At 46.0% G+C, this 72,089-nt stretch overlaps 1 protein-coding gene across 2 annotated transcripts; it reads left to right on the top strand.

Annotated features, from left to right (window-relative positions):
• Window positions 1-27,715: 27,715 nt before the first annotated feature.
• Window positions 27,716-64,997, top strand: LOC144753262 (cardiotrophin-1-like). Of its 2 annotated transcripts, none has more exons than XR_013594273.1 (3): window positions 27,716-27,809; window positions 53,733-53,851; window positions 64,397-64,997. XR_013594273.1 is itself a non-coding variant. In XM_078641009.1 (3 exons), exons 1-3 carry the CDS (start codon window positions 28,011-28,013, stop codon window positions 64,847-64,849), a joined length of 642 nt encoding a protein of 213 aa, XP_078497135.1. In that variant the 5' UTR covers window positions 27,989-28,010; the 3' UTR covers window positions 64,850-64,997. The 2 variants fall into 2 exon arrangements, 1 of the variants encoding a protein (XP_078497135.1); XM_078641009.1 differs by lacking the exon at window positions 27,716-27,809 and adding an exon at window positions 27,989-28,080.
• Window positions 64,998-72,089: the final 7,092 nt, after the last annotated feature.

Below are 72,089 nucleotides of genomic sequence, written 5' to 3'. Positions count from 1 at the left end.
CGACCCCAGTGGGCTATAAGTAACCTCATTTGGGGGTAAGTTTTAATTGCATCCTGAACCAACCTGCCATTTGTGTGCATGGTATTTTAATCAACACAGTATTGTGTGCACATCATGTGAAACTTGGTAGTGCAGTTTGCGGTGATAACACTATTAGGTGTACTTTTTCTCACTAAAAATGCTTTCACTGCCATAGACAGACTAATATCTAAAGTCACATAAATTGTTGTGCAACTATAATGAAACATATTAAATTATAATGAAAGATATTTCCTTTTTTCCTCTCCAGCACTAAGGATGCTTACTGGACTAATTGGAGTCCAAAACGGTACGTATGTGTGACTGGGTGCATGCTACCCTATGATTAAGGAAATTTCGCATGAATGAATTGCTGGGTTCACACCTATAATCAACCCTGTTCTGGGTCCTGAGAAAGGCCGATAGACCAGGGTAGCAGATGACGGCTGTAACATGTAGATCAGATGCAGTGGTGCTAGAGCACTTCATTATCTCTAGGCTTCAATTTGTTTTGGAAGCTCAAACCGGCAACTTTTGTTGTTTTCCCCTTGCCGGGGGCGGGACCAAGCCAGCTGGAGATCGGGAGCTGGGAGGAGGACTACACCTCCCAGCACCCCCTGCAGCAGCGCGAGCTTGCCGGCAATGCTGCCACTCCTCCAAGCGCCAGGAGGCGCCTACAAAACTTTTCAGGAGCTACCGCAGCGCGGGAAGCTCAAACCGGCTACTTTTGTTGTTTGCCCCTTGCCGGGGCTGGATCAAGCCAGCTGGAGATCGGGAGCCAGGAGGAGGACTACACCTCCCAGCGCCCCTCTGCCGCACCAAAGGCTTGCCGCCAACGTGGGAAACATCCTTTACATTGCAGTGAGTACACCGCGAGGCAGTTGCAACGCAGCTGTTACAACGCAAGTCAAAACATCGACTTGCGCTGGATGGCGCTGTAACCTAAGGAATAGTAAGATTTACTATCCAACACCTTCCCTGCTGTAAGTAGACTGGTGTTGGAATAGTAAATCTTACTATTCCTAAGTCCAGCGCCCTAGAGCGCAAGTTGTTGTAACGACTTGCGCTGTAAAAACTGCGATGTAACATACCGTGATCATTTTGATCGCGTTATTACATCACATATTCCTCAAACGCTGCCCCTCCTCCAAGCACCAGGAGGCACCCACAAAACCCTTCAGGTGCTCCCACAGTACGGGATGCATTTGGGTGGGCCCGGGCCGGGCGCGGGCGAAACCCGGGCCAGAGGCACGCCCGTCTGCGTCCGTCCATAAACCAGTCGAGGATGGGCTGGGCCAACCCTCCTTGAAGCAGTATCTCGATTCGGTGCTAACACGGGTGAGTGCCCCATCGTACATTCACAGATTATACTGGGATCACCCTGCATTAACACCAACGTAGCCCCACCACGAACAGCCGTTATGGGAAAATGCACCATGCCAGCATGCCCACTAACTGCTAGTATCGACAGCATGCTTGAGAGGGCGGTCAATATTATCTCAGCCGAAATAGAACTCACGGAGCGGCGCATGTCCCAGGATATTAAGGGGCGGACGGCCATTTCAAATTTTAGAGGCACTTTAGCAGACTGTATTCAAGACCCACCTTTGCCTCAGGCTCGGGGGATTGAAACTGACAAATCTCCTACTGTTAGTGGGAGCACAAGTGGGCCGGATATAATTGAATCAGCTGAGTTACAGCCGGTCATTAATACTGCCATACCTGTAGGAATCCCTGCTGCCAAACGGAAGAGGAAGGCTGGGAAACCTATTTGTCATAAAAGGAAGCAGCCACTCACACTACCCCTGCACGAACCTATCTTTTTGCCTGGTTACAGCCATCTCTAATTAATGATAAAAATCCTGAAATTTCAGACTCTCCTGTGACAACACTGATCACGAAGTTGAGCTGCTCAACCAGTACACAGACTGAGGCAACACTTTGTCTTGAGAGGTGTGGGGATATTGTCGCCAACGTTGTTGCCGCCCTAGTGAATAAACAAATTAATGAACTCTTGGAGAAGAAACTTGCCCCACTTAAGGCTTGCATAGATAACTTGGCTTTACTTATAGGGGGGTGGACACTCAGCAGGGAATGTACAAACGTCCACACACTGCAAAGGGAGGAGGTGAGAGTAGTAAGGATGTATAACAAGCATTCCAAATCGTGTATCAGATGGAACCCAACCCCCTACCGTTAAAGCTATCACTTCTGCAAGTAATTCATGCGTTTTACCAGACCAAACTCTGTCCCGTCCCCAATCAAACCCTGGCAGGCATGGCATTGCATCTACTGGTAATTACACCCCCCACCCCCCCACGTACTCATCTCATTCAGGAGAATGCCAATGGTCCTAGTAGACCTAATTGAGTAGATCAGAACCTATTGATTGGTAGCTCGAGTAGTAACGCTTCAGCCACCCAAAACTGTAATTCCCTGGTAGCTTCCCCAGATGTCTTGAGTCTGCCACCTGCTGCTTGTCCCTACGTGCTGGTTTTGGCAGCGGTAACAACATTAACAAGCATTTGCAATGCAATAGGTCTCGCATTAGGAAAGTTTGAGCTATTGGTTTGTAAATGACACATTTTTTATTTATTTTTATTTTTGAAAGAAGCGAAATTAATAGCTTTGTCATTTACAATGCCAATAGTTATAACTTTTGCAAATGTGACACCTATAGCATTTGTAATGCAATATGTGTTGTATTTACGTGACTTACATGTATTGATATTACAAATAACAATGGGTTTTAATAATTAATACTTAAATAAAAGTTATTGTAATTTGTAATGGCAATAGCTTAAACTTTTGTAAATAACTTTTGTGAAGATTATGTTCAGTGTATTTTATTGGGTGAAAATCCAAGAACAGAAGAGAAATATTAACATCTTTTTGTTACATTTGTAATAAAGCTTGAATCATTGAGAGAATATAATTGAACCAGTTGTTGTTGAATGGTTGCACAGATTGATGCTGTGGTGGTGCTGAGTGATGTTGTGGCGGCGACGAGTGATGCTGGGCGTTCAGTGATGCTGTGGTAGCACATAGTGATGTTGTGGTGCCCCTGAGTGATGCTGTGGTGGAGCCGAGTGATGCTGTATGCTATGCTATGTTTTGCTATCCTATGTTTTGTTTTGTTATGCTATGCGTTGTTTTGTTATGCTATGTTTTGTTATGCATGCTATGTTTTGCTTTGCTATGCTTAGTTATACAATGCTGTGTTTTGTTATGATATGCTATGTTTTGTTGTGTTTTATTATGCTATGCTTTGTTTTGCTATGCTATGTTTTGTTGTGTTTGGTATGCTATGTTTTGCTGTGCTATTATATGTTTTGTTTTGCTATGCTATTTTTTGTTAAGCTATGCTATGTTTTGTTGTGTTTTGCTATGCTATGTGTTGTGTTTTGCTATGCTTTGTAGTGTTTTGCTGTGCTATGTTTTGCTATGTTTTGTTATGCTATGCTATGGTTTAGTTTTGCTATCCTATGCTTTGTTTAGTTATGCTATGCTATGTTTTGTTGTGTTGTGTATTGCTATGCTATGCTTTTTTATGCTATGCTATGTTTTGTTATGCTATGCAATGTTTTGTTGTGTTTTATTATGCTATGCTTTGTTTTGCTATGCTATGTTTTGTTATGCTGTTTTGTTATGCTATGTTTTGTTATGCTATGTTTTGATACGCTATGTTTTGTTATGCTATGTTTTGTTATGCTATGTTTTGTTATGCTATGTTTTGTAATGCTATGCTATGTTGTGTTTTGTTATGCTATGCTATGTTTTGTTGTGTTTTGTTATGCTATGTTATGTTGTTTTCTATGCTATGTTTTGTTATGTATGCTATGTTTTGCTGTGTTTTGTTATACTATGCTTTGTTGTGTTTTGCTATGTTTTGTTATGCTATGCTTTGTTTTGTTAAGCTATGTTTTATCTTATGCTGTGTTTTGTTGTATTTTGTTATTGTATGCTATGTTTTGCTATGCTTTTGTATGTTTTGTTATGCTATGTATTGTTATGCTATGCTATGCTTTGTTGTGTTTTGCTATGCTATGTCTTGTTTTGTTATGCTAGGTTTTGTTTTGCTATCCTATGCTTTGTTTTGTTATGCTATGCTATGTTTTGCTATCCTATGCTTTTTTATGTTATGCAATGCTATGCTGTGTTTTGTTATCATATGCTATGTTTTTTTATGATATGCTGGTGAGGGTGTGTGAGGGTGAGTGAGGATGAGTGAGGGTGTGTATGGGTGAGGGGGTGTGAGGGTGAGAGAGTTGTGAGGGTGAGGGCTTGATGGTGAGTGAGGGTGAAGGTGTGAGGGTGAGGGGGGTGAGGGGGGTGAGGGGGTGTGAGGGTGAATGAGAATGTGTGAGGGTGAGTAAGGGGGTGTGAGGGGTGAGGGTGAGGGGGTGAAGGTGAGGGGGTGTGAGGGTGAGGGTGTGAGGGTGAGGGGATGAGGGTAAGGGAGTGTGAGGATGAGAGGGTGAGGGTGTGTGAGGCTGAGGGTGTGTAAGGGTGAGGGGGTAAGGGAGGGTGAGGGGATGTGAGGGTGAGGGGATGTGAGGGTGAGGGGATGTGAGGGTGAGGGGATAAGAGGGAGAGGGGATGAGAGAATGAGGGAGTGTGAGGGAGTGTGAGGGTGGGGGTGTGTGGGGGTGTGTGGGGGGGTGTGAGGGTGAGGGTTGTGAGGGTGAGGATGTGAGGGTGTGTGAGGGTGTGTCAGGATGAGGTGGTGAGGGTGTGTGAGGGAAGGTGAGGGTGTGTGAGGGTGAGGGTGTGTGAGGGTGAGGAGGTGTGAGGGTGAGGGGGTGAGGGGGTGTGAGGGTGCGGGGTGAGGTTGAGGGTGCGTGAAGGAGTTAGGGTGTGTGAGGGTGTTAGGGTATGTGAGGGTGTGGGGGTGAGTGAGGGTGTGAGGGTGAGTGAGGGTGTGTGAGGGTGAGGGGATGTGAGGGTGAGTGGGTGTGAGGGTGAGGGGGTGTGAGGGTGGGTGAGGGTGAGTGAGGGTGAGAGGGTTGTGAGGATGAGGGGGTGAGGATGGTGAGGGTGTGAGGGGGTCTGAGGGTGAGTGAGGGTGTGTGAGGATGAGGGGGTGAGGGTGGGTGAGGGTGAGTGAGTAGAGAGTGTGAGGGTGTGAGGGTGGGTGAGGGTGTGAGGGTGGGTGAGGGTGAGTGAGGGTGTGTGAGGGTGAGAGGATGTGAGGGTGTGTGATGGTGAGGGGGTGAGGGTGAGGGTGGGAGGGTGAGTGAAGGTGTGTGAGGGTGTGTGAGAGTGAGGGTGAGTGAGGGTGTGTGAGGGTGGGAGGGTGTGTGAGGGGGTGTGAGGGCGAGGGTGTGATGGTGGGTGAGGGGTAAGGGTGTGAGGGTGAGTGAGGGTGTGTGAGGGTGAGGGTGTGAGGGAGGGTGTGAGGGTGAGGGAGGGTGTGAGGGTGAGGAGGTGTGATGGTGAGGGTGTGTGGGGGTGGGGAGGAGTGAGGGTACGATGTAAATGGTGGCAGGGCAAACATCATAAGATATAGAAACACAAATGTTAAGATAACAGTGCTCAAAGGGGTTGTGAGAAGGTGGAAATGGGATTAAAGAGTTTCAGAGGGGCTGGGGCCATGCACTGGTGGTAAAGAGGTGGTAAAGAGAGCTCCGGTGGGGCAGGGCGATACATGTGAGGAGCGTAGAACTGGGATGCGATGTCGAGCACTGGTTGAAGCTGAGCAGCAAAAGAGACGATGCATGTGCCACGAGCGCTGGGAGGGGGGCTGGGCAAGCATGCCAGCATTCCGATTCCCGAGCAGATGGTCCTCTTTATGACCTGCAGAGCCGTGAAGTGGCTGTTGGCAAATGGAAGCAAAGCGGTCTTCGCTTTGATGTTCTTGGCTTGTCTTGCTTGGTGGGAGGGAGAGAGGATTCCTGTGCACGCGCTTTTCTCACATGAACTGCATGGGATCATTGCTTCAACGTGACCTAATAAAGCTGAAAATGCTGTCATGCGCTTAGCTATCATTGGTACAGCAGGTACAGTTGAACCAGGGCCCTGGGAGGGTGGGAGCACAGCACTCCAATTACAGCTATTTTTCTACAAAACCAGTGGGTAGGAAGCCACTGAATTATAGGCATACGTTGCTGTCTATTTAACTTCCAGAGGCTGAACGCGGTGATAACAGAAACGATTGTTGGTTGTGCATTGTATGTGCCATACAATAATATTGCATAGCAGATATCCTTTTCAATAGGCGTATGATGAAGGGTTGTCAAAAAGCATAGCTTAACATTTGTAGTCGATTGTAAAATACAGTCTTTTGTTAGCAGCCTATTGAGAGCTCTCAATGCCCTGGAGAAGGGGCTAGGATCTCATTGGCCAAAAGGAGGCGGGTAGCAACATTTTTATACAGCATTTTGTCAGGAAGCCCACAATGGACTGTGTTGTATTACTTTTGCCGGGACAGGACTAATGTGTGCGCGCGTGCATGCGTGTGTGATGTCAGTGCGTGAAAATAAATGTTCCCTCACACATGACTCCGCCAGGCAGTGAAAGTCTCTGGCGGTTGAGAAAATAAACACTTGCTACAGGTAAAGCGTACACCTATAATCCACAGGTCATGAAAATGGGGGAGGGGGGGCAGACCACTCTTGGGGTGCCGGAATTGGTCTCAGATGGTGCGCCAGGCTCTGGCTATGAGGAGCATTTATTTACTCCTCCCCTGGCACCACGGAAAACATGCTGAAAAGAGTGCTGCGTTTTTTTAAATAAAAGAAAACGGAGAGTCAGTTAGCTGTCCTGTGATGGGCCATAAGCAGCAGTGTTTATGTCATTCATGCCCCGTGTAGGTGCCAGAGTGAGGGGTGGGAAGATCCGAAGACTCCTCAAAGTCACTCACATAGTGTGTACTTTTTCCCCTTTTCGAGAGAGTTGATCCCGGACAGCCCGTGACCTCTCAGCCTGGCTCGCTCACTTCCTGTATTCTGAACTAGATCAACCCGAACAGCAGCGCTGCTGTCAGTAGCGATTATATAACATCAAGGATGCTTTTACTAGTCAGCGTGTAGGAGCTCAGAAAGAACATGAGCATGACACATTTTTCTCACGGCACTTGACACAATTTTCTACACATGAAGTCTGTTCTTTTTTCAGGCTCTGTGCCCATATCTAGAACAAGTTGAATCGATCTTAATTTTCAATACCGCACTTGTGACAGTCCGCCACCTGGTGGCCCTGCCTGTCTAATTTTGAGTTGAGCACAACAACGGAGGGTTCACAAATTTAATATACACTAAAATGTGTAATATCTGCTGTCGAGATCATGCTTGTAGCTTTGGGTGGCCTGGAAATATTTATGGTATTGGCATTAGCAGTACAGGGCTGGCAGGGGCAATGAATGGTACGCAGTGTTTCCTATGAAGGGCCCTGGCACTTACTTAAAAAAACAAAATAACCATTGAAGACCTAAAATGCGTCCCTCTTTTCCCCGAGGTTGAGACTACCCTACTGTTTCCCCACACTGCTGCTGTGCGGGAGAGAAACTCCCTCTGAGTTTAATCTGGTGCCGGATGTAGGTGAGGGGCTCCGAAGGTACTTCGTTCCATGAAGCACAGTGACGCGCTGTACCAGGGAAGATGAGGGGGGGGGCTGTAGGGTCGGCACAACTGATGCAAGTAGACACAGTTAGCGGCCTTAACCTCACTCCCGAATGAGGCAGCAACTCTAGGGGTAAGTGGCCCTGTGGGCAGGCTGGGGACCGTTACGTTCTGGGCCCTAGGCCCATATGACATACGAAGGATGACACGGACACGGTAATATGAACCTAACAATATCCCTGCGGGATATTAATAGGCGAGGCCTAATAAAGGAGGAGGTGGACAAAGTTAAAGGATGTACGGAGAGAGAGGGACAGAGAGGGGGAAAGGTGGGAGGGAACACGCCCTGGGGGAAGCTGGCTGGGGAGGGGGAGGAGAAATCCGAGTAAGGCTGTGTGCGGGGAGAGAGATGGGAGGTGCTGGAGCTGGGGAACAGATAGCCATGAAGCAGGGGGCGGGGCAGCGGAACCCTTTGATGTGGCCTGGCGGCCGTGAAAGGAGAAATGCTGCTGCCAGGGGGAAGGCTCGTGCATGAGAGCAGGACACGTGATTGTGATTCACGTGAACTGTCCAAAATCCTCTGGAGGAGAGGCCTCTGCCTGAAGTAGTGGTTTAGCTGCATTAGGGCTCTTTTTCCTATTCCTGCGGAATAGGAAAGGGGCGAGCCCTAACACGCATTTGCAATGCAATAGGTCTCGGATTAGGAAAGTTTGAGCTATTGGTATTGTAAATGACACATTTTTTATTTATTGGTTGGTTTTGAAAATAGCGAAATTATTAGCTTTGTCATTTACAATGCCAATAGTTTTAAATTTTGCAAATTTGAAACCTATAGCATTTGTAATGCAATATGTGTTGTATTTACGTGACTTAGATGTATTGATATTACAAATAACAATGTTTTTTACATTTTTTAATAATTAATACTTAAATAAAAGTTATTGTAATTTATAATGGCAATAGCTTAAACTTTTGTAAATAATTTTTGTGAAGATTTTGTTAATTGTATTTTATTGTGACGAAAATCCAAGCACAGAAGTGAAATAACATCTTTTTGTGACATTTGTAATAAAGCTTGAAACATTGAGAGAAAATATTTGAACCAGTTCTTGTTGATTGGTTGCACAGATTGATGCTGTGGTGGTGCTGAGTGATGTTGTGGCGGCGACAAGTGATGCTGTAGCGTTCAGTGATGCTGTGGTAGCGCCTAGTAATGTTGTATTTCCCCTGAGTGATGCTGTGGTGGTGCTGAGTGATGCTGTGGTGAAGCGATAGATAGAGTGAGTGCGATAGATAGACAGAGAGAGGGCGATAGATAGATAGAGTGAGGGCGATAGATAGATAGAGTGAGGGCGAAAGATAGATAGAGTGAGGGCGATAATAGATAGAGTGAGGGCGATAGATAGAGTGAGTGAGTGAGGGCGATAGATAGAGTGAGTGAGTGAGGGCGATAGATAGATAGAGTGAGTGAGGGCGATAGATAGATAGAGTGAGTATGGGCGATAGATAGATAGAGTGAGTATGGGCGATAGATAGAGGGAGGGCGATAGATAGAGGTAGGGCGATAGATAGAGGGAGGGCGATAGATTGAGGGAGGGCGATAGATAGAGGGAGGGCCATAGATAGAGGAAGGGTGATAGATAGATCGAGGGAGGGCGATAGATAAATCGAGGGAGTGCGATAGATAGATCGAGGGAGGGCGATAGAAAGATCGAGGGAGGGTGATAGATAGATCGAGGGAGGGCCATAGATAGATCGAGGGAGGGTGATAGATAGAGGGAGGGCGATAGGTAGAGTGAGGGCCTATAGATCGATAGATAGAGTGAGTGAGGGCAAAAGATAGATAGATAGAGTGAGAGCGATCCTTGAGTGCAGTGTAATTATGTTGCATATAACTATCTGGCACTAAGTGGTATTTGGAGTGTATGTTGCATTGACTGCAGTGTAATTATGTGGTATGTAATTATGTGGCACTGAGTGGTATTTGGAGTGTATGTTGCATTGAGTTCTGTGTAATTATGTGGCGTGTAATTATGTGGCACTAAGTGGGATTTGGAGTGTATGTTGCATTGAGTGCTGTGTAATTATGTGGTGTGTAATTATGTGGCACTGAATGGTATTTGGAGTGTATGTTGCATTGAGTGCAGTGTAATTATGTGGCGTGTATTTATGTGACATAGTGGTATTTGGAATGTATGTTGCATTGATTGCAGTGTAACTATGTGGCACTGAGTGGTATTTGGAGTGTATGTTGCATTGAGTGCAGTGTAATTATGTGGTACTGAGTGCTATTTGGAGTGTATGTTGCATTGAGTGCAGTGTAATTATGTGGAGTGTAATTATGTGGCAGAGTGGTATTTGGAGTGTATGTTGCGTTGAGCGCAGTGTAAATATATAGTATAAAATTATGTGGCACTAAGTGGTATTGTGTGGAGTGTATGTTGTATTCAGTAGAGTGTATTTGTGTGGCGTGTAATTATGTGGCACTGTGTGGTATTGTTTGGAGTGTATGTTGCATTGAGTGCAGTGTAATTATGTAGCATATAATTATGTGGCACTGAGTGGTATTGTGTGGAGTGTGTGTTGCATTCAGTAGAGGGTAATTGTGTGTTCACTTATGTGGCACTGAGTGGTATTTGGAGTGTATGTTGCATTGAGTGCAGTGCAAATATGTAGCATATGGTTATGTGGCACTGAGTGGTATTGTGTGGAGTGAGGGTTGCATTCAGTAGAGTCTAATTATGTGGCGTGTAATTATGTGTTACTGAGTGGTATTTGGGGTGTATGTTGCATTGAGTGTCGTGTAATTATATGGTGTGTAATTATGTGGCATTGAGTGGTATTTGGAGTGTATGTTTTATTGAGAGCAGTGTAATTATGTGGAACTGAGTGGTATTTGGAGTGTATGTTGCGTTGAGCGCAGTGTAATTATGTAGCATATAATTATGTGGCTCTGAGTGGTGTTGTGTGGAGTGTATGTTGTATTCCGTGGATTGTAATTGTGTGGCATGTAATTATGTGGCACTGAATGGTATTGTTTGGACTGTATGTTGCATTGAGTGCAGTGTAATTATGTGGCATATAATTATGTGGCACTGAGTGGTATTGGGTGGAGTGTGTGTTGCATTCAGTAGAGTGTAATTATGTGGGGTGTAATTATGTGGCACTGAGTGGTATTTGGAGTGTATGTTCCATTGCAGAGTGTGTGAGGGTGCAGAGTGTGAGGGTGCAGAGTGTGAGGGTGCGCAGAGTGTGAGGGTGCAGAGAGGGCAGTGTGTGTGTGAGGGGGGAATGTGTGCTTTGTGTGCGAGGGTGAAGTGTGTGTGTGCAGTGTGTGTGAGGGTGCAGTGTGTGTGTGCAGTGTGTGTGAGGGTGCAGTGTGTCAGTTTGTGTGAAGGTGCAGTGTGTGTGAGTGCAGTGTGTGTGGGTGCAGTGTGTGTGAGTGCAGTGTGTGCATGGGTGCAGTGTGTGTGAGTGCAGTGTGTGTGGGTGCAGTGTGTGCAGTGTGTGTGAGGGTGGAGTGTGTGCAGTGTGTGTGAGGGTGCAGTGTGTGTTAGTCAGAAGCATCTCATTGATAGGGCAGATTAAAGACTAAAATGTAAGTTTTTGGAACATAAAATAGAAGTTTTATTTGGAATCGGATTCAGGAATGTAGAGAACAATTGTAGGACTAGAACACCCTCACTGTGGTGGCCGGAAGTACCTATGTAGTGGGGGTCACCAGCTGCTCTGCACCCATTACGTTCTAAATATGGAAAAGGTTTCAGGTTGAGAAAAGCCAAGTTCTGTAATAGAAAACACGTGGAGTATAACAAATTATTCATGTGAAACAAACAGAAATATTCCACCAGGCAACACAGTTTTAGCTTGCCAAGTAAGATGCCAAGAAAAGATAGAACAAATTACCCGATCTCTGCCCTATTCTCAATTCTTCTTTTTGTAAGTTTTTTAAAAGGCAGGCTTTTAAGATGGCATGTAGTAGTTTTGAATGGGGCACAGCAGAAATAAATCAAACCCCCGAATAAGTAAAACCCCGGAATTTATCTGAAAGCGCCCAGCAAGTACATGAAATTGGACCTGCAAAACAGTTGTATGAAAACATTCTGATTGTTGCTCGACTCCATGACGCGAACACATCCTGTACGTCTGATTTCCACTCGCTCTCATCTCATGAGGCGAGGTTGTGCACTTTCTTGTGCTCGAGCGAGCCTTCCTTCTTCTGGAAGTTATTTCTCGACTGCGTTATTGACTTCTAAAACAAGCAGAATCCTACGCTGTGAAGTGCAATGACGTATCATAAGCACACAATAAAAACAAGAACGAAAGACAGGCCAAAGCAGGGTGAAGAATTGGAGCATGAAACAAAAGGCGAGTGTGTTATGTAGCGCTTTTCGAAGGTAAGGATGAAGGGTAGTCGAGATTAAATGGCTTGTCCTGGATCACTTCATATGGTCACAGGCATGCTGAGGGGTGGCGGGGAGCGGCAGCTTTGAAGTCTCTGAGAAACAACAGACAAATGGTGGTTTGTGACATGAGGAATGTTGGGGTAATTAAAGGTGGCCGAGCGCGTGCCCTCAGTTCTGTTCCTATTGTGAAGCGCTCTGACACCTTCGGGTAAAGTCCGCGCTATATAAAAAAGCCCCCTCCACTCAAAAGAGCTCCCATCCATGCATACCCTTCGGGGCTACTCCGGTGCCACATGCTGCGATGCTGGATTTTGCTAACAGCCATAGCATATGCACAAAAGATAAAACCCAGGCAGTGGCAGATAATCTCATTACTCAAACATGCCCGTGGGCATGTTAAAGAGGACTTGTCACCCCATAACATTCAACAACAAGCATGACAAACTCCCCAGGCTGCCGGGTGCTCGATGGTGGCACGACTCCAGCTGATATCACGTCCTGGAGGCAGGATGGGGTGGGGTGGGGCGGAGGGAAGAGAAGGGAAAGCTTCCCAGCCACATTTTAGTTGGAGTAACTGGTAAACATCACATTACTAGAAACAAAAGTGGGCAGTGTAAGGGCACAGGGTCAGGGACAAGAGAAGAGATCGGGCAGAGCAAACGAGTAAATTCTGAACTAGGAACAGAGCATAAGAAAAACAAGAACCAAAATGATGCAGACATTACACCCAACACCGTGAAAAACAGATTAACGTGTACTCTAATGCGCCAACCCCTAAACCGCTGAAAGTGAAACTATGTCCCTACTTGGCACCAGCCGACAGACTATCGGTTTATTGCTGCATCTTATATTCCCTACTTCGAACAGCTGTAATTCTGTGCTCTATGTATCATATGTCATTTTCAATGTTGTACCTTGTATAATGATCTTAGTTGAAGATGTCAACTATAGCACGCGGAGGGCTCAGGTTCCCATTCCCTGACCCCACGCCATGCTCGGTTGTCAGATGCCGGTCAAAATAGCCTGCCTCATGTGGAAACACTGAGAATGAAAAAACATGCCCTACCGATAAATGTGGGTGTAGGCATTGTAGGTTGTAGGGCACAATAGCTGGGACTGAAAGAGAACAGAGTGTGGAGAAAGCACCAAGAAGTCACTCAGCTGTCCACAGGCAGGATATTTCAAGGAGCATGAGCAGGGTCACTGGTATCATGAGATGCCGAGCTGTGGTGTTTTACACAGAGTTATGGATTTGCTTCATAATATATCATTTGCAGCACAATTTGCACATTTTAATCCCCAAAAATCGTTTCTAGCTCAAACAGACCAAGTAACTAACAAGAAAGGGTGCGCAACAGGCTTTCCGTGCTGGAGAGAAAATGGCACCAGCGTGAAGAACAGTATCTCAGAGGACACCCTTTTTATCGCCCGAAAAGACGTATATAATGCCGAACTTCTGTAGCCGGGAGGAATAAAGTGGCAGAAGCGAAAACAAACACCCCACATTAGCAAGAGATGCCCCTGTGCAGTACAAGCATTTAAACAAGCTGTCGGGAAAAATTGATAAATCTGCAGCGGCGGTTTACGCTGCTGATCAGCTGCTGTAGGGGAGGAGGGAAGGGGGGCAAGTTGGAGGCCGGCAGAGCTGTATGTATTCTGACGTGTCGTTGAAAAAAGCCTGGATGGGTATTTCTAAAACTTTTAAAGTTTCTAAAATAACAAGAAGTGTAATGAAGACAAAAAAAAGCGTCCCGGAAATGCACTGAGGGCAAGAGTGGGAACGCAGTTGCAGTTATAGGTAGGATGGCAGAAGGGAGGATGCATGAGATCGGAATACGAGAGTGAAGAAGAATCTAAATCTGTGGGAGGTTTTTAGGAAAGGGTGACTGGGCTCCGCACTGGGTGGCAGGAGTTGTTACCTAGATGGGTGGCAGTTGTGGTGCCGGAGCTCAACCTGTAAATGTCCCTTTGTGCCTCACCACAGGCGACAGTCGCAGCCACCAAAAACGTACACAGCTCTCTCTGCCGGAGTGTAGAGACGTTGTTCCTTTTTACATTTTGCGTTTTTTACCCTTGCATTCCCTAACAGCATTTGCTTTATTCCTGATGCTTTGTTTGTGTAGTTCTTCGTGCAAAGTATTGCTCATGTACAGCGAGCAGTGGGAAAACAACAGCTCTTATGTGGCTGTGCGAGTCCTGTGGGCTAGGACTGAGAGTCGAGGAGTTCAGGCCAAAGGCAGGGCAGACGTCTCGCAGTGCCTGTCAGTGAGATATAAGGGAGTTTTGAATACATGCTCATCCAATCATTGGCCTCTCTGTACATTGCACATAGAAATGGCCTAGTGTGGCAATTGTAATTGTGATTATCAGGGCTTTAAGTGGGTTGAAGAATTGGGGTGTCTCTCAAGGGGGCTTGGCCGGTGTAATTAAGGGCGTGAATTAAAAACACACAAGCTAAAAATCTGTGCTTAGCACAGTGTGCCGCCTGACTATTATTTTGCTGCTTCTGCATCCAGAAATATAATACAACTTGTAACATTACACCTACAACAAGCCAGGACTATGGACATTGTCAATGGCTGTTAGTAGCAGAAGATGAAGAAAAAAAAAAATAGGCATTCATTGCATATATGCTTCTGTTTTGAAATGATGAGACTGTGAAGAACTATAATGTGTCACTGAAAGGTTACATCAAAGGCAGTGAAGAGTGGTCCTGCTGCAGAGTTAAGATTTTTTTCCACCTAGACCTAGGGTGAGGGAGAGCCCGACAGGGACACGATTCAGCACCTGCTTGTTAGTACTGCTGGTGCTGAGCACCGGCCGGACCCGGCCCACTTAAAGCCCTGGTGTTTATATGTGGAACTGTGAGGAGGCGGTACCTAGTTATCGAAAAAGTGACAGGGCTGAGGAGGCGGTACCTAGTTATCGAAATAGTGACAGGGCGAAAGTTACAGAAAGTGCAGTGCGCGCGGGTAAGGGCGTAGTGTGTGTTGGGCGCATTGATCAAGTGAAGGAGATGCAACAAAGTGAGGGCAGGAGAGAGATACGACTGTGCTGAGGAGCAAAGAGGTGAGGCGTGAGATATGAATATGGAGCATTTCAGAAAACGATGAACAAGAAGCATGGATAACGAACACAGTGACTCGAGAAGAGAGTGGTGTGAAGTGAAGAGGAGAGATTGAGGCACTCCGAAGACCTTGCCCCTTCCGCAGACCATACGAATATTCAATTCAGCCAGCTTAAAAAGGTTGTCACTTTATATATGACAAGCAGCCAATCTTCTAAAGCAGCAAAAAAAACAAGCAGGGAAGTGCAAAGAGCAGCTCGAGCCCTCTAATCAAAAGTAAACACGCTGTGTGCTGTGAAGCGTGAAAGGGAGCTCGAGCCTGCTATTCAAATGTGGCAACAGAGAGAGAATGGGGCGTGCGCAGGAGAGGGAGGGCGTGGGCTGCCTGGCATTTGAAAGTAAAGAGGAACACATGAATTTACGAGCATGAGCTGTCGAGGGCAAAGGTGTGCAAAAGAGCAATGGAATAAACCCAGATCTGTGACTGGTGGATGAGTGGTTTAAAAGTTTCTGCGCTCCATACATCGTTTTGTTGTGTTTGCTTTTGTCTTAATTGCAATTAGGTTTTTGGTTCACCTGGAATGAAGGATTTCATGTGCCACGCAGTTGATATAACTTCGGAAGCAGTGATCACTTTTAGGTGAGGGGAAAAGAAGATGCCAAAATGCAAGTCACGGCCTGGTAGCCGTGAAGTGTGAAGCACAGGGCGGGGAATCTGATGCCTTTGAAGCTCTCGCTGCCTTTGATGATGGAATGCGAGTCACGGAAGGCAGGCGCTGGAGATGGAGGGGGTGGGCTGCCTGCAACTCGAGCGACCATATGGAGAGGAAGGGGGGTGGACGGCCTGCTGGGAGAAGCTTGTGTGAGGGAGACTGGGCTGCTTTTGATGATCGAATGCGAGCTCGTGCACGAGGAGCTTGTGGTCACGTGATTTACGTGAACTGTTGGAAATCCTCATCGTAAAAAGTCAGTTTTGTGGTTTGGTTGCAATAGGTCTCTTTGCGAGACCTAAAAAGGGATCAGACGGAGTCATGGGCTCGATTACGTAATAAATGTGCAGATTGGTTATTGAGGTATAGGAGGTTCCATGTTTCTGATATGAAGGACATTATTATAGTACGTAGAGTTGGGTGGGTCGACGCATCTACAAAGAATATCGAAGGTGACTGCATTGTAATACATCTTCGCAGGCCAGCTTTGGTGAGATACTTATTAAAGGGCTGTGAGTCTGTAACATCTAACAGCATCAATATATGTTCACTACCCCTTGGTTATTCTTACAAACCAAACCACGCGCCTGTCCTAACGTGACCCCTCCAACTCTCACTCTCAATAGGTTTCAGGTACTTTCTTGATTGGACATTCAGGATTGAATAACCCCTTTTACGGCAGCACCTGTACCTGTTGATAGTTCTCCTCATTCTACTCTTGTGGTAGCACCTATCTCTGCTGACGGTCCCTTCCATCCAATTGCACCTTGCTTTTCCAATTCAATTACCACGGGTTAATTCAGCAAATTTTTGTTCCATCCCAACTATTACTGATGATACTATGACAAAGGTACTTTCTTGGAACTTAGCTGGCCTAGGTCAAAAAAGAGGGACATCTCCTGGGAACATTTCCTTGCCACACAACACATCAATGCTCTACAAGAAATATGGGAGTTAACTGACCAATTCTATTTGGATGGTTTTATAAAATTTAGTAAATTTGCTACTCCATCAAACATGGGCTGAGCCGGGGAGGAGGGTCTTCTTTTAATGTTTAGTCTTAAATTTTCATATAGTGCCAAGCTGATTGATTCCTGTTCGCCCCATGTGCTAGCTGTGGAATTGTCAGGGAAGAATTCAGCAACTTTGCTAGTGGTAAATTTGTATATTTCCTTCCGTAGAACCCACGAGACTGAGAATCTTTCGGCACTAGAGGTTTTTCTGGAAAGTTATAGGGAAGGAACTGAAGCCTACAATGACATATTAATTCTGGGGGTCTTTAATACTCGTAATTGTCCCCTTAATTGTTTTCCTGGAGGAGGAAGACGGCCTGCAGGAGCAAGATCACTTTGATCATACTCCGTCTGGCATCTTCTTAGAAGGCCTCCTATCAGCCTATAACTTGAACTGCTTACAATAATCAGATAAGTCAGCATTGGTACCTATCTATGTGGGCCATGATAGTTAAAGTATAGTTGATTGTATTCTGCTATCCTCTTTGTTAACATCGGCCGTAAAGAACCTTAGTATCACCTGGAATTGTTTTAGCGACCATAATCCTTTAATATTGGTTCTTTACCTAGAGGCTGCCCTCAAGAGAAGGGTCACCAGCCAAGTCACTAATATAAATATTAGTCTCAAAGACCAAGCATGCAGATTGAGGTGGGATATGATCACCCCTGAGAGCTTTATTGATAACCTGTATACTACTTGTGCCTCGGAGTTCTAAGTGTGTCTAGATCAGGAATCTCATGACAGAGCCATTTTAAATGACTTTGAATTAATTACTAGACAGGTTGCCTTTAATGTATCCACTACAACCAGAGTTAGGTGCCCAAAACTGAAAAGGTGGTTTGATGATACCTGTGTGGCAACCCATAAGGAGCTCACACAGGCCCTCAAGCAAAAACCAAGGAATGCAATATTAGTCAAGAACAGTAGGAAGGCTTATAAATTCTCAGTTCAGAGGAGGAAAGAACAGTTAAGAGAGCTGGCCTGGGAGGAGTTTAACCAAGTCAGTGTGCTGACTAATAGCTATAAATGTTGGTCTGTTGTTAACAGTCCTCTCTTCTCTGACACTCCAAACTCCAGTAGAGATTGCTTAGTCTCCGCAGAGAAATGGGTCCAGCACTTTGCTAATATCTATAGTGATGCCAACTTAGGGGATACCGTGGGACAAACCGTTCCCGGATTAGTAAGATCCTCCCTTTATTTTAACATAGATGAGGTCTATAAAGCCATCATCTCAATCTCAGGTGGAAAGGCGCCTGGCCCTGATGGGGTACCGGCTGACCTTTACAAGGTAGACCCAAAAGTCTGAGCTAAGATTATAACACATGTCTTTAATGCAGCTTGTGAGTCCGGTTTTCCCTCATCATGGGCAAAGGTGGTTAACAAGCATTGGCATTGCCAATAGGTCTCGCTTTTGGGACCTCATGTGTTTATCCTGAAGTTTTGGCTATTTTGTAGAGCATTGTGGCTGATGTGCATTGTGTTTAGAAGTTATAAGTTATAATAAAAAGTGTTAAGCATTTTTGTAACTTTTATAAAAACTAAGACAACATTATATACAACTGAAGAACCTGATTTAAAAAATATTTTAATGTAAATTTATTTTTTATTTTTGTTGTATTTATGTGGCACAGCTGTATTATGTAGAGTGTAGTTGTTGCATTGAATAGAATGTAATTATGACGTGTATTTATGTTGTACTAAGTGGTATTACGTTGCGTGTATTTATGCTGCATTGATTAGAGTGTAATTATGTGGTGTGTAATTATGTGGCCCTGAGTGATATTATGTGGATTGTATTTATGTTGCATTGAGTGGAGTGTAATTACGTCGCATGTCATTATGTGGCACTGAGTGGTATTATGTGGAGTGTATGGTGCATTTAGTAGAGTGTAAGTACGTGGTGTAATTATGTGGTACTGTGTTGTGTTATGTGGAGTCTATTTATATTGTATTCAGTAGAGTGTAATTATGTGGCGAGAGCTGGAATAAAAGAAGCAACATGGACACGGGCAGTTGGAGGTGAGCAAAAAAACGGTGATGGATTAAAACCATGATCTATTGACTTGGTAAGAGTATTCTGCATCATTCAGAAACTCTGTCCATCACCACCCCCCTTTTCCAAAATCGGTTTTATCCACACAATGTGTGGGAGGGTATACTCAGACGTGAGTCCCTTGCTCATTGCACCATCAGGATTCAAGCAAGCAGGGCCGAAGAAGGCTGTGATGCCAGAAACCGGTCCCCGGAAGCTTGTTTCCTTCCCAGTATAAGAATTGGCTTGGTAGTTTGGTTTGCCCTGTTCCCATCATGCACTGGGACAGGAACAGACTAATTTGCATATAGCCAGGTTCTGAGCTGGGATGGTGCAGTGAGCTAAAAACGGTGATGGATTAAAACCATGATCTATTGACTTGGTAAGAGTATTCTGCATCATTCAGAAACTCTGTCCATCACCACCCCCCTTTTCCAAAATCGGGAGGAAAGAAGCAACACAAGCAATGATAGAAGGGAATAAGCAACACAGACAACCAGCGCTATGATGGTATGACAGCCAGCAACACGGAAGAAGCAACATGGACAACAACGAATGACAAGGGAAGAAGAAATGCAGCCAACTAATAGTAAGAAATGGGAGGGCTCCTAGCCCCTTGTAGTAAACAAAATCTGTGGCAAGAAACAGCGATTGTGAGCTGTCTTCGGCAACACCTAAAAATTAACAATGGAAAGTCTGCACTATTCTTCTGATATTCAGATAGTAGCAGCCCCGTGGCAGATAGGGTACCAGCTAATGGGTTCACATGGCAGGTTTTGATTTTATAATGTTTGTGTTTTTTAACTGCAAATAAACTATATATGTCAATTTCAATTTGACTTTATTGTTTGATTACTTAACATCATGACAATTAAAAGGAGTACTTCTTACATACAAAAGAGTTAATAGGCATGTCACTAATACAGATGATTTAAAAAGCAGCGGTGATGTTACCAAGAGTTAAACAAGAATGATAGCAATATGTAGTTTGTGTATGAAGAGTTTTAAGGAAAGAAGTAAATACAGGGAATTTGTGAGACAAAAGAAGGAATTAGTGAACAAGAAAGAGGGAGTATGAGAAGAGAGTGGGGCTGAGGTGAAGTAAGTTATGAAGAGAAGGGAAGGAGGTAAATAAAAGTGAAAGGAGTGAAGGAAGAGAAGGCGAGAGGAATGAAGCGTCTTGTTAGGAAGGAATACCTGATGGAAGGAAGGACAGTGGAGGGCAGTCTACGAGGAATACTCGGTTGCCCAGCCTCAGACTGAAGTTCTCTTCAGACTGAGTGGGCCTGTGACACTGTCCATACTTTCTCCCGGAGGACTAGGCAGTGAAGAAAGATAGGGAGTTGGTGGCTTGCAGCCGGTGCACTGTGGTACGTATCAGCACCGCATAACAGGCTCGAACCCGCAGCCACAGGTACACGTAGCACAGCGTGATGAACATGTCAAAAGCCCAGGCTTCAGGGCCATACTCAACCTCTTTGACTCCGGATTAGACATGTGTCTACATGTCACCTCTAAACGTTACTACACTGGTACGAGATCCTTGTTTCCGCCAGCTGCCCTCGTTTGACAGCAGAGGAGTTTATCAATAAAAATATTTTGTTTAAATTGCACCCTCAAAAACCGTGAACAACCAGAGTGGGTTGAAAGTTGTGTGCTCGGAGTGATCCACATGTATAAACACTTATGTTTTCCTGTATTTCTATCTGCAGCCAACTGCCAGCTGACACCCATCGTCATATTAAGCATCCGCTGATTGGCCTAGCTCCATGCATGTACCCATGTTTGATTGGAAGGTGTCTACACCCGCCCAGTCACCATCGGCTCTATAGTTGTGTAGGTGTTGCGTCCCTGCTCACATTAGCCGATCCTGAGGAAGACGAAAGTGAAAGCGCAATGCTTCGAAATAGGATACGGCCAGCCTTCATGTTATTATCGCACAATTTTGGTGGTGCCATATGCATGAACTGAAGGAAGAGCTGCCACCTATCATGCTAAGCAGCACAGGACAGCGTCCAAGCACGCGGGCCTGTGTGCAAGTTGCTGCGCCTGTGTTTAACAGCTTGGGCAAATCTTCCTGGCAAGTACTATTTTTCGTCATAACTTTCCACACGAAATGCTCGCACCTCACTACTGTGAAATAATAATCTGGAGTATTCTGAGGAAATTCACTGCCATGTGGCAGCATATTTCCTCCACACACATCATTTTTTGGCTCATGGGCGGCATTTTTTTGGGGGGCCAGATTTAAAAAGCGCAAACTCAACCCGAAGGTATTGGAGCGCTTTACATACATCCTCTCCCCTGCATTGTTATGCTGCTCCAATATCACATTTTTGTATTTAAAGAAGAAGCTGCCCCTTGCGGGAGCGTGCGACGAGCTGCGCTCCCGCAAGTGAATCGCCAAACTTGCACGCGCTTTCATTGAAGGCAATGGAACACATGCACGTGCACGGCTGAAAAAAATTGCATGCCATGACCAGAGTCTCAAGGAAGGTGGCCAAGGCCAAATTTTATTGTAAGGGGGCTGAGTTAACTAAAGTGTCCACGTTCCCATTCCTAGGGGTACTTATGACCAAGGTTCTTGGTGCACACAGCGCACACTTAAAAATAATGTTTTAGCCAGAGCAACTGGGCTACCCTGGATTTTGCAAAAAGAATAGGGTTGAAGCAGTTCCCTGCACTTCTGAAGGTCTATAATGCAAAGGGTATCCCTATTGCTACATATGGTAGTGAAATCTGTGGCTATAAGGATGTGAAGGGAATTCAAGGGGCTGAGAACAATTTTATGCACAAACTTCTCTCGGTCCCTGTCGCTAACCCAATTTTTAATTTACATGAGCAACTGGGAGTGGGCTAAATTTCGGACTAGATGGGGGTCGCGCCACTCTTACGTTGGCTGAGAATCTGGGCTCAACCGACCTCAAATTTAAATCAACTCGTCATTCTAGATTGTATAGCACTAGAGAAGGCCTTGCACTTCCCCTGGCTGAAATATATTAAGGATCAGACTGAGAATCTTGGTTGCCCCGGTTTGTTTCTGACCCCCACTCCCCTGGGCAAGACTGCTATTAGAGCTTTTAAACAGCAGTTTTTAGACAGGTGCCAAGGTCTAATGGAGAAGAATTAATTAATTAAACCCTCAGAGAGAAGGTTTGTTATACTGAGCCTGGGCCAGCAGATGCAACCTTATCTCTTACGTAAACAAAGCTTACCATCTTTCTTGTCTTGACGAGATTCTGATTGAATATGGTTCCCTGGCTACTAGCATCCCCCAAAGGCTATTCCAAACCTGATTCATTAACATCTTCACTGCGGCGGCAATCCCGCCACAGTGCTAGGGGGCCGCGGGGCGCTAGCATGCCCGTGACGGAACCGCTCTGTCACGAGCCTCGGGTGGGCTGTGCTTGTGATAGAGCGGTTCCGTCATAGCCCGCCCGCTCAATAGTCCGCATCGCGCAGGTGCGTAATCAGTGCCGCGCAGGCCCGGCGGCCGGGCCATGACGGAGCCGCTCCGTCACCAGCACAGCACACCCGAGGCTCGTGACGGAGGCGTTCCGTCACGAGCATGGGAGGGGTTAAAACCCTGTCCTTGTGACAACTTCTCTTGGCAAGATACTCTCCATCTAATGTTCTTCTGCGCTCACCACAATTTCCTGTGCAAGAAGTTCATCCTCCCTCGCTCAGAGGTTGCAAATTTGGCCAAGTGATTTATCTACACTATGAAAAGTGAATGTAGGACTACTCTGCCATGTAATGTTGTAGTCTTTTTTACTACTGGGATGAATTGTGTCCTAATAGAATGTCTTTTTATTCAAGTTTATGATTTGTATTCATTTTGTGATGACATCGGTTTTAACTAATTGTTTTTGCCGCAAATAATTGTGTTTTAACAGGATGTCATTTTAATGAAGTGTATTTTTATCAATTTCGTGATTATATGAGTTTTAGAGTGATTGTCCTCTTATGCCCTGGAGAAACTGTTTAATTACCTTTTGTATATGCTTGCACATAACCATCCAAAAGGTCGAGGACTGTTCTCTTGCTTACATTGATCTCTGTATAGGTTTTAATGTTATAAATAACCACTGGGGTGATCCCTTCCAGAGAAAGTATCTCTATTGGATGGGGACTTTATGATTAAGCATGCCAGAAAGCCTGTTAGTTAGTGAGAGCCCTTTTCATCAATTCAATGATAATTTGCCAGTAGAGAATAAAAGTAGCTAAAAACATGAAAACATATGTATTTTAAACTCCTTTTTCAGCGATACAGGAGCAGGAGACCATGGGGCATATGCATCAACAATCGGTAATACATGTCGGTAATAGCGAAAAATAACGAATCGCTATTAAGGACATGCAAACCGCGATGCATCAAACTAATCAGTAAAAAATACCGAATCGGTAATAATCGCTATTAAATAGCGATTGTACGACAGCGAGAGTAGCAAATACCGAGTTAGCTAATACCGATTCGGTATTAGTGAATCCGGTATTAGCGAAATCTGTAATATCGAAAACGGGAAAATTACGCGACGCCTCGGAAGCAGGCCGATGACATCACAACCAGGAAGTAGGACAGCCACGCTGCATTCAGTGTTCGGAGTAGCACAGAGGAGGAGGCAGAGCACAGGAGCTGAGGACCCTGACAGAACCAGTAGCAAGCAGGACAAGGCAAGCAGGACAAGATGGAGAAGGAGGCCCCCCAGCAGGGAAAGGACACACACCAAAAGCGAAAACGCAGGTTTTCTGATAAGGAGCTGGAAATCCTAATAGAGTGTGTGACCAGCAACAATGACCGACTGTTTGGAAAGTTGTCGCTGAAGGTGCCAGAGGCAGAAAAACGAAAGATGTGGCTGCGCATCAAGGACAAGGTAAATGCCTGCGGAGTCACCCACCGCAGCATCGACGACCTAAAAAAACGCTGGTACGACCTGCGTAAGAGGGCCAAGGAGAAGTTAGCGCAGAGGGTCAGGGATGCTGCTGGCACAGGAGGGGGCACATCCAATGTGACGCCTAACACAGCCCTGGAGGATCTAGTGGAGTCCACCATAGAACCGGAAGCTGTTGTGGGGGGTCACACGTCTGGACACCTCTGGTGCTACGGAAGGAGGACAAGGTAAGAAGCATGGCAGCGTAACAATGCAGTGTGTACTAAGTCCCTGCCCAATCCCCCATGCCAGACCCAGTGCACATGTAGCGTTGCCCTAAACACATACCCTCAACACTGTGTTGCACCATGGAAGTTGTAGTCAATACATGAATGGGTGCATGCCAGAGCCCAGAGATGAATACAGCAGCCAAGGGCCAAATGTCAGTCAGAAAAAGTAATTTAATGTGAGATGCCACAGCTATTGTCACATAATATACCATGATAATAACTATGCACTGTTTAACACACAGATGCATCCCCCATCGATTCTGACGACAGTGCCCGCCTCGTCATCTCAGAGACGCCAGTGTTGTCAGATGCGGAGTGCTCACAGGGAGCTGAAGCCATGTCCTCCCTTCACCACCACGGCGGACAACACCTCCACCATCCTCGCGGTCCAAGACACCACCACCACCACCACCATCCTCGCGGTCCAAGACACCACCACCACTACCACCACCATCCTCGCGGTCCAAGACACCACCACCACCACCACCAGTGCAGGCCACTCCGCAGAGCCGCAGAGCAGATGTGCCCTCCCTGCCCGTGATGGAGTCGGATCACTGTTCAGCACACCCAAATGTTCCACGCCAGGCTGTCGCCACTCCAACCAGCCAAACTGCAGCACGACAGAGCATCAGGCAGAGGGTTGTGCCCCCGGGTCGGGCTGCTGCAAGACCAGTCGATCTGTCCGAAGGGTACGGAGTTGTGGAGACCCGGATGCTGCGTGTCCAGCGCCTGCAGGGGAGACACATGGGTGCCATGAAACTCTCCATGACCAAACTTTGCAACAAACTAGGCAACATGACTGACGCTGTGCATGAGCACACCTCTGCCGTATCTGCCGGCAACAATGACATCAAGCTTTGCCTGCAAGAACTGACACGTGCCGTAGTCGCAGGCCAACAGAGTGAGCGCCGGCGTCACAGGCAGATCATGCTGGCAGTGAATACAACTAACAAGGCCATTAATAAGCTGTGCAACAGCACGGCTGTGCTGTCCCGCAGGTCCGTGTCCCTGCAAGTGGACCTAGGTCATTATTGTGGAGATGTGGCAAAGGCCCTTGAGAGGGTGACCACTGCAGTGGAGCAACTGCAGCCTGGGTCAGCCAGTGTCAGCAGTCTGGGAGCGGAAGAGGGGAGTGAGGCAGCCTCCAGTGTCAGCAGCATCTCCCTGTCGGAGACCAGCGTGAGGAGGCGCAGTGGCCGCAATGCAACTGCCACTGACTCCCATCGTGTAGAACCCGAGGAGTCACAGGACAAGAGACTGGGGGTACGCGGCAAACGGAAGTGAACATGTGGCAAAGTCACACTGTCCTTGGTGAGGTAACCATGGCCAGACTAAAGTGCCGCACGCAACACCCGTTCTGAGAAGGGACATTTTTTGTTTTACTTTAACTGCAGCAGCAGCATGTTTGTGTTCCGTATTTCTGCACCAGTCAGGTGTCCATGCCCTTTAAACCCTTGCAAATCTGATCCTGTTGTCAAGTCACTCTCTTACCTGTCTCAGAAATGATTCCGTGTGATGTATGTCCGCCTCCTTTGCCCTTCAGCTGTGTTGGGCACATGCGCCTGTCGGTGTTGGGGGGGGTTGCTGTGCACGTAGTTCATCCTCTCCGTCCACCTCTATGGGTATCCCCCTGCGTGTGGCGATGTTGTGCAGGATGGCACACACAGCAATGATCTGGCAGCAGGTCACTGGGTCGTACTGCAAGGCACCTCCAGTCTTGTGCAGTATTCGGAAGCGGCTCTTGAGGATGCCGAATGTCCGCTCAACCACATTCCTGGTGCTGATGTGTGCCCTGTTGTAGCGCTGCTCTTGCGGTGTAGCTGGGTTGAGATAGGGAGTGAGGAGATATTCACGCAATGCGTATGCGCTGTCACCTGCAGGATGGGGAGAGAATGGTAATCAGCATGAATGAAAATATACATGTGGGGATGGAGTGGATGGAGAGTACGATGATGCATCTATATATACCTAGTAGGTGTCCCTCTCCGAATTCACAGTTGATCAGGCGCCTGTGGAGGCCACAGTGACGGAATATGTAGGTGTCGTGTGTGCTCCCGGGGAATTGGGCTACAAGGTCCGTAATGATGTACTTGGCATTGCACACCACCTGCACATTAATAGAATGATATGACTTCCGGTTGCGGAATATGTATTCGGTGGCTGATGGAGGACAGATGGGGACATGCGTGCAGTCAAAACACCCTATGACATGGGGGAATTGTGCAACCTGGTAGAATTCCCGTTTGGTGCAGGTCAGCTGCTGGGGGGTTGTGTGGAAGGTGATGTGGTGATTAATTAATGTCAGCATGGCCTCTAGGAACCGGTGGAAGAAGCGTGATAAAGCTCTTTGCGACACGCCTCCTGTCTCAGCTATCACCCCCTGGAAGCTTCCAGACGCAAGCAGGTGCAGGCAGCATAGGACCTGCACATGGGCTGGTATGGCGTTGGTCCGACGGGTCTCGTGCTGCAGTAATGGTTCCAGGTCTGCTATTAGGCCCATTATCATGGCACGGTTGAGTCTATACTTGTCGTACACCTGTTCCTCACTCTGCCCCAGCAAAGTGATGCGCACCATGAAGATCCTATCCTGTATCATCCTCCTGCGCTGGGCCTGGGCGTTGATCCTCCTCCTCCTAGCAAGCACGTAGAGGGCAGCCATTTTGGTAGACATGTGGGGTTTCCCAGGGCATTTATGAAGGGTTACTGATTGTCAGCACCTGCTGATGGGGTTAGATTTTTTTTTCCTGTCCTTCAGTTAACTTTACCTCCTGATTGTGATTCCCCTTATTTTGCTCATGCTAAATAGCGATTTTAGGGATTTTCGGTCTTAGCGACTTTTCATGCATACCATTTCGATTCGTTAATAGCGATTCGGTATTTACGAAGTCAGCTTTGGGGTTCGGTAAATCCGATTGTCTGTTTACCAAATCGGTAATTTACCGCGGGGGCTTTTAGCGGTTCTTTATTTTTTTCCGATTTTTTGTTTGATGCATAGCATTTTCTGGTTTTGCGTTAGGTATCGGCCTGTTTTACCGATTCGGTGTTTTACCCAGAGGTATTTTCGTTGATGCATCTGCCGGCCTGTCTTTATTTGTTTGCATTACTGTGCACTTTGGAGGAGGAGTTGGCCTTAGTAAACTCTCTCGCTCCTCTTGCAGAATTTAGAAAAAATATGAGTGGAAACTGACGAATAAACGTTCATGTTTGAATGCACCGCTCAGATTTTAAATGTACATTTTTAAAAGCATTATATCTAGCGGTCGCAGATAATAAGGGTGCTAGATTGCTATCTTATATCTGCGACATATTAATGACTTTTTTGAAGGAAAGCTCTGTTGATATATTTGCCAAGCCTGGTAGTCTTAAATCTACCTGCATTCGGCTACACCGTTGGTTTGCTGGCGTGTTTTATGTATGAGTTTGCAGATACGCACAATCCATCAAGAGGGCCCAGCTGTCTTCTTCACTTCCGAGCGGACACCCCGGTGGTGGTTGGTGCGCAGCGCCCCGCGCTCAGTTATCTGTTGCTGCGCAATAAAGGAGTGAAGATTCCACCTCGGCTTGGCGCGCGCTCAGTTATCTGTTGCTGCGCAATAAAGGAGTGAAGATTCTACCTCGGCTTGGCGCGCTTCGAGCCTTTTCCAGAGGTCAGCGCGGATGACATCAGTCAAATTCCCGTTAGGAAACTCCCCTTGCGCAGCAGCACAGTGGTTACTGCCACGGGCACGTGACCGTCTCCGCCCTGGCTCTGTTGACCTCTCAGGGGTCTCCAGCCGGACAAGTGGCCGATTGTGACTCAGTTGTGACGTTGTTCTTCCTTCCCGGGTCAGTCGCATAAACAGGTGTGTGTGACTTTCTCCACTCTCCTGGAGGAGGCTGACTGTACTCTTGCACGCCCCGGCTATTCAACACTCTGGTGCACACGAGACGTGTATTTATTAGCCTGTGTTAGAAGGCACCGTGCGCTGTGTCTTGTGCGGTGATAGTGCGCGTATTGCCGTACGCTGTTCCAGCTGACACATGCTCTTGGCAAGAGTGTAAATATGGGAACGTTGCGTCATATAATGAAATTCCCGTTTTCTCGATGCGGAGCACCTGGGCTACTGAACAGAGGTAGATGTAACGTTACCTCCCTTGTATATGTATGGTCCTGCGCTAGGAGTGCACTGATTTGGGAGTGAGCCACTGTCTTCCTGTGACCTGCAGCTGTTGTTTAGTCATAGATGATGCTGGATAGAGGCCAGCCTGATCCTGCTCTGGATTTGGGAGGTACATTCTAGGCATGGATTGGCGCACCGCTGTTTTACACAGGGGACAGCCTGTTTGGGTAAAACTAGTGCAGATTTTCCCAGAAGGGAGTGAATGAGCTACATGTTAAATCCTGATTAGTGCAGATGTTCTGCAGGGTGCCTGGTGGCAGGTACCATCTAAGAGTACTTGAAATGTGTAGATGAATGAATAATAAGTCTTTATTGTATCGAATATATTAAAATAGTCGTACAATAAAAAGGGCATTAAAATCACAACGTATCTGCAAATATTCCACAAAAGCAGCATTTCAGTCACAGTTCCTTAAAACTACGATAGACCGAATCTGAAAATGTAGTTAACTTCCCAATAAATTGAGTCTGTAGGGGAAAGAAAAATACGAAACGGTTAGGCCTAAGTAATGATAAATTGGTACTTCTTCCCAATTCCGCCAGGATTAAACTCGTAATCAGGAGGGCGGTCTGACTACGTATTTGACGTTCTCACAGCGGGGCGCTGGTGTGGAGTCCCCCTGTGAATCCTCCAAACTCGTAATCAGGCCCTTAATCTGGAGAATCATCATTCATGGCGGGTGGGCATTATAAAAATAATAAGTTATTATTAAAGTCCCTGGTTATCATTACTATATTTGAGGTATACTGTTCTAGAATTAGTACCAGTTCATCTAGCACAGTTTGAAAAAAAAATTGTGGTGCTTTTTCCTCTGATGGTGCAAAATAGACATTTACCAATAAGATTAGTTTTCACCTAGGATCCTTTAGAATCTTTCTCAGCAAACAGTATGTTTTTGTGTTAATTCTGTTTCCTGGAGACATATTAATTAATGTTGATAAAAAGTTTGTATTAAATCTAAGGGTGGGCGAAGCAGGCAGAGTTGCTCTACGCGGAGCACCACAGACTTGGCCAAAAACTCCATGGAGCTCCGCTCCGTGCCTCCCAACCCCGCAATAAATATTTTCTAAACGCAATCTACAATTAATGTAAAATAAAACTGCACTTACCTTATCGCGGCTTCCCGGGCTGTCCTCCTCCTCCTCTCCGTAATCCATAGTAGGACTGCGCAAGTGTGAGCATGCGCAGTCCTACCATGACATTTGTCTAATGTAGGAGATTATAAAATTTTGCAGGAACTTCGCACTCTCTGCAGAACGTGGAGTTTGCAAAATTCCGCAAACTCCACCAGCGGAGCGAGTTCATTGCCCAGGGCCAATTAAATCCTCGCTCCAATGTTTAAATGCCTTTCTATCCCCGTAATGTTCCTAGAGCAAATTAGCAACTTCTCAGTAGCATTTAACTCTGTGTCCCTGGCGCTAGGACTGGCATGAGAAAATCACGTTTTGATGAAAATGATGCATTGGCTGGTCAGTGATTGTGACTGTACGTTCCGCTGTTGGAACTTTAACAATGCTTATTCACAGGTTCGGCTCCTTGACTGCACATGAAGGGCCTTGAAAGTGGCTTATTTTAGTTATTACTTTTTGACACACCAGTGTTTCTTGCAATATAGACGGATACTTTGGCTTTACTGACTTTGTAAATTTAACACCCCTTTAATACTCTTTTTTGCCAGAATCATTTGCAGTATTCTTTCACTGACCCAGCTTGTTCTTGTAAGCTCGCTTTGAGTGCTAACATTTTAGATTAAGTGAACACTTAACAGGTCTGCTGAAGAGATATCTGCTAGGTCTGTGAAGTGATGTAATAGCCTCAAAATGTGTTGGCGACTCCAGATTTCATGCGGACTTTGTGAAACATAATCAGGATGAAACGCAATGTTGAAGCACCATTAGTCAAGGCTGCAAAGCTCATTGGTGGAATGTTATTCCTGCGTTGTGGCGCCCAAAGGATACAATTCAGATCATCCAGTGGGTTGAGTGATCCAGTTATGGTTTGTGTATTATAGCCTTAGAGCCCGCCACAGTGGGCTCTACTGGCCATTAAAGGCCCGCTCCAGCGTGAAAGGCCTGAACCAGAAGGCGAGAGCCTTTAACAAGGGAACAGGTCTTTAATGGCCAGTAGAGCTCGCTACATAGGGCTCTAAGACTATTAGAATATTCAGCCCATAGAGGGCAGAATGTTCTCATTTGTAAAACAAAGGCCTCATGGAACCTGATGATTTAGAAATCCCCTAGAACTCCGTGAGGCCTTTTGTTCACAGCAGCAGCTGTGAACAAACATTAGAATGTTGGAGCTCCGGGCTTCCATCGGCCATTAGAAGCCCGGATCACTACACTGTTTTCAATGGAGCACCCAACAATCCATTGTTCTACTATTTATTTCTTTGCTATCACCCATTATTTGTATCGACTGAGTGCAACACTGAGGGCTCAAAATAGCGTGGCTTAGCTATCATGTCTGCATTAAAAACTACGCCAGATAGGATGTTAGCTAAAAACGAGAAACCATTCGCAATAGTCTTGGAGATTTTTGTAGACATGTCTGCATAATTGCTTTTGTTGTTAGGCTTAACCAGGGTGGAAGTCCAGAGGCAAGCTGTGCTTCTGTCAACTGTACTGCTGTTAGAAGTCAGTGTTGCGCTTATTGATTTTACTTCTTTGATTGCAGTAGAGCCCTTAGTCCTACCAACATTATCATCTGTGTTAATTCTAAACTTGGCAGCTGCACTAGGAGATAGCTCCTTATTCCTGCAGCCCTTTTTCTCTGGTTAAATATAGGAAATAGAGGTGCTTTTGATTAATTTCTCGTTTGATGTCTCTGCGTATTTATAGAATTTCCAGATTTGTATTTTTTTATTTAATTTCTTTAAACGGCGTTTGCTGATATATGGTTTAAACTCCTCTTCAGTTGGAGAAGCTAGGTCAATAGTTAAAACTTCTCGTCACACATAAGTTAGTAGTTCCATCGACTTTATTCTGGCTCAACTGAACCATAAAAGTACACAGTCAAAACAGTATAAATACTTAAACATAAATAAAAATCTCAATTCATAACAGTAAGTAAACAGTCATACAACATCAGTAGTCAAGTGATTTACCACCAAGCTCAGATAAAACCAAAGAAGCAAAAACCTGGGAAGAAGTCCTTAAGAGGGAACTCATTTGGGGTCCGTTATGTACCCAAGATTATCTAAGCAAGATATCAGATATATTAAGAACATTCAGTACAACGATAATAGGCACAGCAGTCAGAAAAAAAAGATCCATTCAAGTATCCACCTAGAATTCCTAAAACATTACAAATAAATAGTAGTCCTCTGCTTGATGGCGCGTTCAATATATGTGGCTGCAGAGATGCAGAAATTGACCATGGGTAAGGTGTGCAGGTAGATAAGGCGGCTCTACAAAAACGAATATTGGCAGCTCTGAGGCTGGGCAACAAATAGCGTTTTCTCAGCAACAAACACAATTTACAGAATAACATAAAATGTAGGGTAGTTTGTGATCATTGGTCATCACATCAGCATAAAGGAAGTTGCAAAAAGTACGTGCCTTGTGACGGAAAAGCAACAAGAAAATGCACTGTGCATAAACTGAGTCTCTTCAGTAAGAATTTGTGATTTCCCACACATACGAAGTATGGTGCAGGACTTAGAGCCGGACAAATCCCCATATAGTTTTGGACCATTCTACTGCACTCTGCATTCTATTGTACATGCAGCCTTCTAAAACGCATTCTTCAGAGTCCTGGTAGATCTGGCTAATACTTTGCTAGGAGAGGTAAATCAGTCCTCCCGTCTCATACTACAACATACATTTTGTATATACTTCAACCAAGTAATAGTCAAACAGAGGTTGAGTTTTAGGCAGTCTGCAAGCACAGCCCTATTATAGGGTGTCTGATTTTTGGTCCAATTTCTGAGCCACAAAAGGAGTGGTTGGATTTTGATGAGATTGCTAATATAGCCAATCCCTATCTCAGTTGCCAGGTGAAGGAACTAGTGCTCTGGGGGCTAGCTAGCAGTGTCTTGATAACATTATTTTCAGTTTTTTCAAGGGCCCCCTGATCTTCATTGCCCCACACCCCAGCCCTATATGAGACAACAGCACATCATTTGGATTATAGACTTTGAAGAGATTCTTTATTGGTTTCTGACCAAGTGTGTGGGCAAAATTAAGGACGGCCTCCACTGATTTGGAAAAGGCAACAGCTCTACTGGTCTTCTGAGGTCCCCATGAGAGACGGGTATCAAAGGGGATGCCAAGGTAGGAAAAAGTAGGAACTGAACCAACTTTCTTGCAGTTTACAAAGGGGACATTGTCCTTCTTCCTTCCCCCAAAAATCATTATGTGGGTCTTATTTTGGTTTATCATAAGGTCTAGACTGGCCATGAATTTGCAAAAAATGGCAGACGTTGTAAGCCATTCGAAGTCCTGGTGATTAGGACAGTATTGTCTGAATAAATTAGTGTGTGGATACTCCAAGCACCTACAGGAGATACTGAGGTTAACCAGTTTTTCCTCCAAGCTGTTTATATACATGGAGAACATGAAAGGAGCCAGGACACAGCCCTGGCATACACCCTTGCCAGGTTGAAAGATAGTGTAGATTCTCTACCTGAGCCGTACCTTACACTGGCATTGATATTATTGTGCAGATCTCTAAGGAAATTAACAATGTGAAGAGCAACCCCCATATCTGTCATGATGTCACACAATATAGGCCTGTTTACAGAGTCGAAGGCAGAACTGAAATCCATAAAAGCCAAATACAACTTGCCACACTTGGCCACAGTGTATTTGGCAATTAACAAATACATATTTAAGGACTCCTCGACTGTACCTAGGCTAGAGCAGAAACCGAATTGGAGCTCCGATAGTATGTTACGCTCCTCGGCCCAAAACTGCAAACGGTCCAGCAGAATTCATCCTATAATGTTTGTGGTGAAATTTATCAGTAAAATAGGATGATAGGAGAGGGGGGGTTGAGGGGGGGGGGTTGTTTTTCAAGCCTTTTTTAAAAATAGTACCATTATTTGCAAGGGACCAGTTCTTAGGAGGACCAGCCACTAAGGCGGCATTAAATACGTTTGTCAGGACAGGGGCCCACAGTGGGATATTGGCTTTAAACATATCAGAGGCAAGCCCATTTGGACCAGGAGCACGCCCAACCGGACAACTAGCCACAGCCCACATAACCTCTTCCAGTTCAATAAGTAAACCCACCGAAAGCTTAGCGGAGCGCTGTGACCATTTAAGGTGCTAGTCTGCGGCTGATTAGGAGCTAAAGGGATATGATCTAGGATCTCAGGGTTCCCTAAACAAGGGTCAGCATAAAGCTTGGTGAAATGGGAAAACCAGGTTTCAGATGGAATAACAGTATCCATGGCATTCTATTTTTTGGCCTAAAACAAACTGTGATTTACTGTTGCCTAGAAGGCCTTGCAGTTCCTAAGTTCGCTGCCTGAACCAGTGGTAGTATTCTTTCTGGTTTTGAGGGCATCTCGGTACAAAGTTCTACATCTTTGCACCGTGTCCTGAACTCTAGGAGTTTGTTTCAGCGCAGCGAGTAACTGGTTGTGTGCCTGGGTGCAGTTAGCATCAAACCACTTTACAGGTGGCTTATGTCCCCTATTGTGCGGTACCAAGATAAGGTCAATTGCTACTCTACAAATGTTGTTAAAGCTATTGAGGAGTGCAGGACGCCACTCTTGTGCATAGTCCACTGATAAGCAGACCAAAAAATCTGAGTAAGTGGAGACCATTAACTGTGCTAAAAAAGAGGGTTGATCAACCCTGGACCATACTTTTACTACCCCATGATTCCTGGAGAACGATAAGCACGTAGGATGGACCGCTACAGAGATTCTAGTGATCAGTGAGCCACGGAGAGAGAGAAAGGAGCCTGTGCTCACTAAATTAGTATTTAAAAAGTCAGATGCAGGGATATTTCCCTTCCCATTTTGGGGAGAATTGGTAGCCAATTAGTCGTTAGTATTATGTGTTGGAAGTATTTGAAGAATTTGCTTCTGTTGTTCATCACATCACTAATGCATTGTTTGGCATTTGACCTTGACTTTAGCTGTAACTTATATGATTTGAGTCTTGTCAGGTCCAGTTTTTGTAGTTTTTACGGTAACAATTGTAATGAATGAACAATATAGTCCAGTCTCGTCAGGATTGCAAGATAAAATTAAACTTGTCCATCCAGACACTTATGTTTTTGTAAAATATTTTCCTGAAGATTGTACATTATTTGGAGCTAATTTTTTATATCCTTTAACAAGATTATTTGTTTGGTGCAACCGTCTGATTAGCTATCCATGGTATCAGCCATTTTAGCCATAGTTGACGTAATTATTCCCATTGCCTGTACTACTGGGTAGGAAGGTGTAGTGTGTGGATGATACAGCACTAAAAAGTTAGGGCTATTGTGAGAAGTTGGCCTGATGTATGATGTTCACTATTCTAGTGAGCACCTTGTATCATTCCAAACAACCCTTATGGTGGTGGTTGTCAAGTCAACCTTATAGACAAGCTATCCTAGGGGTAGCATGGACTACGCAGTCTTAGGCTGTAACTCTAGAGGGCAAGTGAAGCTAGCTGTTTTATCATATGCAATCCTTTAATACCAAATGAAAGGACACCCCACAAGTTATATATCATAAAAATATATGTATTTATTACTAGAATAATCCTCTGTACTCTTTATGAGTGCAGAGGCACAAGCGTTTAAACAAAAGCACAGTTAAACATTCAAAAGATGCAACATTTTGGATAGGCCCGGTGGCCACTTAAACCATATACTAAAATAGTGGTATAAGTACCACCTCTCAAACAATGGTAGGGCCTAGGGCCTTGTGAATCGCTGGGACTACTCGGGACTAGCAGTGATGAAGTCGGGAGAGGCCCGCGGGACACGGTGCAGTGCCTAAAGCACACGCATGCACCAATGCAAAGTCAATGGCGCGTAAAAGTTACAAAGTTACTGTTTTGGAAGTCTTCCGACTGGATTAGAATTAAACCACTTTAAACTAGGACACTAGAGGTGTAAACCACTACAGGAGCAACGGTGTTAGATCGTTACCTCACCCACAGGAAGCGGGTGCATAGGTGCCAAAGGGTGTCGGGTTTCGTCTTGGAGTTCTATGGAGCGTGGAGAAGAAGATGCTACAGGTGGCCAGAAGAGAAGAGTCCGGGTGGATTCAAGGGTGGATCAAAGATGTACAGTACCTGAAAGCAGAGGGGACAGAGTCTGGGTCACTAGCCAGTGACCAGGATGGAACCAGGAAGGAACCAGGCGATGTTGGGCGCAATCAGCTGGTTGTCATGAAGCTTGTCTCCACTGCCACGTGGACTCTGGGGCATCGACAATGACCTGGAGTGGAACACAGACTCACACACTAACGCTCTCGCTGTTGGCGGTTTCGGCTTCTGGATCGGAGTCAACAGGCCTTGGCAAAGGCAACCCTCGCAGGATTTGAAGATCGCTTCTTACTCGGACCAGCAAGGTCAGAGCGATGGCTCCTTTTTAGGGGAGCGAGGGCCAGTCTGGAGCAACCAGACTAGCTGAGTAGTTTCAAAGTTTCGTCGTCATAGAGGCCAGTAGCCAACGGGCAATTGACCGGACAGACACGTCAAGCAGAAAAATGCAAAAGGGCCCCACGCAACACTCGATGAGTGTGGAGGGGTGATCTTCGGTGCACAAGCTGCTCGAGGCTTGGGCTTCTCAAACCCCAATGCATAGCTTCAAGGGTGCCTCGGGAGCTGCACGGTCAGCACTTTGCAATCTTTTTAAGATGGCCGGCCCCACGCTTCACGTCGCCTCCACGGGTCTCAGATTCGCTGGGACTGTGGATCGGGCTGTTACATGTCAGGGAAGCCGGGTCTTGTCGATCTCTGTTGCTCGAGTTCCGGCGGGAACTGCAACAAATCAAACCGTTGAGCGCTGGATGGTGCCTGTTTGCACAGGGTGGTCACTCCTTGACCACAAGGGAGATTCTTCAGTCTTCCACGTTGAGTGGGATGTCGATGGGTCGAGAGTTCTGTATCAAAGTTTCATTCAGGATAATCTAATGCTCCTGGGCACAGCTCCTACCTTTATTCCAAATCAAGGGGCTGGATTACCTGCTAGGTCCCTCCTATGGGTGGGACCCAGGAAGGGGGTGGTTACAACCCTTTCCCTTTGTCCAGTTTCACGCCAGAGCTGGGGCTGGAGTTCCCCAGCACCGGTTTGAACTGGGCTAGGCATGGGGAGCCTTGTGCGCCCCAAGCAGTGTATAGTTTCACTCGCCCTGCCTGCCTCAATGCACTATCTCCTGTTTGGGGTGGTGAAACCTTTTGTCCAGGCCTCCCCTGCCGGAGTTTCGGTCAGCAGCAGGAGGCCAGACCTGTGTCTGTGGCAGTAGCATCCATTTTGTGATGCTGAGGCTCTGGTTAGATTTAACCGTGTTTAAGTACAGTAACATGTCTTCTCCCTCCAGAAGGGTGGAATGCTACCCCCATCACCAGAACTGGCGAGGGGGTAGTATTCCATAGTGTATGACACCTTACACGACATGTTTTGATAAAGCCAAACCAAAGTTAGCAATAACCGCGAGGATTATAATGCACTTAAGAGTATATGAAATGAAATGATGATGATGATGATTACGCACTTGTATAGCGCATGACTACCCATAGGCATCTTGGCGCTTGTACAAATACCGCAGAGGAAACCTTCCTGGCCTTTCTCAGCATTGTTTGGGCCGTTGTAGAGATTAAGCAAGCAATTGCCCAGAGGTGCAGAGTGGGACTCATGATTAGAATAGGCACCGAGGCGAGAATGATCAGGTCCGAGGAAATTGAGCCCGAGACCCGCCGAGGCGGGAATTGAACCCTGGTCTCGGCCAGACCTCTGCATCAGGGTCTGCCGCTCTAAGCATTGACCCACACTTCCCTACTATGGTATGGCAATATCCCAGAACAGCTATAAGGACATGGTTCTGAAAGCTGCAGACAGGCTCAGCTCATGCTAGAGCACCATCTCACATAATACCAAGCACTCTGCCTCCAGGATTGTTAAGGCCTGCCATAGGAGTGACTTATAGGCATATATGTGTCCAGATATAGGTTTAGATATAGGTATACTATATCTAAGCAAGGGGTGATTACACCACCTTGCCCCAGCTGAATGATCAGCCAGTTGTGTCTGTTTGGATGGCCAGCCAGGGGTGGCAAAAGATATGCTGCAGCCCCTGGTAGGCCTTGGATGCACCTATGCCCTGGGTACCTATAGTACACTGTACAGGGGCTGATGAGGTGACCCAATCCAATTAGTTATGCACCTAGGGTACATGGAGTCCATTTTACAGAGAGAGCAGATAGCATGGGACCCTGATTAGCAGGATCCCATCCCAACTAAGTCGAAAACCATCTAAACACCAGGCAAAAAAATCTGGGGTAACCATAGTCCGGTATCCACCCTCCTACAGCTATTAATTACAGACATGAATATCTCAATGACAGTATATTTGCCACACACAACCCATCTATCACTTCTATCACTGGTTGACTTTATGCCTGTCTTTCACTCTGTACAGTGCCCCACTGCCTTTTGACTGGGTTTGAGCTATAGAAGCACCACATTATGGTATATGTTTGGGGTTCAGGGCCAGCTACGATTGGCAAGTTAGTTGCAGCGTGCAAGTATGGTTTTAATATCTGCCTTACACTTTATCCTGACCTTTAAAACAGTCATTTCCTTTATTTCTGTCTTCCCTTCCTCGCATCCATCCACCAGCCTTCCCCATCCTCAGCTTTATTTCTCATTGTATATTGCTGGGTTCAAACTGGAATGGCATGGTGAGTAAAAAAACAATGGATTTAGTCCCAGATCTCTGTACTGGGGTGAATGTATGACATTGGTCTGCATTCTGTCCATCAACTGTTGTTTTTGCATTTGTCACCCCGAGTGGGACGGGTATGCTCAGACGTGAGTCCTGTGCTCTCCATGCCACTGGAATCAAGCTATCCTGGCTGATGAGGACTGAAAGCCCGAAACTGGTCCTAGAACTCATTCTGCCCATCAACTGTTGTTTTTGCTCTTTTCTCATCTTGGGCCCATTGCAAACCAACCAAACTGAACTCGGGTTCCTTCAAACGCCGACTGTGCCTCTTGCCGAATCGGACCTTCTGCCCTGAGCTGTGCCCACCTGTTCTGCATTCCATCTGCTCTCCTCCCGCCGCCGCAGCACGTCTCCACCTCCTGCTTGCGGCCGCCGTGGGGGGAAGAGTGCAGGCAGCCAGGACCACAGGCTCCAGCCTGCAGTGCGGCCGGAAGCCGCCAACGTGAAAAAAGCGCCAGGAGGCGCTTTAAATCCAGCCTCTTCCTCGGTGGAGCAGGGGTTCCTTCAAACGCCGACTGTGCCTCTTGCCGAATCGGACCTTCTGCCCTGAGCTGTGCCCACCTGTTCTGCATTCCATCTGCTCTCCTCCCGCCGCCGCAGCACGTCTCCACCTCCTGCTTGCGGCCGCTGTGGGGGGGAGAGTGTAGGCAGCCAGGACCACAGGCTCCAGCCTGCAGTGCGGCCGGAAGCCGCCAACGTGAAAAAAGCGCCAGGAGGCGCTTTAAATCCAGCCTCTTCCTCGGTGGAGCGGGGGTTCCTTCAAACGCCGACTGTGCCTCTTGCCTCTTGCCGAATCGGACCTTCTGCCCTGAGCTGTGCCCACCTGTTCTGCATTCCATCTGCTCTGCTCCCGCCGCCGCAGCATGTCTCCACCTCCTGCTTGCGGCCGCTGTGGGGGGGGGGAGAGTGCAGGCAGCCAGACCACAGGCTCCAGCCTGCAGTGCGGCCGGAAGCCGCCAACGTGAAAAAAGCGCCAGGAGGCGCTTTAAATCCAGCCTCTTCCTCCGCGTCGCGGGAGCGCGCGGGGCTGCGCCGGGCTAAGCCCGGGCAAAGGGCGGGCCCTCTGTGGCCCTCAGAGGCCCGAGGAGACTGGACTGGGCCAGACCCCCTGGTTGCGGGACTTCATCCAAGTAAGAGTGTAAACTCCTCGCACTATTGTTGCTATTGTCGGTAATGTCATTCACCGTGAACACACCACCCTCTGCTATTGCCCCTGACAAAGCAGGGGGCTTGTTGAATGGTACCCTTGATAATTATTTTACTAAAACTGCCCTCGAAGGTACTAGAGTTCTATCCTTAGCAGAACGCCGCGACGATCGCCGCCGTTCTATAGAACGAATCAAGAACAGGCCTTTATCCGAACCAATCCCTGTTGTTACAACTGCTAATGACTTTTGTGCTGACACTATGGATGCCACATTAATTGAGGACAGTGTGCCCATATTGTTAAGGGAATGTCTAGCACCATCTATCGGTTCTACGCATACTGAATCAGTTCCTAGCCCCCCTGATTCTTCCAGTATCCTTAATGCATTACAAGTTATGACTTCACCAACACCCAGGCCTGGGAAGATAGTAAGAGGAAAAACAACGAGACCCTTGCCATATAAAATCCATGGCCCACCGCCGACTAAAAAGAGACGCAAAAGATTGGACCCAACAAAGCCCAAACTAAGTCATTCCGAATTTGGGAAAAAGACTAACTCCACCACCATTGAAGTAACGGGAACTATAGCTGCGAAGGGAGCTGCAGAGACAGTGTTAGACCCTCCAGCACTCTTATTATTGACATCACACTTGGCCACTAAGCACAATACAGAACATGCCATAAATGCTGAAGGGTCCCTATCAACTCCCACTAGTAATCTACTAGACAGTATAGAATTAATTGTAAGGAGTTATACGTTAGCCATAGTTGAAAGATTAAAAGGAGTGGAGACAAGAGTAGGGAAAATAGAAGCGGACTTGGTCACACATGGTAACTCGGCTAGGGCTTTAGGAAACAAGTGTCCAATAATAGCATCAATCCCTAGCAGAGCTTCTACCTCGGCCCATGGTACTACATCAAACGTAGTAGCAGCAACATCTTCCACCACTACTCCTTGTCACTATTTGAAAATAGCTACACCAGTTGCGACTAAAAATCAGCCTACAGGTACATTACCTAAACCTAACCAGACTCAAATAGTGACAACAAGATTAGCTGCAGCTTCGAATTATATTCCTGTTATCCCCGTTAATAATATCCAAAGTAGGGAAGCGGGTAATTCATTAAACGGGCCATCTAGAATGGAAGGGGAAGAAGCCAGACACACCAGAGGTGTCCAAGGTAGAAGACCACCCACAGAACTTCCACCAGAAGCTGTACCGTATGTGGTGGTACTCACTGGGGTACCAGAATTGCCTGGAAATAAGCGGGAGGGTTTTTCCCAACTTAAGAATAAAATAATGCATTGGCTAATTTCACATAGACCAAAGGCCAGTAATATTAATGGCGAAATAATCCATGTCCGACGGTTGCCTTGGCTAGGAGGAAGACCAAAGGACATAGGGGGAGATGTGGTTGTGGTGAATTTCAGAGATAAAAATGCGGTCCAATATATACTATCCTAGCCGCATGGTAATGAGAATAGTTGCATCATACCGCGTCCTTTGACCTACTTTTATCCAAGATCCATAGTATTTCCAAACAAACTGGTAACTAGCAATGCTCTTTTGGATAACCATTTTTTTAATTTGGAGCCTGCTAGAAACCCTGTTCATATGTACCAACCAGCATCAGCCCCTGTCTTACCTGGGTGGAATACCATACCCCCAAGATACAACGCAAGTGATTATAGAAGAACCCCTCACATACTCCCATTCACGCCACTGGAAACATCGAACAGGTTTGATGTTTTCAGTGGTTTGGATGAATGTGATTGAAGTTTAAGGAACAGTGAGGTAGATAGTGGTGGTGCAAACAACTATAATACTAATGGAGTAAAGGAGGAAGAAGGAAGTAGATCCCCGAGGCTAGACAATTCTGTTGCTGTAATTGGTAGTGGGATTAATTGTAGTTTGTCTTTACCCACAATAGCTGGCAATTGTGGGTCAAATGAGGGGCACTCCTTGATTACATTAGTTTCATGGAATGTGGCGGGGGTGCGTGCAAAAATATGTGACCCAGATTGGAATCGATATATGAACACCTTCGATGTTTGTATGCTGCAGGAGACATGGGCCACGGACCAGGTCCACAGAGTGGGATACAAAACATATCAAATAGAGGCTGTCCCTTCACCAAGAGGTCGAGCCGCAGGAGGCCTAATAATATGGATCAGTGTTTCCACTAATATCGGTATAAAGATCCTAAATACTGACTCCCTAGAAATATTAGGCCTGGAAATAACTACAGAGGACAAAAGGGTGATTAACCTTATGAACGTGTATAATAGTCCCCATCCATCTTATAAGGTGTCGCCATGTATCGAAAAACTGGAGAGTTTTATGGGCACCCTAGAGCCTGATGCAAGTGTAATCTTATGTGGGGATATGAATTGTAATTTTGAACCGATCGCGGGCATGGTCAACTTGTATGAAGATGAGGATGTGGCTAACAGGATACCTCTTCTGAGTGATATAGGAACCGTTGCTGGGACTACACTAGTCCTTCAGATCACTAGGTTGCTCACAAGCCATGGTCTGAGGGCTTGTAATGGGCGCATGCCTTCTGATAGCCCGAAAGCACCCACCTTTAAGAGTCGAAATTACAAAAGCAATCTTGATTATGTTATTGTTTCGTTTGAATTGTGGCAATATACAATTGACTTAAAAGTTACTGAGAGATTTGAAAGTGACCACTACCCCCTTGAAACCAGCTTTCTCAAAAACGTATTAAATGGGCAGGGAAACATAGAGGGAGGTGTTACAAATGTACAGTCACCAACATTAGATAATATTATTCTCAGCAACAATAGAAGGGCTGTTAAATGGGCATATATATTGGAAAGAGAGGACCTCTTATCTAATATCTATTGCACCTTGGCAAATACATTTGAATCATACTGTCCGCCCGGAAGTGAACATGGGGAATTTATTAACCTACACAAATCCTTTTTTAGCCAACTACTAGACCTTTTAACAAAAAGACCAAAAAAAGGGACTGGTATTGTAAATGCTAAACCAGTTGGGAAACCATGGTATAATAAAGAATGCTGTGTTGCCAAAACCGCTTTGATTGAGGCAATTAAAAGAAAAAGTCCCGTAGAAATTAAAGACAAAAGGAAATTATACAATATAACATTGGTAAAAGTAAAATCCTCATGGGACGACGGAATATGGTCCAGTATGTTACAAGCAGCAAAAACCAATGACCAGAGGTCCTTCTGGGAATTAGTGGCCAAGGGGAATAAACGCGAGAAAGGCTCTAGAGAGGTCTTTTTAGACGAGGCTACGTGGGTAAAACATTTTACCAACTTGTATGCAGCTAAAATAAGCGAGGTTGCTCCCTTGGAAGAATCGACTTCGCGGCTCGAGGTTTCCGTGCCAGGGACCAGCGGGTGGACCGGAGGAGTGAACTGCCCATCAGGAGACTCTTTGCTGTCCCAGTTTGTTGTGGGATTTTCGGCGGGTGCGGCGGCCAGGGACTGCGAGTACCAGCATCCCCTGACATTGCCAACAGCTGGTACTCTTCCCCAGCCGGCCCCGCCTCCTAGTTGCTGCCTTGTAAATACCTCTCGCCGCCCCCGCTCCGCGGGTGCGACTCGCGGCTCGAGGTTTCCGTGCCTGGGACCAGCGGGTTGACCGGAGGAGTGAACTGCCCATCAGGAGACTCTTTGCTGTCCCAGTTTGTTGTGGGATTTTCGGCGGGTGCGGCGGCCAGGGACTGCGAGTACCAGCATTCCCTGACATTGCCAACAGCTGGTACTCTTCCCCAGCCGGCCCAGCCTCCTTGACCTATACATTGAGGACCTGTCTTGGTCCCGCGGGACGCGCGCGGGTCAAAGCGCGGGGCTAAGCCCGGGCAAAGGGCGGGCCCTCTGTGGCCCTCATCGGACTGAGGAGGACGGGGACGGGCCACCCCCCTTGTTTGTTCGGGTCCCACACTAGAGGTAATTTACTGACTCGTAACCTCCTTAACAATGCCTAATGTCCATACAGAGGATATGCTCGACAACACCCCCCTCACAACAACTAGTCACCTCTTTCCCCTCTTCAGAGACGCGGCTAAAACTGCTTCACGACAATCCCCGGTTGGGTCCCCCAGGGTTGACTTAACTGCACATCCATCATCTACACTTTCTTGGTTGGATGATTTGAACAGTCTGTGTAAGGCAAAGTACGTTTCTGCAGAACCCTCCCCAACGCTAAAAAGCAGCAGCTTATCATCATCATCATTATGTCCAAGGGAGCTGATATCCTTTTCGGAAAACAACAAAATTAACACCCTTAGTACAATACCTACCAGGGCTATACCTGCTAAAGGGAAGTGCGATGGGGACAAAGAATATGGTAGTTATTCTAAGTCACAAACACTTGATAAACCATGTCTAACTCCTATACCACCTGTAATTAATTTGCCACCTGTTGCAACATTCTCTCATCACACCCTTTTGCCTATGATTGAACATCTCATCGAATCCTTAATAAACCCTTTAATCGACAAAATCACTGCATTTGGGGAGAGGTTGACGGGGCTGGAGAACTCCATCAAATCTCTCCAGAAATCCTCCACTCATACTGCAACAACTTATTGCCCGCCGACATCTGCCTCTTCAAACCTACCTAAATTGACTTTATCTGACGAAGCGGTGCTTACTCAAGTACCTACCCCCATTTCCCTGCTGTCTATCATTCCCAAAGCCCCCCTGAAACCGACAACATCGCGTCACACTCCATCTAAACACGTGCGCACCACCGATATACAGTTACCTCCGGAAGCAGCGCCTTTTGTAATTGTCCTCTCGGGAGTCCCTGAACTAATACACGGTAAAACTGAGAGACAACATGAGCTTATGAACAAAGTCAAGTTCTGGCTATCTAAAAACAGACCTTTGCCCTATCACTTTGATGGTCGAATAATAAGCGTCCGGAGGGTGGGCTGGCTTGGACCCCTCAAAAAAGACATCTTGGGCGATCTGATCCTGATACGTTTTAGGAGCAGACACATAGTGCCATACATGCAGACATGGCTACCTCAAAAGGGCGATGGTCTTATTTCTACCAGGAACTTACATGACTTGTACCCCGATACGTTTTACATGCTTTCCCCCAGACCACTGGGAATTGACAACTACACAGTGGGTAGAGGAACCTATTTAAGTAGTGGCAATAGTTTTTCAGTGGCTGTCAATTGTCCTAAATTGTCATACAACAGTTCCATGTATCGTAACTACTAAATTTTTTAGAACACCGTTACTTTCAATGTTGCCCAAAGGTTCTAGAAAACATGTTATTCTACTGAATATATCTGTGGAAATCAGAATTATGTAACTATGTATCATGATGGTTCTATAAGATTAGATAGAAATGTATTGTGATTTTATTATGGTTTATGTATTTTTAAATTGATGTATACTTTTATGATTTCCTTGAGGAATCGAAATAAAGTTATTTGAATTGAATTGAATTGACTTCTTTTCAGCCAGAGAATTTACATCCACCGGTAGTCTTTGATTTACACGAAACTGAGTTAGCAATTGCTTCAGTTAAACAAGGGAAGGCACCTGGACTTGACAAAATTCCAGGCGATCTTTATTTGCATAACACTGATGTTTGGGCACAATATTTAAACCATTTATTTAACGCTATTGCGGCTGGTGATCAAATGCCAGAAACTTGGGATGGTGCAGAAATTATCACTATTTTTAAAAAGGGGGATAGAGGCGATCCTGCCAATTATCACCCCATCAGTCTTTTAGATATAACTCAAAAAATATATGCCAGGCATATATTAAATCGTATAAATACGTGGTTAGACGAAGAATTAGTTTTATCAAAATATCAGGCTGGGTTTAGGGAAAAAACTGGGACCATAGATCAGGTTTTAAGGTTATGCTGCTTGTATTGGAAATATGTCATCATTCGCAAGGGCCACTTGTATGTGACCTTTGTAGACTTACGAGCAGCATTTGACCTACTACCCCATGACCTACTTTGGAAATCATTGGAAAGGCAGGGACTTTCCGGGGAACTTTTAAAACTGGTGATGGGCCTTCAACAGGAAAATTACGCTAAGGTCAGGTGGGGCCCTAACGGGGAACTTACAGACCCAATACCAATAAAAAGGGGAGTACGCCAGGGATGCGTACTTGCTCCCACACTCTTTTCCCTTTTTGTTAATGATATTGCGGCTTATATGGAGGATTGTGATAATGATTCGCCTCGATTGGGTGGGGAACGTGTACCGTCCCTCCTTTTCGCAGACGACACGATTCTCATTTCACAGACTCCTAGGGGACTACAGATCTTATTAGACAGGTTCCAGCAATATTGTACCTTAAAAGGGTTAGAGATTAACACAAAAAAAACCAAATATATGGCACTAAACCCTCATAAAAGTTTTTAAAAAAACCTAATGCTAAATGGTCACAAGCTTGACTGCGAACAGAGTTTTACATACTTAGGGGTATTATTAGATTAAACTATGGGATGGAGACCTCAGCTAGAAAAATCTAAAATAGTGTTCAAACAAAACTGTCTCCCAATATTAAAAAGACACAATAAGTGTGTGAACAAGGCAGTAACCCCAGCAATAGAGATTTTTAGGTATAAGGTCCAATCAGCTGTTTTGTACGGGGCAGAACTTTGGGGACCAGTATGTAAGAAGACCTTTGAAACACTGGAAAACAAGTTTATCAGGGACTATTACAAATTTCCCAACAACACCCCATTGGTACCCTTATTTCTAGATCTAAACATCAAGCATACTGACCACCACGTAATGTTGAGACCACTATTATTATGGGTTAGATTATGGACAACACCCGAACTGATTGATTACAAAAGTGGGTTGAAAGAAGTTCTGGACCTAGATAGTGGTAACCGAATTTATTGGTTTAAGCATGTAAGAGTGTGGTTATCCAAACTAGGACTAGCACACTTTTGGAGTGAGCCGGAGTCCTTAATTACGGCTTCCAAGAAAATTGTTAAGTTATCCTTCTGGTCTTATGTGAGCCACGACTCTGCGTATGTTAGGACACACGGCCCTCTAACCGAAACATTCTTAATGGTTAAAAACGTGGCGTGTTTTGAAACATTTCTTGATGAGGTTCAGCCACCGCTGGCCAAAACCCTATACCTAAAATTCCGATATGGAACACTGAGAACCAAAGTAACAGAGAAAAGCTGGGGGAAGACAAATAGCGATTACTGTACCTTATGTTCTAACAATATAAGGGAAGACGTTTTACACATATTGTTTTTTTGCCCTAGTTATAGCATACCTAGGAAAAAATGGATAAAGCCATTGTGTTATATCATTGGCTCTAGATTCCATAAGGAAGCTGGCAGAATCTTAAAAACAGATACTAGCCAAGCAATTGTGTTTGGAATTACTAGATTTCTTCTGGCTGTAAATTTCATTAGATTAAAAATGTCTCTTCCATTTTAAACTGTATCCCTCTTGGACCTGTTCAAACCACGGATTATGTTTTTAAGTTTTTATAGGTTGTAATTGTTTAAAACTCTATGCCTTGGATGTTATAAATTTTGACTTGATTTAATGACATTTTAACATTGTATAATGTGTTTTAAACTATTTATTTAAATCCTGTGATAATCCTAAACGATGGCAGATTGTTCTAAAATGATGACATGTAGTATTGACTACTGTTTTTTTGGTATGGTATAATGATTTTTTTTTATTATGTATTATTGTATATCTTTTATGTTGCAATGCAACGAAATAAAGATCATTGAATTGAATTGAATTGAACTCTACCCTGTTTTATTTTTGCACGTATTGAATTATTTTTCTTCCATCCAGTTTTGTTTAAGCTGAAGCATGTGTTCGCTTGTCCATGTACAGTTTGCTGTACCCCGGGTTAAGGACTCTATACGAATGTAGAAATAGATACATTCATACCATGTACGTGGGCGGCTTTGATACCCACACAGTTTGCGGATTGCAGTGCTGGATGACTAGACATTCAGACTCTTTGTAGTCAGGGCACACAGAGAGCGTCGAGAGCAAATACTCTTTGGGTAAACAGCAGACTGCATTGTACATAGGCGCATTTAGTACATATGTGTTTTTTTCTGAATAATCTTAAGTCTGAGCAAGTGCTGCACTAGCAGCACAACCTCATCCCAGTAGGCAGACATGGAGAGGGAACGTTAGGTGTAGTTGGACCTGATGCACAAGAGACTGTACTTTTGAAGCGGATGCAGATGTAAAAAACCAATTTTGAATTCACAATGTTTGCAAATCGCAACAACATGCACAACCATTTTCAGGTCATTTTTAGGTCTCGCCTAGGCAGCACTTGCTTGGTCTCTTCGAGACATGCTGTGTTCAGAATATGGGCTTGAAGCCACTTCCATATTTTCTATTAGCTCCTCTTACTGTCCTTGGTAAATATCTGCTATTCATTGGTGAAATAGATTACTAGTCCCTCCTTTTCAAATTTTGTAACCACCCATATGGACTGCCTCTGTCATATGGGCTCTTACCCTGCATTATCCTAGTCTGATCCAAATATTGTCTTAAAGAACCGGATACCATTGTGTTATCCTAATCTATGACACACCCATTGCAGGTAATCATCAATATCCGTTATGCTCAATGGTTACAATTATGGCATTCTCTAGACACAATGTAACTAGGTTGTCTATTACTTCATTAGGTGTAACAGATATTACCCCGAAATTCTAATACAATTGTCTTTGGCCGCACATTGCGTATTCCTTGACCACTACAAGTGGTAAGTACCAAATCTAAATACGGTGCTTTTTCACTTTAATTGATTAGATGATAATTCTTTCGTGCATTCTCACCAATTGCTCTTTTGTTCCCCTCCGCTTCTCGATAAATTAAACAGTTCCCGGCTGGGTCACTTGTAAGTGTCAATCTTTTTCTTCTTCTCACCACGCATGGGTGAACATAAGAATAGTAACCAGGTATTTAGGTCCCTACTTTCTAGACAAATATTATAATCATATACAATTGTCATACAGTTTACTCACAGCCCCTTCGTACTTTTAAATTTTAGATGTCCTTCATTTTCCTGTCCTGACGAGACCCCCATCCCAAAGGGTCGAAACGCCGTCTACGCTACGTGGAATAGAACCCCTAAATAGAGTGCCTACGATTGTGTAGACTCACTCATAAGAATCATAGTATCTCTCTTGGGTCTTTTTCCTGCATATATATTCATTTAGAAACCACTGTGCCTTTTGAGGACTTATGTTTTGTGTATTGTTAGTTTGGTTTTTCTGATACACATGGGACACACTGCACTTTTATGTACTGTTTATGTGTTTTTTGTATGAACTGTACTGTATGACATACTTCAATACGAAATTTATACTATAAAGTAAAAACGAGAGAAATATATATAATTGTGAGTGTTCTTCTTTTTGCCATTCTCAATCCTCAGTAGTAATGTTTATCGCTAAGCATGGGCGGATTTTGCGGATCCACGATTCACGGATTTGCGTATTCACGGATCGTGGATCCGCAAAATCCGCGGATCGGCGGATTTGCGGATCGGCGGATTTGGGGCGGGGCTTCCATGCCAGGACCATCGTGCCAGAATGAACCCTGCCCTTCATATTTATTCAAGAAGACGCCACCGTTTTGTGCCATACCTCTACTCAACTGGAGTACTTTCTACTGGATAATCAGTCAGTGCTGCTACCTCGTTGGGTAAATGTATGGTGCTTTTACTACACTACAGCTACCTAAAGTGCCAGAGAGTTGTCTACAGCGACCAGGTGTGTGTTACTATGCAATCGCGCCGAAGGGCGCAGGGGTCCCGTGAGTGAGCTATCATAGTGGGTAAATGGCGGGAAGACGGTGCACACCACGAGTGTGTGGGCGGGGCCAAACGGACATGGCTTTCATGCGAGTGCACATGCCTCTTGTGTGTATAAAAGGTCAGAGACCGATCAGAGCAGCAGATGAAGATACAGAAGCTCCTGGCCACAGGAACAGCACGAGGATTGCGCTCGTGAAAGTCAAGGATGCAAAGGCCTCTGTCCAGCATCACAGCTGATTTTCGATGGTATATTTGGGAAGAAGGCACATCTGCCCAGCCTTGACAACGGTCACGATTGTTTTTTGGGCCGATGAATGAGTCACTGAATTTAAGCTACAACTAGGGCACATGCTTACTTGATATCTGTAAGTGCTTCCGGTTGAGGTTTAATTTTTGTGTCAGGACCGTCGTGCCAGAATGAACCCTGCCCTTCATATTTATTCAAGAAGACGCCACCGTTTTGTGCCTGTTGTAACTATTTTACGATGGCGCCGGCAAGCTGCCAGCGCCATCCTAAAATAGTTACTAAATTAGCTTCAACAGGAAGCTCTAATAGATAAAATAAAGCAGGTGCTCGAGCGCCTGCTTTATTTTATCTATTAGAGCTTCCTGTTGAAGCTAATTTAGTAACTATTTTAGGATGGCGCTGGCAGCTTGCCGGCGCCATCGTAAAATAGTTACAACAGGCCTGCAAATCTTGAACTTTTGCCCCCAGAATCCGCCGCTCGCGGATTTGCGAATTCGCGGTAAATTCGCGGGAGTTCGCGGATCGCGAATTTACCGAAAATTCGCAAAATCCGCGAGCGTAACGGATTTTGCGCTCATACTTATTTATCGCCATTGAGCAATATAATTAATTCTTATCATTTTGATTACACCACTGGAACCATTGTTCTTGATATTCCAGTGCATCTAAACCGAAGTTCCCAACTCCTAAAAGTGTTTAATACCCAGTAATGTGCGATAATGTGCTGCATCGCAAAATACTTCTAAGGTCCCAAAAGCGAGACCGATTAAGTTGCAAAGTTATTCATTTATATTTTTAATCGAAGTACTTATAATAACATTTGAACTTTCCATTTTATGCATGCGGAATACGAAAAAAGTGTCTCTATTGAGAGCGCATGCTCATTTGCTTCCAATCTTCAGCCTGCTTCAAGGGAATTTGTGTTCTGCGCACATGTTTGTGCAGGATAATGTCAATGAGCCAAGTTGCTCCGTTTACACAGTGTTAGGAATGGGACAGATCCAGGTTTAATGAGGCATGCCTGCGCAGGCAACAATGTGAGGATCTATTGGTTAGTGCTTGACAACCCATTCTTGAGTTGAATTCCCCCTCTGGAACTCTCTATTTGTTTTTCTTCTTTTCTGAACCCCCCAGCCTCTGCCGTCGCACAAGATGGGAACTTCTAGGCTCTCACTACTATCATGTTTTGCAAGCCATGCACTGGGTAAAAGTGAACTTTGGTGTAGTTTTAGCTGCACAGCACCGTCTCCATCTCTCCCTACAGTCTGCATGTTCAGACAGCCGGTCGCCGCCCCCTCCATAATTCACTTTTCTGCCCCCTCATTACTTAATTAAATACTGATAGTTTTGTGTTTTTCCCCACATTACAGCAAATTATAATAAACATCTAGCTACAATATCAATGCAGCCCATTATAAAGAGATAGCCCCGGGTGGTTGATTTTGTGACACAAAGTTTCTCATTATTATATCATAAACTATTCCGGGTGTGGTGGGACCGGCTGACTCACTCCATTGTTGTCTCTGAAGACCAGCGTCCAGACGCCCTGTGCATAGGAACAGCTGCCTCTGTTTGAGCTCACTACACCTTGTCACCTGCATACTCTCTCAGTACCCCCACCTCCCTCTCTGCCCCTTCCGTCGTCATCCCATTCCTTCAACTCCGCTCTTAGCGCCTACACATTCCAAAAGGATGGTGAAGCGCTTACACAGAGATAAAATACATAATATTTATAGTTTAATATCTACAAAATCACTAACAATATAGTATGCATACAATAATCAGTTAAATGCTCGCCCATGTGTGCCCTTCCTATTTTCTCATGCAGAGGTGTAATTGCAGCGCTAGAGGAGCACTTTACATGTGCACAAATCCCGTCTTTCCTCTTTCTTTTAAAGCACTACTCATACCACCCCTGCTTTCCACTGTTTCCTCTACATCCCCTTTCCTTCCTATTTCTTTAGATAGGTCAAATGATCACTCCACTGCAAACAATAAATGTAACTAAAAAGCAGTATCATTTGCAACGCCAATAGCTCTAACTTTCACTTTTTGCCTGCCCGCTTACAAAGTTGCAAGGAATGTTTGGTTGAAACCAGTATGTAGGGGGTTGGGTTTGAGGTGCCATAGAATGGCCTTACGAGTACTTACTACAGACACAACATCCTCTGCCATGGTATGTGGGGTGGCTAAATATCTGAGCAGTGCATGGTTGACACGCTCTAGGAGACTGAAGTTATACTACACTTTACCAAATTGTTAGCAGGCCTTATTGGTAGGTCGCTATGATCTGTCTGGATGGAATTGAAGGTAGTAACCATTATGTAATAATGTACGGACGAGGAGGTTGATTGGGTTCCATAATAATCACAATTGTAGTGTATAATGTGTAGGCTCGAACTTTTTAATCATGGATTTTATTGCTGATAGTTTTTACTAATGTTTATTGTGTAAAATGTATTCTTTTATGGTGAGAAATGTTACCGAATAAAGATTATAAAGACTAATGCAAGACCAATTACATTGCAAAAGCTTGTTATACTTGTAAGGTATGGAATGGTAGTGCCTGTCAAGGTTAGGGGAAAACCATTTACAAAGTCCAGGCTGACAATATTTGACAGCTTGCACTTTTTGTAGAGTGTGGCGTTGAGTAAACCGCGGTCTCGGGGACTGCTCTCCCCGAGGTAGTGTTCACTGTGTGCCACCGTTTGCGTGAACAAGCGGCAACAATGCAGGTGCACTGTGAATTCTGGGATAATGGCCAACCCATTTATATTAATGAGGCGGGGGTGGCTCTTGTTTGTGAAAAGTCCCTTTGCACTGTGAGGGTTTTAAAAATACACTCCTCACGAGGAGCTAGTTCTTGTGCACAAGCCCCCTGGTATTTTACTTCCACCAAGAAGCCTGGCGGAGAGGCAGTGAACTGTGCATTGTTTGGAAAATCACAATGGGTAGCATGCAGCCGCGGTCCATGCAGGTAACAATGGTGGAGCGATGGGGCCAGCAATGGGGGATTTCGAGGGATGGTGTAGAGGGAAAATTAAATAAATAATTCATTTTCCTTTGGCATTGTCCCTCAAAATCCCCCCTTACCTAGCCCACCGCTGTTTCATGCATGGACCGTGGCTGATGGCATGGGAAAACAGAATAAAAAATATGGGTTGCACAAACATGAGCTCAAAAAATCTACTGCCAAAGTTTCTCCCAACAAAAAATCAGGATCCACTTTAGCCCACTGTTAGAAACTTGCCTCTAGATATGCTACAATTGGAGTCAGAATAATACATCAATCCAGTTGTACATCAGGTGGGAAGTGAGGAAGGCAAATTTAGAATCGTTAAAAAGGTCGACATTTTGCTAGTGAGAGATTTATACTGAGATTTTGAAAATAGTTACGTTTTTGTGTGTTATTTTTAAAAACAAAATTGCATTGGACGTCTGCAGAGTTCTGGAAATCTCGAGGGATATGTGTCGACGTGGTCTAAATTAGTCTAGAGGATTGAAACTTTCAGAGTACGCTCTTTTGAAGGTGATTGGCCTGCAGAAAACAGGATTATGGAACATGTTCTAGCTTCTGTGAATCTTAAATGTTGCTGGTGAAGCACACAGAAAAGGTTTTGGCAGAGACGTGGTTTTCATGCCAGGATCACAGAAAAGCACCTCTGCACATCAAGGTGGGAGGGGGGGTTGGGTATTAAGCATGAATGGGCACGTTTTTTTATCCAGTCTTAAAGATAGTGGTGAAGTAGATGTCAGTCATTGAGATGTATTTTACATTGATGCTGAAGTGGTTTAGGGAAGAGTATCCAAGCAGGTGATGAGTTCAACACAACATATCCACATTTCAGTTATTAGAATTGGTGCGGTGCACTGCTGGGGCAGAGAGGACAGCCATAAGGGATGGATGAATAATCAAGAGATTGACAATGAATTGATGGCCGTCATATAGAGCTCTACCACAAAAGATCTTGGTGTTGGAGTTGGTGAACACACTCGTGTGGAAGGGAGCTGAGGTGAGCTTTGGGTTTGGTACTGAGCACATCTCAGAGAACACAACTTCTATATAGGAGGCTTTATTCAATCACAGTGCTTTGGGGTCCAAGGATAAGATCAGAGATGGAGGAATTGGCATTGTAGGAGATACTACTGTGGAGAAGTTGCATGACTTGCACCGGGCTCCGTTGTCCACAGTGTCACAGACATATGGAATATAAAGCAAGGGAGAGTAGGAACTGTCAGAAACTGAGAGGAACAAGGGAGGTTGTATGTCCCTATATTATAGTAGAAATAGCCAGCAGAAAATATTGCATTCCACCATGTTGTCTGGGTAAGTTTAGGTTTACTATTCTAAACGCCACATCTACATACTATGAGGAAATACAGTAGTCTTTATCGATGCACTATTCAATATTTCGACCATAATGTAGTGACATGAGCTCCCTGTCAGTCAACTTTGTATGGTTGCTGTAGAATTTCACACTTCTTTGTCTCTTTTTTGTTTCAGTGGAGCGTGCAGCACGGTTAAAGTCAACACAGCCACAGGACCTTGCTAAGGCGATCGAACAGGTACAGCGACAGGTGGCGCTGCACAGGAAACAATCAGAGAGCCTTCTACAGGAATATGTACGTGCATAGGTCCTGCTACTTCTCTCGTTTTGTTGTACCCAGTCCTGTGCCAAGGGGCCTGAGCACAGGCAAAATGGCCTGGATGGAACTGGAAAAGGCCATGCATGCATGCATAGAAAAGATTGGGGCAGAATAGGCAACATCCTCGATTGTAGCTGTTCCCATTTCCTCAGCCCATCAAGTCATGTTGGCCATATGCTCTACACCCATGTGCCAATACCCCACCCAACCAGTCCAAGAAATGGCATACTGAATAACCCTGAGAAAATACCTTTACCTCAACCTATCCCACAAGTGATCAGATGTGCAGTACTCTGCCAATGACCTTAATCCAAATACTTCTTGAGATGATACACTGTGTCCCACAAGTCAATGCCCTGATCTCATCCAGCCGTGGAGGCAACCGGTAGCATATCTTTTTGCCAATATCCACAGGCCATCGAGCCCTAGAGGTGAAGTGCTGTGCATCTTGGTGCAGATTCCCCGGGCTCTTCCAGTCCTAGAGGAGATATGCTGTATACCCCTGTGATATTGCCATAATCTACCCATGTGTACATAGTGTAATGAAGCTATGACACCGCGTTAGGTGTTAAACTTATTTATTTTGTACAGGAGCGCCGGGGCTGGCTTCCTCTCGCTTCGGCGCCAGAGAACAATGACCCCGCCTACCACATCCTGTGACGTGGTTCCTGTTCCGCTAAAGGAACACTAGAGCGCTACCACATCTCCCCCCTTTATGCACCATAACCAAATATACAAAGTCTTACTTCCAGTCTATTTCATAGTCCTTGAATCTCTCAGGCACCTTAATTCTCCTCCCTGCTCGAGTCTCCACTCTCTCATTCTTTCTCTCTTCTCCCGTTGTCTCGTTTTCTCTTCTTTCTCTCGTCCCTTCTTCTTCCTCGTCCTTCGTCTTCCTTTCACTCCCTTCTTCTCCTCTGCTTCTTCCTCCCGTCGTTTCACTCCGCTCTCTTTCTGTACCTGCCCTTAGTCCTTCTGTTCCTATCTCATTCCTTCCTGTCCTTTCTTCACTTTCACTTTCTCCTTCCTCCAAGACATCCTCTGTTCCTTCTTCCACATCATCTTCCCATTTCAGTATCTTGCTGCATTTAGCCATTCTGTCCATCGACCAAATCTTACCATCGCTCAGGAGAGCCGATCTGGCGTAGGGTTCCACCACTTTAAGGGGAGGTGAGAACTTGCTCTCTCCCTTTCTCTTCATGATGGCCAACTTCACCCTTACCCAATCACCTTTGTCCAGTTCCGTGCTGTGAGTGTTCCGTCTTCTGTTGTAGTGGGACGTGTAGACTTCCTGAGCTCTCTCCAAATTTTTCCTGACCACCGCCGGTGACCACTTGCTCTGGACAATCAACTTCCTCCACGCTGCATTGTCCTTGGTGAACGCTTCTCTGCCTCTTAAGATCTTGAATGGGCTGTAGCCTGTGCTACCCGGTGTGATTCGGTATGCCCAAATCATCTTCTCCAGCTCCTTTTCCCAATCCATTCCATCTTCAATGGCTGCCTGTATGGTGCCCATGATCACCCTATTGAAACGTTCCACTTGGCCGTTCCCCGCCGGGTGGTAGATCGGGGTGTGCTTCACTTCGATTCCGTTTCTTTTGGTGAAGGCTGTCCATTTTTCCGAAGTGAACTGGGGTCCATTGTCGCAGGTGATGATCTTTGGGATTCCTTCGCTGACAAACGTGGTGCGCAAAAACTTTATCACGGCTTCAGTGTCCACTCGCTCCAAGATTTGTATCTCAGGCCATTTAGAATACCTATCGATGGCAACCACCACATATTTTTGAGTGCCTTCCTTGTTCAGGACTGGCCCCATTATGTCCACCGACAACATCTCCCACGGCCCATCTGGAATCGGAAACCTTCCCAGCGGTGGTCTCAGCATGCTCTGAGCTTTGTCCGACTTTGCACAAGACTCGCAAGAGCGCACATGTCTTTCCACCTGCGCGTCGATGGCAGGCCACCAGTATGCTTGCCTGGCCAAGGCTTTTGTTTTTGTGATTCCCTGGTGCCCTTCATGTAGCAAGGACATCAGTCGTTCCAACAAGTCTCTGGGCGGTACCACCTTGTCCCCTCGGAGTAAGAACGTTGGATTTTCAGCCAAGGACAGTTCCTCTCGGACTTCCCAGTACCTCTTCAGTTCTTCCTTTAAGTGTCTTTTCTCTGGCCAGCCATGAACTACATAACCCTTTACAGCTACTAAGTCTGTATCTTCACCGTAGGCCTCCTCCCATTCCTGGGCGCTTATCACCTCTTCAGTGTCCTGAATGGTGGCTACCACGTACCCATCCCATTCTTGTCTGTCCTCGTTCCGTGCTTCTTCCATGGCGGCTGCCCTACTAAGGAAGTCGGCTACTTTGTTCTGTGGTCCAGGAATGTGCTCGACTTCATAAACATAGTCCAATAGCCGTAGAGTCATCTTGGCTATCCTGGGTGTAGCGTGGTCATGTCCGCTGGATGTTAGCACGCGAACCAATGGCTTGTGGTCAGTTCTCACGAGGAACTTGGCACCCCACAAGTATTGTCTAAACTTCTCGACCGCCCAGACCACTGCCAGCATTTCTTTCTCCACCACACTGAACATCTCCTCATTGGGTGAGAGCGAGCGGGAGGCGAAGCTGACAGTCGACATCTCTCCTGACTCCTCTTTCTGCATCAGTACAGCTCCCAAGCCTCGATCGCTGGCGTCTGTGGTGAGAATAGACTCCGCTTTGGGGTCGAATCCTTTGAGGGGAATGGCTGTTCCCATTTCCAGCTTGAGCGCGTCGAACTCGGTCTGCTCTTCCTTCCCCCATTGGAACCGGTTCTTTTCCTTGAGCAGCTGTCGTATGTGGTGTGTCTTTGTAGCGAAGTGAGGAATGAATTTGCTGTAGTACTCGGCCATTCCTAGGACTGACCGAACATCCTCTTTCTTTTCCGGGGTGGGTGCTTCCATGATGGCTCTCATGTTTGTTTTCTTCGGCTTTATCCCTTGCCCGCTCACCTCATGTCCGAGGTATGTGACTGACTGGACGCCTAGATTGCATTTGGTCCATTCGGCGGTCAATCCACTGTCCTGCAGCTTCTGTAGTACTTTGTGAAGTTTCACATTGTGTTCTTGCCTCGACTTTCCCATCACCAGAATGTCATCTTGAAAGAAGAGGACGTCTTTCAGGTCTTTCAGGAGCTTGTGCATGATTTTCTGGAACACAGCAGCGGCTAAAGCTAGGCCGAAGGGCATCCTCACGAACTCATAGCACCCGAATGGCGTGATGAACGACGTGAGGTGGGTGCACGACGGATGGAGTTTGACCTGATGGTAGGCCGACGAGAGGTCCACCGTGGAGAACCATGCGACGTCCTTGGTTTTCGCCAGCATTTCACTGATGCGTGGTAAGGGGAATTTGTCTATGACAATGTTTTTGTTTAACTCTCTTAAGTCCACGCAGAGACGTACCTTGCCATTGGGTTTTTGGGCTACAACCAGGGGCGACAGCCACTCAGCGCTCTCTATTGCCCTTATGACTCCCTCTTTTTCTAACCTTTCCAGTTCTGTTTGTACCGCCTCCCTGCTGCGGAACGGGATGTTCCTCACTTTGTGGACGACCGGTACTGCTCCTTCTTTCAGTTTGATGAGATGTGTGTACTTGCCCAGCTCACCAATCTGTCCGTTGAATACCTTGGGATAAGTCTTCCGCCACAGCTGTACGTCTTCCTTGATTTCCATATCCATGAGCAGGATTTTCTCTATGTCTCCTGGGTTGAGCTGGATCCGCAAGGCTCCCTGGTCCTTCCAACTCAGTACGGAAGGGCCTCTCTCTGCAACGTACAGCTTGCACTGCGCATGACGGCCTCTAAATTCAAACAAGAGCGGGCAGTAGCCTAGCATGGGGATCTTTTGTCCAGTGTACGTTACCAGTCTCACATCCATGGGTAGGAGTGCTCCTTTGATCCTTGATGCAAAGTTGTCCTCCCACACCTGCCTCTGGACGATCGAGATGGGCGCTCCACTGTCCGCGATCATCTCCAAGGGTATTCCTCCTATGTGCATGTCCAGCCTGGGCTTGTCTGAGTTGGAACCATCCATCTCCAGAATCTGGACGTCAATGTACAGGAATTCCTCCTCCTCCCCTTTGTCGTCCTGATCGCTGTAATCGTCTCGCTGATCCTGGTCCACCAAGCGCACCACGGCATTCTTCGGTTTCCTGCGACACACCTTCTCGTAGTGTCCAAAAATGTTGCAATACGAACATCTAACTTTGAAAGCAGGACACGCCTTGTCGTTTCCTAGGTGGTTAGTGCTCCCACACCTGTAACACTGGTTTTTTCCTGTCTTGTGTGACTTGCTGTCCACCTGTGATTTGTTGGGGAAATCAGCTCTATTTCCTCCCTGGGTCTTCCTCGTCTCATTTTGCCTCCAACGGTCGTTTCTGTTTGGCGCCATTATTCTACACACCGCTTGCGTTTCTTGGGCGTCTCTCTTCGCCGCTTGGGCGCACCTTCTCGATAGTTCTGCTTTCTTTACCATCGCCAAGATTTCCTTGAGTGGAGCGTCGCCGTTCACCCACAATTTCTCCTGTATGTGGGCACTAGAGGTATGCATGATAATTTGGTCCCTGATGAATTCATCCAGCAGTCCTCCAAATCTGCACGTGGCAGCTAGCTTTCTCAGCGCTACAACATATTCATCCACTGACTCTCCGCTCTTCTGCTTCCTCTGAAAGAAGTTAAATCTGTCAATGGCGACGCACACCACAGGCCTGTAATGTGCGTCCAAGTCTTCGATGGCATGATCAAATACCTCCGTGTCTGTTGCGGCTCTTTCTCCTTTCACGATCGTGTCGTAGATCCTGAGCCCTTCTGGACCCAAGTTGTGGAGCAGAATCTTCTTTTTCCTCTTACTCGAGAATGGGGTGTCCCCTTCTTCTTCTAGCGCCTCCAGATAGTTAAGGAAGTACCTCTTCCAGTCTTCCCATTTCCTTTCCGGTTCTCCGCTTTTCGTGAGGAATGGAACTAATTGGGTGAGGGATGTGCTCTGGCTCGCCATGGCTGGGGCGTTCCTCCTGGGCTTTGGTACAGTGACTGTTTGCCTGGACGGACTCCCTGGGGCGTCTTGCTCTTCTCCCTCGTCCTCTCTGTGCTCTCCCTCGCAGTCCTCTCCCAGTCCACTCTCTGTGGTGCGAGTTGTGGCTCGTGAGCTGCCTCCCCCCTTCTTACTCGATGGGCCTGCGGTTTCCGCCAGCGTGCGCCTCTTCTCTCTGGTGCAGAGGCACTTCAAGGGCTCACCGTGATGTTGGCCAGGTACTTAGTGGATCCTCGTGGTGACGTCAGTAGCCTCGCAGTGTGCACTACCCCCTCGGGATATGGTTTCTTCGGGCTGTGGCCTTTTCTGGGCTCTGGTAACTGTGTGGGGTCCCCTTCTGGCTTGTGTGCGTTTTCGAGCGTTTTTGGCGCCCTTTCCACGCTCTTTGCTGCCTTGCCGGCTCCTCTGCCGCGCTCCGTGTCCGTTTTTCGGTCCTCACGCGAGATGCGTGCAATTTCAGGGGTCGCGTGCGTTCGGGTATTAGTGATCCCGACTCGTCGCCATTGTAATGAAGCTATGACACCGCGTTAGGTGTTAAACTTATTTATTTTGTACAGGAGCGCCGGGGCTGGCTTCCTCTCGCTTCGGCGCCAGAGAACAATGACCCCGCCTACCACATCCTGTGACGTGGTTCCTGTTCCGCTAAAGGAACACTAGAGCGCTACCACACATAGGAGAGGCTGAAAGGCCATTTTGTCATATTTGCATTATAGCCCCTGGCGCCCTGGCTATGCCACTGACGAAAGACGAAAGTAAATGAGAAAAAAGTTACGCTGTACTGGAGAGGCGATGAATGCATTGAAATCTGCTGTGATGTGTCAAATGTTGAATATCTGCCTCTGTAGCGTTAGCAAAAAAGAATACCCGTTTGCAGTCATCCTCGACTGATTGGGATGTATCAGTGGGAGTAGCGCAGTAGATTTGCTGCCGTTTCATTAATAAACCGTTGTATCAACCACAAGTTACTTCACCCATAAACAAATTTATTTGTTGCTCATAGTACTGTCTGTTTTGTAAGAATCTGTAATTCAGGTCGAAAGTTAGTTTTAAATCATATTGAAACTACCACCTTGGTTCTTAAGTGAATACTGTTAGAAATGAGTGGATACGTGGAAACATTAAAAATAGTCGGTGCGTAAACTTGCAGGAATCCATTAGAGCCCATGTCTTTTTAAACATCTATTATTAAACATTCAAGGCATGTTTGACCTGTGAATTCCAATTCCTTTAATAAGAAATCTCACTCAAACCACGTGGGGAGAGAAATTCCCCTGAAAGTACAGAAATAAAGACCATTCGGTCTATAAACTCATTCTTATAAAACAGGGCCGGGATATTTCACATCATTTGAGGAATCTTACAAACATCCTGCTGCCTGACTTCTCAGATGAAGCAGCCCTGAATGTTCTCCATGAACGTCAATTCAGCAAAATGCCTGGGATAGCGGAAGTGACATCACACCCATTTACTTTTACTTTCACTTGCACACACATGCTTACACATAGACACGCATTCACACATACACACACTCGCTCTCACATAAAACACACGCTCACCCGCAAGCACACAACATACATATAAAAGCATGTTTGATTTACCTTATCTGCTAGAGAGGGTCATAGTCGGGTCATATTCCAGCTAATTGTAATCCACTCTTTATTACACTAATAATGAATAATCTAATATTCACTATTAGTGTAAATCAAAATTGACAGAAATCAAGGAAATGCGAGCCCCAACCGACGTCCATATGGAGAGCTGCCCTTAAGTTCCTGCCACTGATCTTGCCACATTTAAGGCCAGCGGTTGCAAAGGCAGGGCCAGGGTTCGCAAGGGACAAGCCAGGGGTCACAGCTGCAACCCCTAAATGGCATCCATGATGCTTGCTTCAATGGAAGATTCCTGTCTTAACGTTTCGCTCGGGGCTTGGGGTTTGCCAAAATCATTAATAAAGCCACGAGTTCATTGGAACAGGACCTTTCTTAGGAAAGTCGGCATTTCTCTCTTCATAATCGCACACTTCGACCCAGTAGTCTCAAACAATACAAGGAAAAACTGGGAAAGCCTAGGACCTAGCCTAAAAGCTCCCTTGAACCTTCTTATTATTTCTTGAGGCAAGAGACTGCGGCATGCTCCATCAGAAGGAAACTCAGAGGCTCAACTCCATTTTAAAATGAAATCCTTCTAAGAAGGCTACAACCCGAAGCGCTTAAGTATTGAGAGGAGGGAAAGATGAAACAAGATAGATTCGTGTATCCTTTGACAGGCTCTGTATTCCCAATTTGCATAGCCAAAGGCGCACAGTATTAGACTAGACTCCTAAATTCTATCAACGTGTTCATCCTTGAGGCTGGCTGACCCTGACAGGGATCCCAAAACCCCACCTGTCCTCTGAAGGCTGCACTCCAGGAAGCTGCAATGTCAATACCACGAACATGAGAGTTTGACCTCATCACTCAGGTCCTCAACAGCATAATATGGCTCTCCCTCAAAGCCAGAAGTATGTTTCAGTTGGCTTGCATGGTGCATAAATGTCCACACTCTGGATGGCCCTGACTCCTGACACACGATTGGCCATATCTGGAGGAACCAGCTTTTTTCGAAGCTCAGACAACCTCCTCCAGGAAACTCCTTTAAAAAAATAAAAGTAAGCTTCCTCCAGGAGCGCAACCAATATATGTGATTCCATTCCCCACCCCTACCAACAATTCAACCCTTCCTAAAGACCACCTATTGCAATGACACTATGACTTTGAATGCCCTGCTTGACTGATACCTCTGCTGTCGTCCGTTCCCATCCATTTCCCTGATGAAGGATGTCTGTGGAATCTGGGACAAAAGACATTTGTTGAAACCAAAGGTGTTGTGATGCGTTATTCTCCAATGAGTTTCTTTATTTACTATTAGTATGTCATGGTTTTGTCTGTATTACTCTGCCCATTTTGTTAAATGGAAAATATCCACACACCCACTTCTAGTCTTTGTTCAGTTACCAGCCGGGCCCACGGGAAACCTCAAAATAAGTAAATGGCTGGTACTTCCTATTCCCACTTCGGTTCAGAAGTGACAATCTACACCCTTGTACCTACCTGCCGTGAGGGCAACGGCTCGATCATCACAGCACAGTCCAGCGCCGTGAGGGGAACGGCAGCCACGCAAACCAGCTCAGCTCCACCGGGGCAAAGAACTGCAACCCCCAGGTGCCCCGGCGGCCGAGTCGCGTCCCTGACGCAACCTTCGCGCCTGGAGGCGCCTGAAAAACAAGGAGCGCCGAGCGCTCAGGGTCCCCCTGCTTCGCCCTACCTACCTGCCGTGAGGGCAACGGCTCGATCATCACAGCACAGTCCAGCGCCGTGAGGGGAACGGCAGCCACGCAAACCAGCTCAGCTCCACCGGGGCAAAGAACTGCAACCCCCAGGTGCCCCGGCGGCCGAGTCGCGTCCCTGACGCAACCTTCGCGCCTGGAGGCGCCTGAAAAACAAGGAACACCTCTTGCAACGCGAGTCGCGCGCGGGAGCGCCCGGGGCGAAGCCCGGGCAAAGGGCGGGCCCTCTACGGCCCTCAGCGGCACGAGAAGGACGGGGACGGGCCAGACCCCTTGGGATTTCAACCAAAAAAGGTACAGTGTCCATTCTCGTTTGTTGAAGAATTAAGGCCATCCTGTTTTATCAATTTCAATACACCACATACAGTATGACTTCCAAGGGGGCCTATCCCATCTTCTTCCAAAAACATCGCCCGGACCAGGAATTGGACATGTCCACCCAGAGCCATCTGACTCTCCTCACCATTAGAGACACAGATTCCGATGACTGCCGTCAACTCCTAGACCCAATTCAAACCCTCCCACAACCCTCTGCCAGGACAGAAAAAGTATCTTATTGGGAGGAATTAAATGCCTTATGCGGGACAAATTTTATCCCAGTTATAGCCCCTTCCCCCGTAAAAGACCTTACTATCGACCCCTGTGCGGATAAACATTGTGAGACATCCCGATCACCGATGGAGAATAGCAGCCAAATTATTGGACTTACAGAGGGTCACTGTGTAAAAAGGAAGCACAACAAAACAAACTGTACTGATTCCCCATCGCCTGTTATTATTTCAACCCCACCCAAGGCGCACACTGGAACATTGGAGAGTGGAGTAGCATCTTCCTACCTACCACTATTGCCCCACTTTGAATCGATGTTAAGATCTGTGCTATCACCCCTGCTTGACCAAATTAACATCTTAGGGGATAGGTTGACAAGCCTAGAGGCTATTATTAAAGCCAATTCTTCTTCATCTGCTATATCTATTTGTCCCACTCCTCCTACGGTCCCCAAAGTGCCTTTCATCACAAAAACTGTCCCAACTGTAAGTACTAAAATCGCCCATACATCAATGCGACCTCCTAAGAGAATATCTTCAACTACTCTGAATATTCCTTGTAAACCTGGGTTACCTAACTCCTCTACTACTAGAGCAGAACCTAAGAGAGCACCTTGCATAAATTTGCCCCCAGAAGCAGCACCCTTTGTGCTTGTTCTTGCAGGAGTACCTCCACTTGCCCACGGGAAACCTGAAAGCCACCAGGACCTATATCACAAAGTCCGGTTTTGGCTATCAAAAAATAGACCCCTCCCACCCAATAAAAACGGTGGCATCCTAAGCGTCAGAAGGGTGGGCTGGTTGGGGTCATCAGCCAAAGAAATTCCCGGGGACCTAATTTTAGTTAAATTTAATGACAGACAGACAGTCCCCTACTTACGATCCTGCAAACCCCTTGAAAAAGATGGCTCCATTTCCGTTTGGTATCTGCATGATTTCTACCCGAGATATTGATGCTGTTTTCTAATATTGCCTTTTGTCCTCCTTACTTCTGAATTTTAAACTTTTTAACTGTGTAATTGATGATTTTAAACCGAAATTTTATGTCTATTTTTATAACAGTTATAACTATGTATGCTTATATGATATTTCTTTTTGAATATCGAATAAAGCTTATTTTGAACCTTTGAACCTTTGAACCACCCTTGTACCAAATTCCTGAACCATGTACATGCTATACAATAAGGGTGCATATGCACTGAAGTGTTGTGCACTGTAAAAGATGGGCAAGTGCTGGACGTTGCAGTAGTGTGGTGCAGCAGATATGCAGGGTTCATGTGCAGGGCAGCAATATATAGCAGTGCTATGCATTGCATAGACAAGGTACTGTGGTGTGCAGTGCAGATTCCATAAAAAAGTGTTGCGTAATAAAAACTGTCTGTGCAATGTATTGCTGTCGAGTGGATGTTGCATGCACAGCCCTGGACTTGTACTTTTCAGATTATACGTGCAGTGATGTTTAGAGTAAATGACGTATAGCGTACAATTGTAAAGTGGCTTGAAGATGTAGTTATACAGCACAGCTGAAACATACAGTGGTTTGCAGGATTATGTGCAGTAATAATGCCTATTACTCTCTTCCACAGTTGGTGTGCCAAGGGGATCCCTTTGGCCATCCGGACTTTACCCCGCCTCTCCGCCCGATCCCAGGCCTACCATCGCCTGATATTTCCCAGGAGGCCTTGATCAGCCTGAGCGATGCAGAGCGCCTGCGACAGAACTGCACCGCCTACGGGGTGCTGCCTGACCACCTACGCACTGTGCTGCACTGGCAGCAGGTGCTGAACCCCCAAGCCAACCACCTGCTTGATCTGTTTGGCAACGCTGCCCATCAGGCCGAGGGCCTGCTAAGTAACCTGGCAATTCTACTTCTGCTGGTGGGTAGCCAACTGCCCACAGTGCCAATTCCACCCAAGCTGAGCGCCTCCAAACCCTTCCAGAAAAAGGTCATGGGTTACAATGTGTGCCGGAGCTACCACGACTGGCTCCTCCGAACCTACATGGACTCTGCCTTCCTGGCCAAGAAATACCCCTTGTAAAAACTGGTAACCCCTCTGCTCCACTTTCTATTGTAACGACCCTTTGCCTCATCTCCAACATAGGACAAGGATTTTAAATCAGCAACTTTCTTTTTTAGTAGGATGTCATGTTGTGCTTTTATTGGGTTGTTGGTATAGACCTCGAACAGAATAGATGCATTAAAAAAATGATTGATATTTTTTTCATCCTTTACCCCAGGGTTTTAGTTGGGATGAAAAAAGTGGGGTAGTCTCTGGAAAAGGTGTAGTCAAAAAAGCATGACTAGGAATCCTTTCCAGGAGGCTGATCAGTATTTAGGTACCGCTGTGTGAGTTTATAGGTCGAGACTGGGCAGCGCATGTACTGCTATGAGTGGCATGCTGTATTGAGTTAAGGATTTGAAGATCCACCCACATCTTTCATTGCCTTGTGTCGTTGTCCTTTGAAAATGCTGGCTTCTGATTACTTAATTGCCTTAGTCCCTCCTTAGTACTGGCTTATCTTCATTTGAAACCTCCCACGAGGACTGGCCATTTTACTGCTGTTACTGCACGGTATATTTTATTTAATATGTAAGGACTATTTTCTTTAAAGGGTTTTGCCCTACTGCAGGCACTACATCCTTTTCTTACATGCAGAGCGCCATGAGTGTTTTCACTTTCTAAGCAGCCGGGACAATGGCGGCCGCTTCTTTCCAATACCATAGGCCTCGCATTTAGGAGTTTCAGCTATTGACATTGTAAATGGAAGTAGCTTAAACTCTTGTAAATGTGAGACCTATTGCATTGGAAATATTTGTTTTTGTTGTCAAAGCCCCCATGCCACACTTTCACATGCATGAAGGCAGTGGCCGTTCTTTAAAAAAGCTGTGTCTCACAAAAGGTGCTCAGCCACTATTAAAGTGAAACCATGGCATGGGGCTTTTAAAAAAAAAATGCTTTTTTTGTCACACAGATCTCTTCAGCATGTGCATTAATCACCAGAGTTATCTCACCGTTATAACTATTCCCTGAGATTTAATGGGCACCTTCACAGCAGATGCCTTAACCTAATCAAATATTTTAAAATGAAAACTTTGCAACCATTTAAGCATAACAGATCTACTATCATACGTCTCCTTGTTCCCAATTTCTTTGTGGTAGGGTTTAAACAAATAAATGTGTTTGTTGAGGCCCAGATTTTGCGTTGGGATTGTGCCACTTTATTGGCACAATCCCAACGCCAAATCTCATTTGTTAAATCTCATAATGCGCCTAAATGTACTCATGATATACCTGATAATCATATGTGTGAGGTCTTAATATCTGATGTCACTTCTTATGATGTCACTTCCAGTGAGGTCACTTCCTTTTGATGTCACATGCAATGTCCCGCATCGTGACATCATGTGCTGCGATGGCACGTGTCATGATTTCACTTGCATACTGCCTAATCTGGTTAGTCCCCCCACGTCTTTTTTAAGGAGTTGTTTGCAGCCCTGAAGTGTCCCCAAAGTGCAGGATGTGGGCGATCCGAGACTACATTGGGAGGCTAGAGAATGTCTCTATGCCCCATAGATTGGCACTTGGGTTCAGAGAATCCCAGAGATTCCGGAGGGTATGAAATATGGGACAAGAAAAAATGAGGAGGATGCAGAGGCCGCAAGTGCTCTAATGGTGTAAAACTCCCTCATTGGGAGCAACATAAGTCTGGCATGAGTAGTATAATATTCACCGTTGGTGCTTGGCAGTCTGGACGTGGAGAAGGCCAGCAGAGAATCAATGTGCGCGGGAGGGGATCCCTAGATGTCTGAAAGGATACAGCAAGCACCAAGGAGGTCCAACCCCTGAGCCGGGCATGCATCAGGGGCTTGCGTTCCTCTGAGAAAGAAGAATGATGGAGCTTCATCGAAAACTTGCGATGCCATGTTGTTAAACAGAAGCCTGGCATGTGCCATTAGAGTAACCAGATGTTGCGTCCCCGTACGTCAATTAAGTGGAAACCGGACACAATGATTCGGCCCTTCTCACAAGACCAAATCAGCCATGACAGGGTCAGGCACAGTTATGCCTAACCCTGAAATCCGCACACCGAGACACGAAGAATAACACATACATCTAAACACAAGCTTGCCACAACAAAGCCAAGAACATATATGGAACAAACAAATTCTTCATAAGCATCTCATGCTTGCTAAGGCGAAGCATGAGGAACCATTTTTGTTTCTTCCTATCCGCTACAGATAGTATTTAAATGTACTTTACATACTTCCAAAGGAGCAAAGTCATCTTGTCTTAAAGAGAAGCAAAATACAAGAACTGGGAGTGGGAGACTGCAAACCTTTACTAAATGTAACACAAAAAGGAGGGCTCTGGACGGAAAAATAAAATAATGAAGCTTCTGAGTTTGCATTCCGGTTTTTCATGAGGTGTATATATGCAGGAGCAGCTACTAATGCCTGTCTTGAGAATAGGGCCACTTAGCAAGTGAGGCCTGTGAAGTGAAATGCAGATGAGGAAGGTAATATTACACATTCTCCCCGGTGGCACCACTGGCTACTGCATCAAACTAAAAAAGACCAACGTTGTTATTACAGGACTCATATTAAACTCTGTCAGACTCCACTCGAAAGCCACAAAGCAAACTACAGATATTGTGCCCCAACCATGGTGGTTGTGGTCATTTACCTCTGGTCTTCCGGATCTTTCTGACTATGGCTCTGCAAACTGGGCTAAAGACAACCCTCAAAGGCATGACTCTCAGGGTAGCGACAGAGAGCAGTCTAAAGCTTCTCTGCATAGGATTATGGGGGCCAAGAGCTCAACTCTGCTGTCAATCAACAGATATAATAACTTTAATGTCTAGCTGTTGGAAATGGCCCTTTTTGCAGGGTTATCCCTAAACTTTTTGCTTTTTCCTCCTCTTTTTTCCTGACCTGTGTGTGTTGGTTTTAGGACTCTGGGAAATGTATCACTGCTAATCAGTGCTAAAGTGTATATGCTCTCTGTATAAACTGTGTTATGGATTGGTATTTCCATGATTGGCCTATTTGATTTATGTGTCAGTCCCTAGTAAAGTGCACTGCGGGTGCCGGGGCCTGTAAATCAAATGCTGTTGGTGGGCTGCAGCACTGGATTGTGCCACCCAAGCAAACAGCCCGTAAAGTTTAACTCTGGCCTGCCATCGCAGAGCCTGTGCGCAGCCTGGGCTGCCATGTCGACTTGGCAAGTGCACACACTTGCAAGTCCTTAAACCTTCCATTTGCTACATGCGAGTCGCCCCTCTGGTAGGCCCAAGGTACCCCCATGGGCAGGGTGCATTGTATGCATAAGGTAGGACATGCCCTGGTGTGTGTGGCATGTCCTGATAGTGAATTACAGCCTACTTCATTTTTCACTATTGCAAGGCTACCTGTTCTCCATCAGTCAAAATGGGCAGTATGATCATTACATCCTATGATCCTAACTGACTCAGAGAACATGGTAGAAATTCGAGTTTAGTATGCCTGAACTCAGAATGATAAAATACATATTTTAGTGAAGTTGATTTTAACATTCTGTGTTTGAAAATACCACGTTTAGAAAGTAGGTATTTTCTTACCTAACCATCCAGCCTGCCAGCTCTGCTAGCTTGTGTAGTGTCTGTCTGGTTTGCGAGTGACAGGGGCTGGGGGGGACAGGGTGAGTCAGCAGGGCTGAATAGGCACATATACACATAGATGGGTGGGAGGAGTAGCACCTGGATCTGAATATGGCTGAGCTCACCTCCCACAATGCTGGCTCCACCTCCTGTGGTGTGTCTGATGACCCTGGCCCACACTGACAAAGGAAGAAGGTGCACACTGGCAGCATGCAACCAAAACTGGTTTGAACTAAGTACAGGACCCTCTATCTTCAGAGGACAAAGGATGTGCTGGTATAAATATTGGGGCCCAGACCCCAGAAATTTAGATTACTTCTGAACTAAGGAACCTACCAGGAAGAAGGACCAGGAAAGCTGGAGGAGGAGTACTGTCCCTATGCTGCATGATGAGGGGTGGCCTGCAGTGGTTGCTTCTGTCTTGGGTAGGGAAAGGACTGGACTGTGCTTTCATCATCCTGCTGTTAAAGTTTTCTTCAATGGCTTGAAGTAGAGCTTGCCTCCTGTTGGAAGTCTCAGGAATAGGAAAGACTTCAGAGATCTCGCTGGAATCAAGGATCCTGCCAAGAAGAAGAGCTGGAAGAGATGCCAGGAGGAGTGCTGCCCGTTTGCTGTGTTGTTGCTTTGTTGGGTTGGCCTGCAGCTGCTGCTTCTAACTTGGGCAGTGAAAGGACTGGACTGAACTTTATCTATTTGTGCTGTGTATCTCCAAGGGCCTGAAACAAAGGTGGCCTCCTGTTAAGAAGTCTCAGGGACTGCAAAGACTTCACCAACCTCTGGTTACCGCTCCTGGAACCGTTGTTTCAGTTGCCACAGAGAAGAGGGAAGCTCGACCGACTCTGTCACCCGACTCCGTCGCTGGCCTGGTGTCCTGGAGGGCACTGCAGGCCGCACTGTCTCACCCTGCACCGCACGCTTTGGTCTCACCGCCGCCGCCTGCACGATCAACACTGAGCCGCTTTTTGTACTGCATCGAGAGGCTCCGCAACCCGCATCGCATTGCTTCACTTCGCTGGCCTGATATCACCGACACAGCCGCCGCTGGCTCGAACCTGTGACTGTCTCGTCCCGCACAGCTATTCGGCTCGGCCAGCACCAATTCCCACCAACCGGCTCTGTCGCTTGCATCGCAACTTGCCAGCACCACATTGAGCACCGTCTCGCCCTGCACCGCAGGCCTTGGTCTCACCGACATCGTCTGCATGACCAACACCAAGCCGCTGCCTGCACCACATCGAGGGACACCGTACTGTGCACCACTTCCACTTTGCACCATAACCGGGACAGACGCCACGACCGGCTCTGTCACCTGCACCACGACCTGCAAGCACCGCATCGAGCACTGTCTCGCCCTGCACCGTAACCCTTGGTTTCACTGACGCCATCTGGAAGATCTCCACTGAGCGGCTGCTCGCACCGCATCGAGAGGCACCGCACCGTGCACCGCTTCCACTTCGCATTGCAACCGCGACGAATGCCAAGACTGACTCGCACCTCCGTGTGAGCCTCACTAAGAAAGGTACTGTGAAAGAACCTGTCCCGCTGTTGCTGGCCCGTACTGACGCAGTCAGTTGGAATTGCAAGACTGTTGTTTTCAGCATCACGGAGCTCGGACCGAGCTACCGACTCGTACGAACTGTGTTTTCAACGTAACTTGGCAATTTAAAGATATTTTGAAACATGACTTATTTTAAAGTACTGTACTGTGGATTTCTATTGTAGTTGGTCTTACTTTAGTATATAAAAATATTGGATATTTTTCTAAACTGGTGTGGTGTCCTTTTGTAGTACTTACACTGTGTTATTGTTGGTTAATGCAAATGCTTTACACACTGCCTCTCAGATTAGCCTGACTGCTCATGCCAAGCTACCAATGGGGTGAGCAGGGGTTATTTTAGGAGAGTAACTCCCTTATCCTGACTAGAGTGGTGGTTTCTGCCTGGATCTCGCCCTTGGTTCACTTCAGGTAGGCCGTCTCGCGTCCTTGTACTCTTCTTCCTTAAACCGCTGCTCAGTAGATGTGTTCTTGTCACAGGGGAACCCTTGAAATGCATGTACGGTAGTTCTTGCAGGTTGGGTGGTGAGACAGTTGCAGCCCATGCATTCATTCATCACTGAAGTGGCTCCCTATCGCTAACGTCACTGAGAGAATCCACTTCGCTGGTCAAGACGGAGCAGCACAGTCTACCAAGCAAAGGCAGCCTCTTCGGCTGGGTAGGTCCACAGTGGCATCGTGCAGGTATGGCAGACAGGGCTCACTGAATGCAGGTACAGCCTCAAAGGAATTTCTGAAGGTAGTCCTGTCCCCATCCTCCTCATTTCAGTGACTGGTTCTCCACCATACAGCCACAGGACACAGGTAGTACACTACAACTACCGGCGGAGGTTGGCCTCATCCTCCAGTTTGGGCCTTGCTAAACCAGAGGGATCCTGCTGGCTTCAGATCTCAGACACACACAGACACACACCAACACTCACCCACCACACATGTATCATAAGCTCACTATAGGGTCGCTTGATGTATACAGGTGGTATCAACCCAAGGGTCTGGGTGATATGTTAACAGTGGAACTTTACACAAGAGGCATCAGTAGGCCACACTCTCACAGTCTCAGACAGAAAAATCTGGTCACAATGTGAATCACAAATCATGGTACACTGCCATCACTGCTTTATATGTTGTATCCAGGACAGGGGCAGTGGTACACTATCCAAAATGAGGCCATGTTTGGAATGCTCGTTCACGTCATTGGGCAGGTCCTGAACCTCACAATGTCAGGGATATGCCTATAAAAATATTCATATACACTACCTTATCGCATACGTTAAGCCATTAGTTGATATGGGAATCATGTTCAATCTGCCAGAGAGTGCAACACAGATCATGCCCCCATAACACTATGCCCCACTTTACAAGGGCCAGGGAGATAGGTCAATATTCGCTCACCTCTGAAATTAACTTTACAGTAGGTACCAATAATTCTCAGGGTGGGGATTGCCGTCCCATTACCTGTTGGACCTGGGGGTCTTCTAAAAAAAAATAGGAACTACCAGGAAAATCAATAGTTCTCATTTTCTAATCTAGAGGAGACTTCCACCTCACTTTCAGCAGCCAGTACTGGCAGAAAGCCAACAGGCCCACAGTGTTCCTATAGATTTCATAATTGGTGGGGGCTGATAAGTGCTGTACCTACCCCACTGGAATCGGGCAGCCGCTAGTAAGGAGGTCCTTGTCACGGAAGTAAAAATGTCACATTATACACTTTTTGTGCTAATAATCATGCTACAGCAGATAACTGTTTTGTTTGCAGTTGGGGCACATTCGAGTTACTGTGTCAGCAATTATACAAGGACAGGCAGTTTGTGGGGCCATAATCATACCGCCCTGGAACTTTATTGCATAAATAATCTACCTCCTCGGGTAGCTTTGTATTGTTTATTATTCCATCTGTTATTTCCATTGTGCAGGTGTTATACTGATGTCAGACAGGTATTGTAACCCATCCATGCCCTCATCAAACAATGACCATGCCATTAACCATGCCCGTTAATCAAGCCCACAGAAGACTCTTAGAGGGAAATACATGACCCAGATTGACATTCACTGTTAATGCCACTTGGGAGAGTTATTATCAACCACAG

This window comes from Lissotriton helveticus, chromosome 5_1 (genome assembly GCF_964261635.1).
Source record: "Lissotriton helveticus chromosome 5_1, aLisHel1.1, whole genome shotgun sequence".
In the NCBI taxonomy this organism is placed as follows: Eukaryota; Metazoa; Chordata; class Amphibia; order Caudata; family Salamandridae; genus Lissotriton; species Lissotriton helveticus.
The sequence above is the reverse complement of the archived record's forward strand: the minus strand, read 5'-3'. Positions and strand labels throughout refer to the sequence as shown.

What these genes read in the sequence shown, in the direction of transcription:
- LOC144753262 (XM_078641009.1), top strand. Translation starts at nt 28,011, where the DNA reads ATGGGAACGTTGCGTCATATAATGAAATTCCCGTTTTCTCGATGCGGA. An exon ending in ACCTGGGCTACTGAACAGAG is followed by an intron (nt 28,081 to 53,732) that starts GTAGATGTAACG and finishes TTTTTGTTTCAG; the next exon opens with TGGAGCGTGCAGCACGGTTA. An exon ending in AGAGCCTTCTACAGGAATAT is followed by an intron (nt 53,852 to 64,396) that starts GTACGTGCATAG and finishes TCTCTTCCACAG; the next exon opens with TTGGTGTGCCAAGGGGATCC.